Raw genomic sequence first — 72,089 nt, 5'->3', positions numbered from 1 at the left:
TACAATATACTGAATGAACAAATATCAAATAATCAAGATTTGCACAAAACAGATTTTCAAACAACACACTGCACACAGATTTTTCAACTCAGGTTTCACCTATCAAATGATGTCGAAATGCAACAAAATTTTATATGCAATGTCACAACACCTTAATAAACACTATATCAAAATTTCAGATTAAAATTCAAAGTTTAAGTAAGTCTGCTAATCTCGGACAGATTAGGGTTTTGAAAATCCTGCAGTTTGAAACAAGTAGTAAATATAAACAAGTAAACAAAGAAATCAACACAGCGATTTATAGTAGTTCGGAGACCCTTCTCCTACGTCTACTACCTAGATTCACCAACCTAGGATTTTCCCAACTCCACTAAGGTGTGGTTTTAAGAGACCCACAAAACTCCTTACACCAAGGGTTTCTAAGAACTCCCTCAAACTTCAATGTTTACAATTTCCCCTAACAAAGGGAATTTCTCAATGGGATTTTCAGCCAAGGTTCTCACAGGTTACCTCAAAGGTATTTGGTGTGGAACTCTCAAGATTACAGCAACACTCTCAAGGATAGGATTTTAAGAACAAGAGAGGTTTAGATTGTAAGTAAAGAAAGCCTAAAGGATATAAGAACTTCCCTTTTGCAAAAGCAAGAGTAGTGAGAAGTCCTTGATTGTAGAGGCTTGTATTGGAGAAGATTGTTGTAGCAAATAGCAAGAAAGCTTGATGATTGATGTACTTGATAGCAAGAGGTTTCTCTCAAGGATAATTTTCAATTTGCTTCTCCAAGTTGTATGAAAGGAAAGATCCTCTTTTAAAGGCAATTCTCTCCTATGCTTGCAGCCATTGGATCAAACTTCAAGAGTTGATCTCTACCATCCATTGCAGCTCCTAATCTTGGTCATTGATGATTTGAGCAAACAAATCTCTACCATAGAGCATATAGACGTTGCACATGCTCCTTTTTTAAGTCAAAAATTGCAAGCAAGAAAGTTGTCTTATGCACAACCATTTGATCAATGTATGTCTTCAAATCTTGACCATTCAAACTCTCTTTAATTCTCAACCATGGATGTAGATTGTACTATGCCATCTTGTCCCTTCATTTTGAATCAAAGACTTCAAAAGTGATCTCTTAGTCAAGGATCTTGTTTGATTGCACCAACCTAACTTTCTTGGTAGCACTTGTCTTAAGTGAAAATGTCAAGGATCTTGTTTGATTGCACCAATTCTAACTTTCTTGGTAGCACATGTCTTGAGTGAAAATGTCAAACAAGAATATATCACTAATGATAGAGAGGACAAGGTTTGTCCCACATGTTTGAAAAGAGTTGTATCTCCATGAAGACCACAACCAATAGCCTCAATGTTTGATTCATTCAACTTGATTAAGTGCCTTAGTGGAAAGTTGGCAAATATAGGATTTTTCATAGTTTCCTAGAGCTCCAAGCTCATTCTTAGAAACAGGACTTCGACCACTCTTCAACATACTGAATTCTGAGCCATATGAGACCACAATGATGATTAACCTACAAGGAAATAGGAGGTAGAACTCCCCAATTGCATGTAAGCTCAAAGAGCTTCATATAGAGCGCATAGGTTAATTATATTAGAAAAACAACCCAGAAAATTTATATTACTGCATGATAAATCATTTTATATGTATTATAATGTCCATGTAAAATTTCATAGCAATCGGAAATCGTTTGGTCACTCAACCAAGCAATTAGATCACTAATAGTGAAACCGATAAATTCTAAGTGTAAATTCAAAGTCATTTTGCAAACTCAGTGTAAATGACCTTTTCTCTTGAACTTTACTAAATCAAATATGTTCATAGTGATGAAACTAAGATGCACACGAAATTTCATTTAAATCGGAGTTCATTTGGTTCACCACGTTCACAAAGAACACATATGCACAAAATTAGGTAAAACCTAGTTTTGGCGGAATTTAAGCATATGACCAAATATATATGTGATGCACTTAATTTCTCATGATTATAGTCCTAGAACATATATTAAACCTTCATGTGCATGTGGTTCAAGTTTCAAGTCATTTGGACCTAAGTTGGTTAAGATATGATAATTGGAAAATTGATGCTCTAACTTAGTCCATGTATGTTTATTTTCAAAACTTAATTTCCAGCACTATCTCAAAAAATATATAGTCATTTAAATTCAATTCATATAAATCAAATATTGCTTTAATGTTTCATTATCATTTATAAATGATTTAATATCATCAAAATTAGACATATAGGACCATATGTCCAACATTTATGAGTGATATGAAATGAAGATGATTTCTTCTCTCTGTGTCCTCTTTGTATTCTTCCTCTGTAAACCTTTCTTTCACCATTGCTAGGGTTACGTTTGAAGAGGGTTTAACATAGTGGCGTTAGTGGCAGCCATTGAAGGGACTTTGAGTGAAGAAACACAGTACGAGTTTCGGGTCTTCTGCACAATTTGGGTTTTTAAGCGGTGGCGTTAGTGGCTGCACATTAACCTCCGACGAAATCGGATCTTGCAAGGGAAATCGGACGCCTTGTTCTACCACGTACGGCCAGAAAAGTAATCGGACACCTTGCTCTACTGAGTCTAGTGCGGTAGAGAATCGAATAACTATTGAGACTGCAAATTAGTCAAAGATCACTTTTGTCGACTTAAGATTTTATGTGGAAGACATGGCTGCAATAGTTTTTGTTTGAAATGTGGTTTTATTTTGTCATTATATTACAGGTGTATCACAATTATTGGCCACATGAAATTTTTAAAATAAAAATTTAGTAATATCCACATTAAATATGATTTTTCACGTGCCAACAATGGTTTAACGGTCAACCTACCACCTCAGCAGGTTGACTGACCGAAATAGCTCAATTATGCCCGAGTGTCTTAATTGGAACAAATTAAACTTTCAGTGATTAATTTGGAACAATTGAAAGCTCGGTGGCCAAATTGGAACACAGACAATCTTTCGATGGGCACAAGTTGTATTAACCGGGTTAAGTCAACTTTTGGCCACTGACAGATACTCGAAGTTTCACTTTGGTCACCCAAGGATCAAACATTCCAAGTTGGTTACTCAAAGATTTTTTTGATACAATTTGATCACTCGAATAGATTTGGGGATTTAGGACAGTCAACTCGTTGACGTGTTGCGTTGACCATTAAAAGCAACTGCATTTTGCTTATATGGCATGACAGTTGTCAAAATTAAACATATAAAAATGCCACCTCATTTTCTAAACAAAAAACCTAAATAGTATAACCTCAAAATTTCTCCAGAAATACAAAAACCTCTGTTGTTCTTGGTGGATCTTTCGGCTACATCTCTCAAAAATCTCATCCAAGCATGAAACCATCTCTCAAAAACCTCACCTCATCGATTGGATATCGCAAGGAGCGAGGACAATCACTAGATTAAGATTGACAAACCGACCGTTCCTTATCGAATGCCTAGCAAGAGAGGTCACTACGTACCTCGACCTCAGGATGAACTCCGGTGTTGAGGCCTGAAGACTGAAAAATCATTCCCAACTCTTTCTCTCTCTTCAAAGGAGAAAGAAACCCAATTTGCCTTTGATCACTCGATTCCTTTTTCTTTTCGTCATCTGATCATGGCACATCTCGCCTCTCTATAAGAATAACTCTCACTCTCTCTTTCTCTGTCACGTTCAACCCTTTTATTGGTTAAAAGATCTACTTTTTAATAAGTTCTTTTGTTTCGTAGGCTTATGTGAAGATCTGACGATGCGTTTCGGACTAAGATTTCTCATGGGATTTTGATCGAGATTTCTGATTTGGTCTTTCAAGAAGAATCCCAACTTTAGGAATTTGGGGTTTTTATTTTTTTTGGGTTTTTTAATGGGGAAGAATATAAAATGATGTGTCTTTATTTTTAATTTTGAAAAAGAAGAAGAAATATATCTTGTTAGATATGATATGTAATATGAGATCTAGTGTAACATGAGATATGAGATTGTAATATGAGTTCAGATCTGAGATCGTATATTACTGTTTAAATGTAACTACAGATTTGAGATCATATGTTACTATTTCAATGTTTTACATGAGCATAATGGGCCAACTTCGGGTCTCCCTTTTTGGTGACCATTTTGGACAGAATATAGCTGGGTATTGTACTTCTCAGTCAGGGGAGTCTAACGATAGTGATAATGTAACAAACCGTCGTCGGAATAGTCTGAATTTGAGATTTTTTCTTTCATCTGAAACAATAACATAAACATATTTAAATGATTTGACAGAACTTGACATATTATTTTCATATTCAACACTCATAAGACTCAAGACGAAAATCATGTACCCAACATTTACACCTAAATGAAAGCAATGAATAATAGAAACAAGAGATCTAAATTTTTTTAAGCTTTAAATATTGAAAAAACAAATCTAGAGAGAAGAAGAAAACACTAGTGCATATATTTTTCAGATCCAATGGAGAGGAATAAGAAAGGAGGAAGAAGAAGTAGAAGAAGAAGAAAGGAGGAGATGGAGAAGAAAGGAGGAGGAAGAAAGAAAGAAAGAGATGAAAGAGTTTGGAGGAAGAAGAAAGAGGTTTGTGGAATAAAGGATAGGGGTAGAGACATAAATGACCATTTTATTGGTACTTTTATGTCCATGTATTTTTTTTGTTAGATCTAAATGTTCAAAAGTACACTAATGAGTATCAGCTTGGAATTTTCCTTTTGTAAAATTGAGATTTACAACTCCATTTTACAACTTTGGGTTGGGATGCACTTATAAGTATAGAGTGGTTTTCGGCTTATAAAGATAGAAGGATATCATTCCCTTATTTCCATTAAAACCATCAACAAATACCAATCCGTCATTAATCCAAGCTCGTAATGTAGCTCCCATTGCTGATGGCATCTTCTTGCCTCAGCCTTCAGCTTCAATCTGGGATGGGGGCTGAAATTAGTCTAGTCAATTCCACCAAATCTCTACCATTCAATGCATAATTGCATTGGATTTGATAACACCACACCCCACCATTCGATAGTGCAGATTTGGTGAAATTGATGGAATAATTCCAACCAATTTTTTTCCCTTCAATCTCATCTTTCTCATCCTCGGTGCCGGTGATCTGTTGGACTGGACTGCCTCAAAAGTCAGCACGAAGAATGGCCCAATGACTGGGCTAACAACTTGGTTAAATGGGCCGCTGTAGGGTTCGAGTCCAAAGCAAATACCATTTCGTTAGTATTGTTGAAAAGCGATCCCTTTCTTTTTAGTTTGAACACCCCGTATAACCATCTATACGTGCTCAAGAAAAAGGGAAAGAAAAAAAAAAAAAAAAACAACCATGCAACCATACAATTGTCTTTAAAAAAAAAAAATTCAGAAAGTGCAAAATCATAGATTTCTTTTTTGGAATTAAGGTGCAAAGCCAATAAATGGATTTCCATTCCCTGCATTCATATATATTGGCTATCAGTGTATGATATCCTTAACAACTGTACATTTTCATTGTGGCATTGGCTGCTTTCAATTCGCATTTACAGAGAAACATAAGAGAGGTTACAGTTTCCTCATATGCACTAACATAATTGCAGGAAACAAAGTGACTAGTATTGATTGAAGAAGATTACTACTTGAAACCCATTTATTGGTTTAATTACTCATATCTTTGAGTATGATCTTGTCCTGCAACATAGTCAACAAGTCCTGCGCCTGCCTTTTCTCCATGCCCATCAGTTGCCAGCTGAGAAACTCCTCCAAAGGCGATTATCATCACCAATAGCACACCTGTTGAGGCCAAAAGAGGCCAAAAATAGGCAAGGATTCCGATTAACCTTGGAGCAGCATATAAGAAAGTTGAAAGTGCCAATGAAGCAATAATTGCTGCTGCAAAATGGTTTCTGTATTGTAACATCTTCTTTGTGATATCCATGGCTTCTTGAGGACTGAGAGAGAGAGAGAGACCAGAGTTGTCTGTTGGAGATGACTGGTTTCAAAGATTGCTTTTAAAGATGGATTTGTTCTTCAACTCCTAATTAAGTTATGAGGAGATTCTGTGTTTCCCATACAATTTTACTCCCAAATTTGATTAAATATCTCTAGTTACAAAAGTACCCTCCTCCCAAAATTCCAATTCCCATTATCTTTTGTGCATAACTGCTGCAGATGAACAAAAGTTGAGAAGGGCAAAGCAGTAACTGCATGAAACCCAATGGAATGTATTTGGTTTGGCATATATGCCTTTCTCTACCTCTTTTCATTGTTGTCTTTTAGTAGAAGATTGGGACTTGGGGAAGGTACTTCTTCTTTTCTTTTTTTTCTTACATGTGGTCATAGTTTTTATGAAAAAAGTTAGCTAATCAAAGAAGAAAATGAGGGATCATATATTGCTTCAATTTTATTCTGCTTTCTGATGCCAAGTGATTGAAAGAGGAATAACTTTCTCGGAAGACTTTCAGATACCACAAGATTTTTCTTCCGCTTGATGATTCCAATCCTAATTTTTCTTTTTTGGAGGCATAAAGATGGTTCTTTTTTCCTGGCCCACTAAGCCCTAACTTTGTTTTATGTAATTATGGGTAGCCTAGACTAATATGCTTCAAGTTAATATAATTTGTAGTTATAACATTGATCACGTTTTAACTCAGTCACCGAATATTCAAAATTTTCAACTTACTAATCTACTGTTCAACTTTGTTCCATTTTGGTAATTCGGACAATTTTTTTTTCATTTTTGGGCAATTAACATGTTGATGAGGCATAAAAAGTCAACAACAATTGTTTTTATTATTTGTCAGTACTAACACTCGGTGACATGTAAAATGAAGACTTATTTTTTCAAAAAATTGATGGAAACAAGATCACAATTTTTTTTGTTGATTTATTTTATTTTATGTAATTTATCTTGATCAGCAAGGATTCTTCGTTTTCGAATTTGAATTTGAGTTGATCAGTTTAAGATCTGCTTTCTTTTTTCTTTTTTCCCGAAGGATGTTGAGCTTGTCTGAGTTCACTATGATTTTAGTCTAATCCAAGTTGATACTGATAGTTCAACTCACAGAGTCAGTTGTTTTGATATGGTGAGAGCAGATCGAGATGATTGGAATCCCATCGAGAAAAAAATTGAGAAGAGGACACCAAATGGATGGCCCGTGATGTTGAAGTGAATCCAAGCGTTATCAATGTCGATGGTGTTGAATTTGTCCACACAAGTTAAAATTGAGAATTCGAAATATAGAAAGATATATGGGCTTGTTTATACTAGGAAAAGGAAGGAAATAGATGTCCAGTATCATGGAAGTTTTGATGGCCATGGAGATATTCGCACAAGAGAATAAGGTGTTGCGGGAGGAACTTAGGGTTTGTGAAGAAGAAAAAGAAATGAGAGATTTATGTTTTTGATGGTGGAAAAAAGGATTTGGAGAAGAAATTGTTCAACAACTTATGCCCTGTCTACGCGTCAGCAACTCGTCATGCAATGTGGTCCAATTTGAATGGTTTCTTAACAATTAACTCGTCACGTACGCGAGTTGACTGCCCAAAAATGGGAAAATCTTCTCAAGTTAACAAAATAGTGCAAATTTAAACTTTTGAGTACTAAGTTGAAAAGTTTAAACATTTGGTAACTGAGTTGAAACGTGGCAAATCTTTTGATGACTACAAGTTATATTAACCCAATATTCTTCTATGATATATCACATACCCATCTTTCTGTAAAAGGGATACTGTTTCAGTGGCCTAAGTTTCTTGTACATTGGTTGTCCAGAATCAAATGGGCTTTCCATATGATGAATCACTCTCCCAAATAGAAACAGAATTTGTAGCAGTAGTAGAGCCAAGAAAAAATATCAAAAAACAAAAAGACGAACGAGAAAACAAGACCTTTTGGGTTCACTTATGCCTTTACACTCAATGGTTCCATTTGATATGTACCAAAATGGACCCTTAGCAGGTGAGCAATCAAAAGTTAAAAGAATTATGTTTATATAATAGACATATACCATGGGTGTGTTTGGTGCACCATATATTGTAGTTTGACAATATATTATCAAACACAATCAAACAATATTTTTTGGACACAAAAACCGAGACACTTTGGACACCATATATTGCTCATCTTGAAATGGTCTCATTTATATATATATATAAATAGAATACAACTTCACATTTTTTTTCCCTCCCAAACTTCCAAGTTTTTTTTTAGATTTTTTAATTCTTATTATTTTTCAGATATTTTAATTTTATTATGTTTTAGTTATTTAGTCATAATCATCTAACAACCATTTAAATTATCTTTTATCTAAAACTCTAATTTAATAATTTAATGATTATCCTTTATCATTATTTAAATTATAATATAAGTATTATTTATTACTATTTTTAATATATATATATATATATAAAAGATTTTATACAATTCATCTTCTTTTCCCTCCTAAACTTACAAATATTTTATCCTATTAATTTATTTATTCTCTCAACTACATTTCAATTGAAATAGTCAATTTATTCCCTCAATTAAGATTGAAATATTTTTTAAAAATATTTTAGCAAAAATATAGAGGATAGTAAGATATAATAGATAAAGTTAATATTAACCAACAAGATATTTTTTCCCTCCTAAAATCACCTAAACCATAAACGTATAGATAGATAAGAACCATTTAATTCTTATCATGTCTTGGTTGGTTGATTATACATATTTGAATTTTCTAGCCTTTTAATCTTCTAACAACTATTTATAAATATACTTTATCATTATGTAAAATATAATCTGATAATTTAACAATTATTTTTTTTATACTATCATACAATATATAAAAATAGAAGACACTTCAACTTTTTCCCCTCATAAATTTTCAATACTTTTATAGTATTAATTATTTTTTCTCATAAATCAACATTGAAATTTTTTAAATCAAACATATAATGGATAATATGATATCTTCTAAACTTCAGTGATTTTTTCAAATATTTTAAAGATATTCAAAACTATTGTGAAAACCAACGTTTCAAAGATTTTTCAATTATTTTAAATATATTCAAAAAAAGTATGATGATCAACACTTTAAATATATATAGACGTAGATAATCATCACCAAGTATGGTGCTGCTTTCATCCGTAGAAAAATTGATAAATGAGTAAATTGTCTTGCTTGGTTTTATTTTATGTGTTATCATTCCATTGGTGTAACAATGACTAATTTATTATATTTGATATTCCTTGTGCAGTTTTGTACATCAATACATCAAAGAGGACTCTTCGGGAATGAGCCCAAATTGTACTTGTGTTTCTGTTAATTGTTATTGATGTCATATTTACTTTAGGGTTTAACATCATTAATGATTGTTTTCTGAATATAATTTAGAGGGTGATGTCCCCATCTCCAATCAAAAGAAATTTGTGTGGTACGTATTTCTCATTTTCTCACTTGCTAATTTGTTCTTTCTTTACATATAGTTGTTTAGCATAGCTAAATAATCTTGATTTGTCTAGCCAGACAATTTCAATGCAGACATTGAGCTTATAGAGTTGCCATGGAGAAATTTCCAAGTCTTCTACAGTCAAACACATAGAAAGTCAAGTCTAATGAGCCTAGACAATTCCTGAAACCTGATCTAATCATCATCAACAAATAAAAACACCTCTTCATATGTGAATTCAAGTACTTCGATTAATGAGTAGAATGACCTTTCGAGATATGCGAATTCAGATGGAATGCATATGTACAATTGATAAGTTTTTGTGCTTCCAATTACACAATTCCATTGTATTCTCTACATTTACTGTTTTTCCTTTATTGATCGATGGCATAACATGGCTACATACCAATGAATATCATAATGAATTGGATATTTGTTAGACAATTGTGCTATTCAGTGGGTGACAGATGATAAGTCTCCTATTGAAAATTTTATTTTTTTCCTCAATTGTCCATCAGGTTATTATTACAATTATAGTACCCAAATATAATTGAAATATAATATTTTATAAGTGGTTAACTTTATATTAATTTAGCAAATTATTTAACTGTAGGACTCAACAGATTCTATTGAACATATTCAGGAAGTCAGTGAGGTGAACAAGGTATTAGTAATTATTAAAATAATGATTGACAATTGCATGTAATTTAGTGTTCAAGATCCTTATAAATATATTTTAATATTTCAAGATTCATTTTCGGATGAGACGGATGGTATCTCTCCAAAGAAAACTTTCTTAAAAATGATTGTGATCTACCCGATGAATTATACACTCAACTTTCAACCAGTAAAGTGAAAAACATCAAGATTGAAAAAAGATTAGGACGGGAGTAAATTTTTTTAGTTGTTTGATTTGATATTGTTGAACTTAAGTTTCGTAATTATTTAATTTTTGTTTTTTGAATATGTACTCTCTATGGTTTTTATTCCCAATGCAATAAATATTTCATAAATTACTTTCTCTACCTAGCATTTATAAGACTTATTCTGAAATAAATTCAATTATTTGTATTTCAAACTAATTTTATACAATTAATATTATAATCAGTTGTAATAACGATAATTTAATGATTGGAAGAAATTGCTCTTTTTATAGATTATATAATTTGTTGTTGTGCCATAAAATTCCATAAACAAAATTAATTTACAAGTGCCCTGCCACAATGATTGTAACATATAATTACTTATCTTAATAAAGATACTAAATTTCCAAGAAAAATAAGAACAATAAAATTATCTTATAATAAAATTAACATATTAAATTTATTCATGCACATATCCAACTATATATGAAAGGTTAATTATCTTGAAATTTGTCAATTAATTAATTATGCACATGTCCACCTAACCTATCAAATTTATTCATTCAAATATGCAATATTATGAAAACATTAAACAATTAGTCCAAAAGTGGGAAAAAATCTGAGAATAAAAGGTTTTGTTTTAAATACAATTTTCTATTTATAAAATTTGCGAATATAAGGTTATTCTTTTTAATAGAATTTCGGATGCTTTTTTATTTTAAAACAATTATAACTCTATCATCTTTATTATAAAAGGATTAATTTATGTTAAACTATAAATAGGAATCAATTAAAGTCGGTTTTTAGTTATGGCCAACTATATCTTATAGTTTCTAGGGTAAAAGGTATGAATGGGTTAAGATATTGATTGTTAATAATGAAGGACAATTATGTAATACTACAAACAATGTAGTGTTTAAAAGAGTATTTCATAATTTTTATCTTAAATATGCCATGTTATTGTCAAATTTCTATCATTATACACTTCAATAAATTTTGACTTGAAATTAATATCAACAATGTCTCTTCACTTATCCTAAACCCTCTTTAGGTGTTGGTTCTTCTATGATCAAGTATTTTAGTACCATTATAAATTCTTTATTATTCGTGCATCGCATGAGTTCAAACACTAGTTTTCAACAATTTTGAAACACTTTGAAAACCATTTTCCAATTATATCCTTGATTTTAAATGTATTGACGATAATGCCCCATCCTCTGCGCCTCTCTCATCCTTACAACTCATTTCCTCCATTGATCCCCTCCCATCCTCCTCTACGGTAACCCAAAAACTCAATCCTCAATGATAACTCCATCGCTGTTGATCAATTTCTCAAGTCGTCCTCCTCCAACGGACTCGAGCTACGCGAACTTGATTGTGAACTTGATGAGATGCTTCGGGACTCGTCCTCCTCTTTGCGAAAGTCTTTACTTTTTTTTTTTAATTATAAATAATTCATTTAAGGTACTCTTTTATAAATAATTCATTTAAAATGTTGTGTAATTATTTTGTCCATTAAAATGCTTTAAATAATTATTAATATTTAAGAAATTGTTTATTTATTTTACTATTTATTTGCATCAATAACAACTTTAATGCTTAATACCCAACAATTTTAACATCATATATACTACTAACAAAAGTATAATCAAATACCTATCAACATTTGAGGAATCATATATGCTACCATTTATTATCAACATTTATTATCTGTAATATATGGTATAATATATGTTAATGTCAAAATTGTCTACCAAACGGACTCCATGTAAATGTAATAAGTGGGCCATCTGTCAAAAGCTTAGCTCCCATCTTGGCATCACTTTCAAGAACGCAATAAGTGGGGATATTCAATTAAATTATGATTAACAACATCTTTATCTTGATCAAAATCCTCCTTTAATATTTTGTTTAGTATAAGGATTTGGTCATCTCCTCTCTCACTATTTCAACTATTTTGGTTTTGGGTGTTGGTGGGGATTGGGAGGAGGTAATGGAGTATTCCCTTTGTCATAACTCATACGGTGAAAATCCCAGTTATAGTTTCAAAAATTGCCATTTGGCCAAGTCTTGGTTAACAGCTGGACATTATGTATATATTCTTCTTCTAACCAATCATACTTGCAAGCAAATTAAGAAGATGGGAAAAAAATATATAAATGACATCACATATGTGTTTGTTCTTTCAAGCCACTTTAGGTTCATCCCCATCAAGTTATTATCGTAATCAATACCTCATTTTCTTTCAAAACTTTAGTTGAGTGACTTCCACTAAGCAGAAAAAAAAAAGAAAAAGAAAAAAAAAGAGGCATGGATTATGGAAGATTTAGCGCTTAAGCAAGTGAATAACTCCAAGACTAGACCATGACACTAACATCTACTAAGAATCTCTCCATAAACCCTCTTTAAAATAGTTAAAAGTTCTGTCTGAGGATCAAATAATACCTACCAATCTATCAAACTCGTAAAAGCAATTGACAAAGATCAGGAAAGTGACAAGCTTTTGGAGTTTAATCTTTCATGTGTTAAAAAAAAAAAAAAATTGCACCAACGAACCCAATTAATGTATTCACTTGTTGATCACACTTTATTTGGTTTCAAGATAAGGAATTAGTAAGGAAGAAAGTTTTAAACTAAAAGGATGAGGTTTCTAGAATTTTTGAAATTCAAAAAGAGATAATCTTGTTGGGTTATCCTTTATGATCAGCAATTAAAGTTCTAATGAAATAGAGAATTAAGAGAGAAATCAAGGTTACTGTCAAAAACTGAATATGAAAGAAGCCGGCTTGGCCGGCTTATGATGTGCGCCTACCTGATTTTGCTTGCAAGGGAAAGGCCAACGAAATCCCTCTCTTTGCGGTCAATTCCTTAAAAAAGGAGATGAATTCTATCAGTATCTCTTATAATACCAATACCAAACTCTGGTTATTTTATTCCCCCACAAAACCCAGTTGTATAACCATTAACCACTTCGATCATTGTGTATTATTCGAGTTTAATAGAACCAAAAGACAAGCACGAAAAGAGATGGTGGGTCATGAGGACCAACAGCTTGGAGGAGGAGGAGAAGACCTCTCTCTTGTTCACCCCGACCCTCTTGTGTTAGAGCTGAATCGGCTGCAGAACCTACTCAAAGGTTTCGTCTTTTTCTCATAAACACACCCCCTCTACTCTACACAAATTGCATTTGTTCCTGCAATGGGTTTTATAATGTGCAATGATATAGTGATTTATGATTACTTGAATTCTGTTTTAGTCTTAGTTTGGACTATGTCTGGGGAAGTTTTGGTTATAATGTTACCAAGGGGTTCAGATTCTTAATCAACTGCCACCATTACCTTCATTAAGTTTTGTGGAATGTCAAAATTTGCTTGCTTTGTTGCCTTAGATTTGAATATGGATGGTAAGATATGAAAAGAAGCAAAAAAATTTGTTTCTACTGTTCACATAGGGGAAAACATGGAAAGGGGGAAATGCCTCTCTTGCAAGTGAAGAGAATGGTGAACCAATTGTCTCTGTAAACTCTTGCTTTTTATGTATTTCTACATTTTAAACATACTTTCTTGTAATTTAAACTTTGTATTGCAGAGAAGGATCGGGAGTTGGGATTTTCCCAGGGGGAAATAAAGGCGTTAAGAGCCACTGAAGTATTGAAAGATAAAGCTATTGAAGAGGTACTAAAATTATTATGCCAAGAATCCTGGTTATGGTTTCAGACCCTTATATCTTATTGATATGATTTAAGTAGATGAGATTAAAAATTATGTCAAAGCTTTTCATATTAATTTCACAGTAACCTATGTCAATTTTTTTTTTCTATACTTCTGTTGGCTCCAGCTCAGGAATGAAGTTGGCAAATTGGATGAGAAACTTAGTGCCACTGAAAATCTTCTTGAACATAAGGTGCGTTAAGGTCTTTTATGTATTGTTTCTGGATATGAGACTACGGCTCTCAACCTTGCCTAAATCGATTATGCTGTAGAATCTTGAGATCAAGGAACTGACTAGTGAGAAGAAAGATGCATTGGCTTCCCAATATGCAGCAGAAGCAACCCTTAGAAGGGTGCATGCTAATCAAAAAGATGACGATTCTGTTCCACTTGAGTCTGTCATTGCTCCTCTCGAGGCAGAGATCAAATTGTATAAGAATGAGGTGAGAATATTGACAGATTATTTGCTCATGAAAAAAGAACCGATCCAGTAACAGAAGATAATTCATTTCTTTCATATGGACCTGTCAGATTGCAGCATTACAAGAGGATAAAAAAGCTTTGGGACGCCTCACTAAGTCAAAAGAATCAGCTTTGCTTGAAGCGGAGAGGATCTTGCGAAGTGCTCTGGAGAGAGCATTGGTAGTTGAGGAGGTCCAAAACCAGAATTTTGAGCTCAAGAGACAGATTGAGATCTGCCAGGTAGGAAAGCCAACTTGATACAATATATATATGGATTTTGGACTGAATAATGCATGCAATGCAGGAAGAGAACAAAATCCTTGAGAAGACCAATCGCCAAAAGGTTTTAGAGGTTGAAAAGCTTACCCAAACCATTCAGGAACTTGAGGAGGCTATTCTTGCTGGTGGGGCTGCAGCCAATGCCATTCGTGACTATCGACGACAGATTTCTGAGCTGCAAGTATGCACCATGCTTCACATAACTGTTATCCAGCAACCTGTTACGAATCGTAATCTTTTTACCAATAACGATTAAATACATATTTCAGGAAGAAAAGAGGACATTGGAGAGGGAGTTTGCGAGAATTAAAGTCTCAGCAAACAGAGTAGCAACTGTTGTGGCTAATGAATGGAAGGATGAAAATGACAAAGTCATGCCTGTGAGGCTGTGGCTGGAAGAGAGACGGCTGCTGCAGGTATCTCTTTCACAGCGAACTCTTGAAGAAAATTAATTTATTCATATGTGAGTGAACGACATCATTAGTTTCTTCTTCAATTCATCATATTTAGGCAGAGATGCATCGATTGAGAGACAAGCTAGCTATATCAGAGAGAACAGCCAAAGCAGAAGCACAGTTGAAGGTGAAATTCAAATTCTCTTCCAAATTGTTTATCTAAATCTTTTCTGTAACATACATAAATGGCTAAAGTTTTATGTTATTTGAGCTTACTTCAGGCAAAATTGAAGGTGAGGCTAAAGACACTAGAAGAAGGTTTAAGGCATGTGTCCAGTTTTTCTGTCAATCCGGATACTTTTAGTGGGTCACCTAAAACAGAAAAGTCCAATAACATCTTTGGGTTTCTGACAAACAATTCTGGAGTAAGGAAAAGGTCTTCATCACAGCCAAGAGGTTCCACCATAAGTAGAGTCTCTCTCTCACAGCATCCGAGTCTAGGAAATGAAGCAGAACGAAAGCAAGCCAATAATATACATAAGAGAAGCACTTCTGGGGAAAATATGCTGAGGAAAAGTCTATGGGCATCTAAAAGTAAAATTGTTGATAGTAGTGGAAAGGAGAATACCCAAATTGAGAGGAATATGGATGTCAATCTTGATAAGTTCAAGGATGACGAAACAACTACAACAATCTTGGCTGAAACGAAAAACAAAAGTGGTGGCAATGAAGAGACACAAAATAAGAGAAATCCCAAAGATCAAGAGATCTTGCCAGATGGTGAAGATACGGTTTCAGGGTTTCTGTATGATAGACTTCAAAAAGAAGTCATAAACCTAAGGAAGGCTTGTGAAGTTAAAGAAGATAATTTGAATGCTAAGGATCAAGAAATCAAGGTGACTTGTTTACTTCAAGTAACTCCCTTGTTCTCTTTTTGTAAGTATTAGAATATTTAGGTACTGAATGGATAAAATGGTATTCAATACAGATGCTCATGAAGAAGGTAGATGCACTGACAAAAGCCATGGAAGTGGAGGCCAAGAAACTAAAGAGAGAAGCAGCAACTAGAGAAAAGGAAGCCTCATCAATGAAAGTGGATGATAATAAGAAGATAAGAAACAACATAAACTCCTCTAAAAGGTAAACAAACGTCAATGTTCTCTCTGATATTTAGTTTATTTATGGCTTACTTTTTTAACATGACAAAAAGATTTGCATTGCAGCAGACCGAGCAAAGCATATTGAAGATTTGTTGCAAGGGTAGATGAAAGCAATCTAATATTTATTCGATTCTTCATCCAAATCTTCCTATTCTTCAATGAAAATGCGGAATTGATTAACGCTTCTATCTAGTAGAAATAAAGTTCTAATTTCATCCCAGCACAGAACTAAGTGTGTTTTTCTGAGCTGAATCCCATTATCTTCAGCTTGAAATGTATTCAAATGTTGTGCAATTCTATAATTTCAAAATCTTTATGCATCAATTAGTCGAAGTTGACTTAATACACACTTAATCAAATACTGTCGGGATGAAACAAATGATGTGATATGTGATAGCACAAGCAAGTCAATTTATGCGTTTCTCAGAGAAAAAGGGGCAGAAACTCTATGACTAGAGATACATACGGCATTTTGGGACTGAAAAAATTGCCGGAAACTGGAAGAGGTGACACAGAAAAATCAACAAAACAGGATACACCTCTACAACTTGAGCAACTGAGCAGCTAGTCTATGTACAGAACATGTTACAAGTTGATGACAGTTATAGCTCAGTAATGAAAGCTAAAGAGGGCTTCCATTTCTGATTACCTTCCCTGGAACTCCCAGCGAATTGCAAATAAACTCTTTTACCCTTCAACTCCTTGGCATTTCTCAGCAACAGCTCCAGCTGCTGCATTGTCAAGACAATCTTCACACACTGCCTCTTGTTGGCCAACTTTGAGGACACCAGAGGCCTACAAAGATGTACAAGTTGTGGTGGGACGACCTGGCCAGGTTTTAGCTTGGCTGTTGGCAGCAATGGTGTGTAAGGCTTCGCCAACTTATAGCCATGGTAAGGATCAGAAGTGACCTTCTTAACTGGTGTTGAAGCCTCAAATTCCTTTTCCTCTCCATTAAAGACGAAAACTTTAGCCTTCTCCTTCTTAGGATTGAACGGTACTTCTATGCAATTCCCCATTCTGTAATTTCCGCTCACATCAGTTAAGCCACCTTCAATATATATAGTGTGAGTCCAAAATATTCAGTTGATTTCATCTTTGAAGACAGTTTAACGTGCAAGCCATCACATTCTTTTTGTCAAGAGCATACATTATATGAACTTCGAGTTCTCTATGGAGGGAAGTCAATTCTGAAAGGTCGTTAAGCAAACCCTAAAGACATTTATGTTCATAAATACTAACAAAGTCAAATGGTCAAATGTACATCCCATATTTTTGGCTCCGTTTGGCGTAGCTTATTTACTGTCAAAATAAACTAGCTTATAAACTGTGAAAAATAAGCTAACTTATAAGTTGTGAAATAAGCTATCGGTGTTTGGCGAAACTTATTACATAAGCTAACTTATAAACTCTTAAAAAAGTCTATTTAAATTTAATTTAAAAGATAAAATAAAATTTTTTATAATATTATCTTAATAAAAAAGAAGAAACTAAAAAATGAAAAAAAACAAACATAAGCTCTAAAATAAGCTTCAAATTGAAGTTTATTTTTTTGGAGCTTATTAGAGCTTATAAGTTAGCTTATGTGGGGTGTTTGACAATGCTTATTTTGAAGCTTATAAGTTTCAAAATAAGCTTTCCCAAACAAGCTAACAGAATTAAAGTTTGAAGTCAACTTCATGCGAATTACGTTTTCTGGGCACAAAACGGTGGCCCTTTGTTTATTAGAGAGTGTCCAACTTTTTTTCCTAGCATAGAAAGTGTTGGAAATATTGGGTTGGGTTCGTCCAATATGGATTTGAGCCAAATAATTAATAAAGGCCCAATACCTATATTGAAAGTATAAGAGATATGATCATACCCAAAATAAGGATATGAATCAAAGTTTGTGTTTAAGTCCTATAGAAAAATGAAAAGGTAGTAGTCTAATTCTAGTGAAGAATCCTAGATAAACTAGAACACTATTACTCTCACCTCCATAAATAGAGGGGATTGCAAAGAGTTAGAATCACTTTTGAAATTACTCTAGTTCTAAGAGTTCTCACACAGACACTCTGGCTGAATACTATCCCCCTTTCTCCTACTCCTTTTCTAGTGAAATCCGAGTGCTTTTTCTTTTGCGGATTTAGGTTCTTGTGGTGTGTAAACTTTCGGATCTAGTCTAATACCATATTCTGAGGCTTAGACGTTCTTGTTGGCAAGAAGATCGTTTATGCCTGTGGATCACTTGTCGCGTGCTACTCCTCGTCCGCGGACTCGAAGGGGTAAGTTCAACATTGGTATCATAGCAGTAAGCCTAACCAGATTCAATCTTAGCACTTTTTACCTATTTTGATTGATGTTTGATGTTTGTCAGAGAAAGCATGTTGGGTTTTAATTTTCCAAATTCTTATTTAGAAAATTTTTATTTATATTCGCATGTTTCTCCAAAATTATGAAATAAATGTCAAAACAATCTATGAATTGCATGAAATTCTGAGCATACATATTTTGATATGTTTTGTCCATACTGTATGAATTTTTTGCATAAATTTACTCTATAGAAAGAAAAACTACCAATCCTAATTGTTTGTACTTGAAACTTAAATAATTCATAAAAATTTCACAAATCTAATTAGGGCCTGAAACTGGTATGTGTAGAAAGATAATTTCAATAGCTTTCCAGCGACATATAGTTTGCTTAATTTAGATCTCTGGATTGTGAGTTATGATTTTTTTTTTATATCCTATTGATATGAGGGCTCTAGGAAAAATTGTTATGGATTACACAAAAATTACTTGTATTTACTGGCCAAGCAATAATGTTGAGAGGGAACAAATTGCAAATACATATAGGGGCCGTTTGGTTCAATGTATTGCGATAGTAATTGTAATCCATTTACAAGTAATTCAATTGTGGTAATGTTATTATAATGAAATCTTAATAAGGTGTTTGGTTTATAAAATGAAAATGTGTTACATTTTTTAGTGTTTTCCAAAATTAGCCTTATATACATTTACATATATTAAAAATATTATTGAAAAAAATCAATAGCTAGTCCTAAAGCCTGGCCTAGGCCTGATCCTGGACCCCGACATGACCTTAACTCGATCCTAGACCCCGACATGACCCTAACCCTGACCCAATCACAACCTGACCCGAGCCTGATCCCGATCCCGATCCCGATCCCGATCCCGATCCCGATCCTCGACCTGATTCGATCTCGATTCTAGACCCAGACATGACCAGGACCCCAACTTGACCTCGACCTGATTTGGGCTCGATCCTCATCCTAAACCTGATCCGGGCCATATCCGTAATCGCAGGCCTGACCATAGCTTGATCTAGGACCCCGAACGGAACTGGCCCGATCTCGAATTCCGACATTACTAGGAACCAATCCCAGATCCAGGCTTGACCAGGACCCAATCACGGCCTGACTCATGCTCGATCCCATATCCCGGGTGTGATCTCTGATCCTTGCCCCCATCCCGAATCTCGAGTCCAATCTAAGATCCTAGCCTTGATCCTGGATCCCAGGTCCGATCCTGGATCCCGAGTTTGATCTTGGATCTCAGATCCTGGGTTAGATCCTAGATTCTAGGTTCGATCTCGGATCTGAGCCCTGATCTTGGATCCCAGGTCTGATCCTAGATCCCGAGTTTGATCTCTGATCTCGGCCCCGATCCTGGATTCCGAGTTCAATCTCAGATTTCGGCATTGATCCTAGATCCTGGGTCCGATCCTAGATCCATATCCTCGATCCCGGGTTTGACCTTGTATGCCAAGTTCTATCTTGGATCCCGACCCCGATCCCAAATCCCGAGTTTGATCTCGGATATTGGCCCCGATCCCGGATCCTGACCCAGATCCTGAATCTCGACCTTGATCTTGAATCCCGAGCCCTATCCTGGATCGCGACATCGATCCTCGATCCCTGGTAAGATCTTGGGCTCAACTTGGATCTGGACCTCGAATCCCGTATCTCGAGTTTGATGGCGATCTTGATCCCTAATTCCAGACAAGACCAGACTAGGTCTTGATGCCCGGCCTAGGCTTGAAGACTTTAATATGTAAGGATACAATTTTAAATAATTTATAATTATTTGGGATATATTTGTCTAAGAAACAAATATTTGATTTTATAATCACAATACCAAATTTTTTAGATGGTATTTGGATTACTTGTTTTTGTAAGGAACTCAATTACCAAGTAATTAGATTACACTATATTTTTAAATTAATGGATAACAAATATTGTAATGTAATGTGAATCCAATTACTGTTACATTACATGGATAACCAAACGGGCTCTTAATTTACTGGTTGATAAGCATAAGGAATTTATGAAGGGATTGAGTTATGTTTGGTCAAATGTAATCAATAACGAGTTTGGGGTATGACAAAGGACACAACATTGACACTTTTATAGTAAACTACTTCATAGTGGCCTAGTGGGTTTCTACTTTCAAATATTATAATATGTGTGATTTAGGTCACACAGCTCATTTACCTGTATGAAGATTTGAAAAGAAAAACATTTATTCTTCTTAAGCCATAGTGGGAGAGTGGGAGTATGTTGAAATAGGGCAAATGCTAAACCGGTACCCACTCTAGTACTTTTGAACATCAAGGTCCAACAAAAAAGCACATAAACATAAAAGTATCCATTGAATGTCCAATTACCTCTCTACTCCTAACATTCTTTCTCCCACAAATTTGTCTCCTCTTTCTCCTTCGTCTCCTCCTTTCTCCTTCGTCTCTTTCTTTCTTCTTCTTCCTCCTCCTTTCTTCTTCGTCTCAGTTGGATCTGAAAAATATCAACACAAGTGATTTTCTCTCATTTCTCTCTCTAGATTTGTTTTTTTCCCACAATTTAAAGCTTAAAAAAGCTTTAAGATTAGTTGTTTCAAATAGTAACATAATAAACAGAACAAATCTACACAATCATGCAGACATATTCATGTTACTGTTTCAAATAGTAACATAATAAACAAAACCCTTACCATATTTCTTACTGGAGACATCATAAACAAAATCCTTGTCATAATTCTTACTAGAGCAAATGACCTTAAAAAACACAATGTCAATACATTAATCTTATAATATAGGTAAATATTAGTATAATATTAATTTTTTACAAAATAGTAACATGATGATGTTAATGTTTCAAAGAGTAACATATATTGGGTTAGGTTAACCTAACGTGGGCTTGAGCCAAATAATTAACAAAGGCCCAACATGTGTATTGAAGGGATAAGAGATATAATCATATCCAAACTAAGGATATGGATCAAAGTTTGTGTTTAAATCCTATTGAAGGATGAAAAGATAGTAGTAGTTTAATTCTAGTAAAGAATACATATTATATCCTAGATAAACTAGAACACTCCCTACGAAATCTAGTAGGATTCTTACTTTCACCTTTATAAATAGAGGTAGTTGCAAAGAGTTAGAATCACTTCTAAAATAACTCTAACTAGTGTCCGTGCGATACGTGAATAATAAAGAATTTGTAATTTTAATAAAATACTTGATCATAGAAGAACCAACTTGTGCCATGCACAAATAGTAAAGAATTTGTAATTTTAATAAAATACTTGATTATAGAAGAACCAACACATAAAATGGGTTTAAGAAAAGTGAATAGACATTGCTGACATTAATTTCAAACTAGAATTTATTGAAGTGTATAATGATAGAAAGTTGACAATAGCATGACATAACTATGTTAAATTATGAAATCCCTCTTTGAATACTACATTGTTTGTAGTATTACATAATTGTCCTTCATCATTAACAATCAATATCTTCAGTCCATCCCTACTTTTTACCTTAGAGACTACAACATATAGTTGGCCATGATTAAAAACTGGCCATTGGCAAATACAGACCAACATGAGAAAGTGATTGTCCTTGGCTTTTGTTTATTGTCATAGCAAAACGAAAGCTAATGCATACTATATTCTTTGAAATTTAAATGGCAATCGAGAATCTAATACAGATAGTACCATTTGAGGAATAAATACCTAGTGACCCACATTACTTTCTAAAATAACCTTAACTTCTATAATATACTTTCCCAATAGTGTTACTATCAATCTGGTTCCATTGCATAAACAAGATTTCTAATCAATATTTCTAAGCAGCATTACTGGAACACCAATCTGCAATCTTAATTCATGGTTTGGAAGACCATAAGATGTAATAGAATTTAAGAATTCAGTTGTGTATAAATCCTCAGGACTATCGGCATTCACATCTGTTTTGCAAGCCCTGTCTAAACTAAAATAAGTTATTTCTTCACCTAGAATTAACAAAAAGCCTAAAGTCATTACCGTTTGCACAATTTCAATTGTAGGCGCAAGAATTGCCCTCTACTGTAGATAATTAGAATCACACATTTTTTGAAGTAAAGAAGGATATATGCTATCAACAATTGCTGCCAATGGATTGTTTGAGTCATTGATAAGGAGATCATCTGGAATTTCTACAATTCTCTCACCATCATTATGATCACTAATTTTTAATATCCATTCAGAGAACTCTCTTATATTGTTTAATGCAAAATCTTGACCACTCGTATGAAGCCTCATATTTTTTGTCAATCTTAAGACCTTACAAAATTTCCACAAATATGAAGAGTTTATCGTTACAAATACAATGTCTTGTCTTCTCTCCTTTGGAACAACAGGAAAAATCTATCTAAAGTCACCCCCAAAAACTACGACTTTACCTCCAAAAGGTTGCTGAAAATTTTTACTATTTGTAAATCTAAGAACATCCCTCAAGGTATTGTCTAAAGCTTCAAATGAATATTTATCAGTCAGGAGTTTCATCCCATATTATGAGCTTGGACTTACTAATTAGTTGAGCCAATTGACTTTTCTGTCTAATATTACAACAAGAGTCCTCGTTAATATTCAAAGGAATTCAAAATCTGGAATGAGCTGTTCTACCACTAGGAATCAACAAAGATGCTATTGATATTAAATTAAAGAGAACATAGTATTATTGATATTCAACATAGAATATCAATAATTTTAATTTTAATAAATAACATCACAGACAAAAAGTGTATATCAGTAAGATTGTAGAATTTAACAATAAGAAATATTACATAGGATATGTAAAATATTCCTTTATTTTTGAAGCAAATATTTTCCAAGTAAAGACCATGTTTGCTCCTATACAAATTCTGGTCTATACAAGCAATTGGACAAAATTAGAGAAACAAATAGATTTATGAGATAATATCTTGAACCCCATAAGCTTGCTTCTTTGATAGCATCAAAATATTCTCTATCATCATCAAGCAATCCTACGACATAATATGCTTTTTTGAAGAAGAAGAACGTACGCCACTGATAGTTCTAAGATCTTCATAATATGCAGTGCCTTTGATAATGCATTTCACCACTACCTGGAGGTACATAAAAAATTCTTCCGATTGAGAATCCTCTTTTTCTTGGGAACCATTGATGCTCTTCTTGTCTCCATACAAATTTTGTTGAAAATTCAACATATGAGAGATTCTTGGCTTCTTCATAAACTCTATTTGCCTCCATCCAAGCCATAAACATTGATTGTTAAAATCTTTGTCAAAGGAAAAAAATTCTCCAAGATGCCTCGTTAGGAGATGTATATCTACAATCATAGTACGGATGCCGGGGGTCTGCTGTAATTTTTTTTACAGCAGACCCCACTTTAATAAATAATAAGTATTTAAAATTTTTTAAAAAATAAAATAAAATTATGAATGTATTTTGATCGTGTTTACGAATCTAACGGTATAATTTTCATCCCAAACAAAAATCAAATTCATCACAAGATAGACATATAATGTTACGGGTTTATATTCAACGGTTCACAATTTTCATCTCTTTTTCATGTTCAATTTAATTTTTGTATGGGACAAAAAATATACCATTACACTCGTAAACCTGATCAAAACACATCCATAATTTTTAAAAAATAAAATAAATTTTTTTTAATCCCTTTAGATTCATTACAGCGGGACCTGCTGTAAAAAATTTACAGCAGGTCCCAGCATCCCATCATAGTACATGTTGATTTCATCTAAGTTATGATCTCCTTGTTCAGTGGTTTGACATTGATAGAAGGAAGCAATGACCCTATCATATGACCGTTATTCACATATTTAAATAGATATTTGATAGATCTTTGACTGATTGCACCATTCAACATTGATATGAACATGATACTTCTTCAAAAAATATGAGTTGTATGGAACCACATACCTGTTGTTAATGATAATTCTTTTTAAAAAGATGTGTGCATATCATATTTAAAAAATATATTAAAAAGATGTGTGCATATCATCTTTGCTATTTTTTGCCTTATATTTTATGTGTCTTATGTAGAAGCATGCTTCATTATTCTCTTTTCCGTTTGGCCTTTCTTCTTCAATGACTTGATATTTTGCATTTGCTTGTTTATCTTTTCTTCAAGCATATTTTCTTTTACAATTGCAAAACATCTTTTATTTTGAACTTCTCAATTTTTTTTACTACATTCATCTATCATCATCTCGATACAAGATTGTGTTTCTTTGTTCATTGAAGCTTGATATGTCAATTGTAAGAGTTGTGATTGAACCCTTCAAACCTAATCTTTAGTATCTTCTTCCTCATTCAGCTTCCTGATGTGCCAAATATATACATACATTTGTGCATCCTTTACACATGAGTTTATCTCATTTTGAGTTGATATTGCCTAAGAAAACTATATTTGCATATTGTAGGTGCCAAGGCAAGAAATGGAGGAAAAGAGTGCAAAATGAAGATTTGGACTCCAGAACCAATTTTCGATCGATCGGAGCCATTCCCGATCAATCGGACCTGTCAAAACATCCAGAAATTCATGGAGACAGATTGCATTTCTGATCGATCGGATTTACTATTCATGGCACAGCAAATTTCACGAAAAAAACTCCGACTTCAAGTGGGTCCGAACCAAAGCGACCCTAACTTGTATGAGAAACGACATAGGAGTTTAGGGAGGTATAAATAGGTAGTTTTTAGGGTTTTTGAGGAAACTCTCACACATTCTCACACATTCTACCACCATTGGAGAGCTTGGAGCCACCATTGGAGCTTGGAGAAGAAGAGGGTCTACAAGGGGGTTTTCTCTCTCCTTTTCTATCCTAGTTTCTATGGTTGATTTCCTTTGTTTAATGATGTATTTTGCTTCCATGAGTGGCTAGATTTCTTACTAGGGTCTTAATGTAACCAAACCTTGAAGATTCAATAAACTTGGTTTCTTTATTTCTTGATTTCTCTCTCTTTCTCTTGGTTGTCTATGGGTGTGATTAATGCTTTTGAATGTTTGGCAATCATTCAATTGACTTGTTGCCTAGATTGAGACTGGAAAGAGATATCTAGGGTTTGCCTCAAGCCATAGATGACATAGGGTGTATGAACCATAAGAATACAGGTTTGTGACTTATGCAATCGTTAAATGATTTTCATAGTTCTTAATGAGTTTTTGATATATTAATCCGATTGTTAGGAATAACAGGGATTTATATTGAAAATACGTTTGATGTGTCTAGGAATAGAACATTGAATATGTTGGAAAATCGATTGTCATTATAGAGAGAGGAATTAGGGATTAAAGGACCAAGGGAATTGAATTGGATAGGTGAGGTGACGTTAAGTACCCTAGTGCTTTCTATCTTTGATTATATACTTGTGTTTGATTTGTCTTTGTTCTTTTTAATTAGTTTAGCTAAAAATCAAAACAAACCACAAAACCTTTCCCCAATTTGCATAGTTGTTACTAGTTTGACATTGATATTGATTGCCAATATATCCTTGTTGGGAACGATAATTTATTCATCTCTTTATTACTTGTGTGATTTGTGCGCTTGCAATTAAATCCATATCAAGTTTTTGGCGCCATTGCCAGGGATTGAGGCAATTGTTTTTTGTGTCAAATTAGGTTTTCAATTGTATTAATTGGTTTTTATTTTTCTGTAGAATTCTTTCTCTTGTATGAGCTTGGGAAGACATTCTCTTAATCAAAAATTAATTGCTATTGATTTTGGAGATTGAAAGGACTCTTCTCAATCTTAGATGGGAGCTTATTAATAATCAAATGGAAGGCATTGGAGACAATCAAGGAAGGGGTAATATTGGTGACCTTGGTGGAGGTTTAAATGTGCATGATGGCAATGGTAATGGTAGAGGTGCTAACGGAAGATACGGTGGTGAAAATGTTGAAAACCCTCCTAGGCAATTTGATCCTCGCTCTCTTGAGGATTGTGCTTGGCCTACTTGGGACACAAATCCTTCAAGCATCCGCTATCCTCCTATCAATGCTACTAATTTTGATATCAAGCCGGCTATCATCAATATTAGCTCTAATTCGGTGGTTTTCTATGGTCTTCCTAATGAAGAACCCAATGTCCATCTTCACTCTTTCTTGCATGTGTGCACTACTTTTGGGATTAACGGAGCTTCTAAGGATGCTATCTTGTTGAGGTTATTCCCATTTTCTTTGAGGGACAAGGCTAAGGGATGGTTGATGTCCTTGCCTCCCAATTCTATCACCACTTAGGATGAGATGGTGGAGCAATTCTTGACGAAATTCTTTCCTTCGGCCAAGGCGGTACAAATTAGGGCGGATACATGTCCTTTGCTCAAAAAGATCTTGAATCATTCTATGAGGCTTGGGAGCGCTTTAAAGGCATTATTAGAAGTTTCCCAAACCATGGACTTCCAGAATGGGTGGTGTACCAAGCTTTCTATAATGGGTTGAGCATGCATACTAAGGGGACTATTGATGCGGCTACGGGAGGTTCTTTTATGACCAAAAATCAAGAAGAGGCTCAAGAATTACTTGATAAAGTAGCCAAGACCACTAACTCTTGGTCCTCGATGAGGGGGAATCCAAAGCAAGGGGGAAGTTGTAGAGATGATGAAGTTATGTCTACCTTGGCTATTATGGCAAAGAAGATTGATGCATTGTCTATGAATCAAGCTCAAGGGGTACATGCTATCCAAAACACTCCTACCTATGTTTCTTGTGATTATTGTAGTGGTGGTAATCCTACGGGGGTATGTCTTATTGCATCTCCATCAAACTCTAGTGAGCAAGCGAATGCCATTGGTGGAGGTAATTTCAATCAACTTCGAAATGATCCTTATTCCAACTTCTATAATCCGGGATATAGGAATCACCCCAATTTCTCTTGGAGCAATTCTCAAATGTGCAAAATCCTCAACATCTAGTGCAACCCCAAGAGAAGAAGAGGGATATTGATGAGATGTTTTCAAAGCTTGTCGGAGGCCTAGATACACTTATAACTCATACCTCCCAATTTATGATAAGGACGGAGCAATACATGAGTAAAACCGATGCCACTCCACAAGATCAAGCAAATTTGATGTAAAATTATGGAGCTTCCATTCAGAATCTTGAGGTACAAATGGGGCAAATAGCTAACAATTTGTCATTTAGAGAAAGAGGTACCTTGCCAAGCCAACCGGAATTGAATCCAAGAGGGAAGGACAAAGAGCAATGCATGGCAATCACTCTTCGGACTGGTACGGTAGTTCAAAATGCTGCTGATCTTGATGCCGAAAAGGCAAAAATTTTGTATGAGGAGGAGAAGTGCAGGAAAATAGGGGAGAACGAAGTTGAAAAATGTCCAGAGACAATTTCCAATCAATCGGAGGGGGTTCCCGATCGATCGGGCCTCTTTGATGAAACTTCACCCGGGGCTAATTCTGATCGATCGGAGCCCCAACCGATCGATCGGCCTGTTCCAGCTCATGTGAAAGTGGAAGATGCACAACCACGATATGTAATTGAGCCCGATTGGCCTGATAGTTCTCTTCCTACACCTCTAGTCAAAGCTTATGTGCCTCCAATTCCATTTCCTAAAAGGTTAAAGAGCAACAAGAAGAAGGATGATCAATTCTCCAAGTTCTCAGAGGTATTCAAGAAGCTTCAAGTGAACATCCCCTTTGTCGAAGCCTTACAGCAAATTCCTTGCTATGCCAAATTCATGAAGGAGATCTTATCCAAGAAGCGGAGATTGAAGGAGCATGAAAAGATACAATTGACCGAATAGTGTAGTGTCATTGTGCAAAGGAAGCTCCCAATTAAGCAAGATGATCCGGGAAGTTTCATAATCCCGTGCACCATTGGAAAAACCTTGATTGAAAGATCTTTATGTGATCTTGGAGCTAGCATCAATTTGATGTCATTGTCGGTTGCGAAGCAAATTGGAGTGAAAGAGATTAGTCAACCACGGTGTCCTTACAAATGGCGGATAGATCAATCAAATACCCGCTTGGCATAGTAGAGGATGTCTTAGTGAAGGTGGGTGATCTTATGTTCCCGGTGGATTTTATTATCTTGGATATGGAAGCCAACCCCACTACTCCCATAATCTTGGGTAAGCCATTCTTGAGCACGGTAAGAGCTTTGATTGAGTGGAGAAAGGGAAGATTACTTTGAGAGGTGCGGGAGGTGACCAAATCACTTTTAAGGTGCTTGGAAATAGAAGGCAAGAGGAGGTCTCTCAACAATGCCTCCAAGTGGAGCATATTGACATGGTCATTCCCGACACTATTGAGAAGGAAGCTCATTATATTCCGATTGAAGTTCTCCTAGGCTAAGACTCCAAAGTGAAGCATCAAGTTCCCAAGGCAACCACCCAAGCTGAAATTGAACTGCAAAAGTCTCAAGTGGAAGATCTCAAAGAGAAGCAAAAGAAGAGGAAGAAAAAGAAGAAGAGGAAGACCAAGAAAATGAAGAAAAATGTTTTTCCTAAAGAAACGGTGGTGATGAAGGTTTGTGCTCCTTGCATGGCAACTAAGTAATCAAATGTCAATCTCAAGAAGCCATCAAAGGGAGTCTACACCACAACCCTCAAGGATCCCAGTTGAATTCACAAAGGGGAGTCGGGCTGAAGACTCTAAACCAAGCGCTTGCGGGAGGCAACCCAGGTTGTATTATTCTATCCATATCTTTTTAGTTTTATTTTCTCCTATTCCATGCATTGAGGACATTGCATATTTTAAGTGTGGGGGTGGGAATTTAGGTTTCTAGTTTTTGTAAAAAAATAAATTTTTTTACTTCAAATGCCTTATGCCATGTCATTCTTGAGTGTATTTGAATGAATTTTGTGATCTTTGAAGCATTGATGGATCTTGCTATGGACATTCTTTCCAATTGAGTTTTCTTATCTTGAAAATTGTTTTGTCCATTGTGCTTTTGTGAATATGGAACACTTGATTGTGGAGTATGAAATATGACTTGACTTTGGCATTTGTGGTTGTTTGAGATCAATTTGATTCTAAATAGCACTACTTGAGCATTGAAAAAAAAAGAATAGAAAAGAGAAAAAAAGTGTGTTTATGAATAAATGGTTTCCTTCATAAGATCATCTACATCAGATTACCTAAACATGGATCTGTCTGTAAAATAGGGAAAGATTATAGAGAATTTGTCAAAATAGAGCTCTGTATCAGATTACCTAGAGGTTCCCTATTTTACAGAATATGAACAGTGGTTCCCTACATCTAGAGAACCACTATTCACTTCCCTAAACATAAAATAATATTTTTTATTACTTTACTCTCTCATCTCTCCTCATTTTTTCCCTCTCCTCTCTCCTCACTCCTCTTTTTTGCTCTCCTCTCTCTCTCCTCACTTTTTCTCTCTCTCTCTCCTCACTATTTCTTTCTCTCTCCTCTTTCTCTCTCCTCTTTCTCTCTCTTCTTTCTTTCTCCTCACTCATCTCTTTCTCTCTGCTCTCTCCTTTTTCTCTCCTCTTTCTCTCCTCTTTCTCTCTCCTCACTCATTTCTTTCTCTCTCCTCACTCCTCTCTTTCTCTCTCTTCACTCATCTCAATTTTTTTCTCCAATTTTTAATAACATTAATTTATTATTTTAATTAATATATTGTTTTAAATGTAATTAATTTATTATTTTAAATAGAAGTAATCTATATGAATAGAATAAATAAAGGAAAGAGAAATAAATATTATTTTAATGCAGTAGAGAATATGATAGGTAATCTGATACAGTGTTGGTTAGATAGGAAATCTGTAAAATAGGGGAAAATGACATTTTGTCTGTATTTTAGGGAATTTGTGGAGATAATCTGATGCAGGTGCTCTAAGTTTTCTGCTGAGTAACCGGGCCTCTTGCCTAGCAAGCAATAAGTTTCGCGTAAAAAGGTAGGAAATGAATGTTAGAGTACCTAGGTGACTAGTTTAACCTTGTAGCCTTCTTGACTCGAGTAATTAGATCCGTTGGGGTGTCTTAACACCTAGTGCCCTAAGCCAACTGGATTAGGAGTCATTGGTCGAAAGCTCGTTACATGAGTCATTTAGAAAGCTTAAGGAGGTTGAACATTGCACAAGTCAGTGCACCTTTGAGAAGAAAAAGAAAGAAAAAAAAATGTGAATAAGAATGAAGTTTGAATAAATGTTCATTGTATTTGCTCTTTGATTCTTATTGTTCTTGGATGACTACATGGTCATTGTTGATGTCACTTTGAAGCCAAATATCAAGTGAAATCCATTATGTGCTTTAATTCTTGAATTTATAAGCAAAGTGGATGAGATAAAATTCTTGAAGGAATGCTTTTATTGGTTTGAATGCGCTAATGTTTGGTTTGTTAGTGTGGATAGGTTTGCAATTGAGAATCCATTTTATACTCTTGTTGATGACATGAATTTTGGCATTGAAGTTGTTTAATGTTTGTGGGTATCATTATGGTAAACCCTCAGGAGACACAACTCCTCCTACTAGGGGCACCTAGGGGTTTAAAGGCTTATGACACATGCTAAGTGTCATCGTGACCCCTACGAAAGTGGCATAGATTAGTTTCTTATTTAGATTAGGTCTGAGTTGTTTTATTTTTCATTTGAGCTTAATGGAAAATACTCTTTCCCTCCTTTATTCACTCTCAATTTGCTCGAGGACGAGCAAAGGTTAAGTGTGGGGGTGTTTGATGTGCCAAATATGTACATAAATTTGTACATCCTTTACACATGAGTTCATCTCATTTTGAGTTGATTAAGAGTTGATATTGCCTAAGAAAATTATATTTGCATATTGTAGGTGTCAAGGCAAGAAAGGGAGGAAAAGAGTGCAAAATGAAGATTTGGACTCCAGAATCGATTTCCGATCGATCGGAGCCATTCCCGATCGATCGGACCTATCAAAACACCCAGAAATTCATGGAGACAGATTGCATTTTCGATCGATCGGAGTTACTATTCACATCACAGCAAATTTCACGAAAAAACTCTGAATTCAAGTGGGTCCAAACCAAAACGACCCCAACTTGTATGAGAAACGACATAGGAGTTTAGGGAGGTATAAATAGGTAGTTTTTAGGGTTTTTGAGGACACTCTCACACATTCTTACACATTCTACCACCATTGGAGAGCTTGGAGCCACCATTGGAGCTTGGAGAAGAAGAGGGTCTACAAGGGGGTTTTCTGTCTCATTTTCTATCCTAGGTTCTATGGTTGATTTCCTATGTTTAATGATGTATTTTGGCTCCATGAGTGGCTAGATTTCTTACTGGGGTCTTAGTGTAACCAAACCTTGAAGATTCAATAAACTTGGTTTCCTTATTTCTTGATTTCTCTCTCTTTCTCTTGGTTGTCTATGGGTGTGATTAATGCTTTTGAATGTTTGGCAATCATTCAATTGACTTGTTGCCTAGATTGAGACTGGAAAGAGATATCTAGGGTTTGCCTCAAGCCATAGATGACATAGGGTGTATGAACCATAAGAATATAGGTTTGTGACTTATGCAATCGTTAAATGATTTTCATAGTTGATATATTAATCCGATTGTTAGGAATAACAGGGATTTATATTGAAAATACGTTTGATGTATCTAGGAATAGAACATTGAATATGTTGGAAAATCGATTGTCATTATAGAGAGAGGAATTAGGGATTAAGGGACCAAGGGAATTGAATTGGATAGGTGAGGTGACGTTAAGTACCCTAGTGCTTTCCATCTTTGATTATATACTCGTGTTTGATTTTTTTTTGTTCTTTTTAATTAGTTTAGTTAAAATCAAAACAAACCAAAAACCTTTCCCCAATTTGCATAGTTGTTACTAGTTTGACATTGATCTGGATTGTCAATATATCCTTGTTGGGAACGATAATTTATTCATCTCTTTATTAAATGTGCGATTTGTGCGCTTGCAATTAAATTCATATCTATTCCCTTCATCTAAGATGTGTCGACTCCTTACTACCCTAGCGAGTCTATTCAATATGTATTTCTTCGAAATCTTCAATATTCTGACTTGAGTAAACACTCTCAAAATATTGCAACACAAAATCCACTCAGATTCAAATTTCATACAACTGTAACTAGAAGTCACTCTATCATCTTTTGGCTCACATAAGACTTTATATTCCTTCTCCACTAAGTGATATAAAGAAACAACATATGCATGTGAATCTTGACCCCCTCTTTTAATTATAACTGAATTTGCAAGACCAAATTCATTCTTGAAAATGCTGAAATTTTTCAAAGTATGCCTTTGACAAACCCAAGCTAGGAACATTCCATATCATTTGAAACTCGGCCTCTAATTCTTTATTTCGTTTTTACTCAACAGACCTATCAAAATGCTTAAAGAAGTCACCAATATTCAAATCACTCTTTAAGTGATCTTTTAGATCACTATTAAAACTTTCGCTCATTTGTGTACTTCTAATGGCCAAAGTGAAGGCATTTTTCATCTAAGCCCTAGCCCATTTCTCTTTTAAACCATATATTCGACTCAACCAATCATTCTCCTTTAGATTATACTGTTCAAGCAATTTCTTCCATTTATTCTCAAATTCATCCCCATCCACATAGTGGTACATGCATTTGTTGAAATCTTTCATAAATGGAGACTTATTCTTCATATAGAAACTTAGATGCTTAATTGCATTTTGTCGAATGTGCCAAGTGCATAATCCATGAGAAACTCCAGGCCAAACAACTACTAATGCTCTAGACATAGCAGCATCTTATTCGGTGAATATCGAATGAAGCTTCTTATCACTATGTGCATTTGCAAAAGTCTTAACTACAGGATCCATGGCTGTCGAAAATAGAGGATTCAAGATAGTGAAGAGAGAGGGGAAAAAATAGGTTTGGTGTCTTGGGGGAAAGGGAAAAAATGGTAATCCAACCAAGAAGAGGGAAAGATGGATTTTGTTTGACAAAGAAAGGGTTCAGTTGCAAGCAAGGGATGCCTACTTTGCTTTGCAAAAAAAGGGTATTTTTCGTATCGATTAGATTTATCTAACAACACCAAATCAAACACTGGATGGGTCCAGTATTGAAAACTGCACCACCTTGATCCTCCATTCATAGTTTATCCTTAAATTGTTTGACTGATAAAAAATTCCCCAAAAAGAAAATATTGGCCATCACACCCTTTGAATTCTATAAATTGAATTTCAAAATACAAAATTTCGAGCATATTTAACTGAATATAAATTCATCATAGAAATATCAGAAAGAAAAAAGAACATAGAAGACCCATAAGAAAAACAACAATTTAAACACTTGGGTGTAGAGGGTAAAATCTACAATCAAAGATTTGTATCGTTGGGTCACCAACAATCTACGAATCTGACAGACGGATCGATATAAGATTTGAGCACCGGTGAGGTAGCTGCCAAAGACACTCCGACACTCAAGTTAGTATGATGATTGAACACTTTTGATGACAAGTAATCGAGAGTTAAAATAAACAATAGTAGATAATAGGGAATTAGAGTAGATGATGAAGGTGATGGTTTTGTCGAGGGGCTCAAGTCGTAGCAAACTTTCAGAAATCATTCCCAAAAGAGGAGAGAAAGCTTCAGAGAAAAGAGAAAAAGATCCATTCATTTCATGAATTTCCGCTATGTATTATGTGTTCTGCGGGACACATGTCTTCGTATGAACCGTCCGATCTTAAGCCAAGTTACTATTAGTGATAGGTCGCCTTTTCCTTCAAAATCGCTCTGAACCTCAGACACTACTTCGTCACAAGACGTGAGACAGCTTCATGTGTCAGAAAATTTTCAATTATGCCCAGGGGCGAAGCTAGAGCTTAGTTTGAGGGGGTCGTAGTGGTAGACATAGAATTTTATATTGGGGTGGACAAATCTAGCAGGGGTCCAGGGGTAGCGCCCCCGGAATTTTTTTTAGGTTATCTATTAATTATACATTCTAAAGTATAAAAACTGACACTAAAAATAAAAAAATTATAAAATATGATAAATAATATTTGTCACATGCCTTCTTGTTTCAACCATGAACATGAATTTTTATAATAAGGGGGGTCTAAACTGAAAATTTAGGGGGGTCTTTCATGTAAATTAGTATAAAATTAGGCTTATTAAAAAATTTGAGGGGGTCATTATAGGGTGGCTTCGCCCCTGATTATGCCCTTGCGTGTTAGGAGGGAAAGATGGGGATATCTTCTTATGTCAGGGATACGCTGATTTGGTTAATCTCTACAGGTTGACCTGTATGATTTACAGAAGTTAGAGGATTAGGAACCAAGATAAAGGGAGTTTGTACTCAAAGGGATACCAATGTCATGGCCTGGGTGTTTGACTTCGATTTCAGCCTCGACAATTGTTATCTAGGCTCCTCGACAATGAAAGACATAGGTCTTGGGCCAAACTTCGGTCTGGGCCCTTGATGGACTTTCGACAGCTGTTGGGCTCGGATGGTGTTTTGCCCTTACATTGGGTACTGAAGAAAATCACCCCAAACTGCATCGTTGACATTTGTTCTTGATAGAAGGAGAGATAAAGTCAGTGGCAAGATAAGGTATATTCAGCAATGGGTTTTAAGAGAGAAAGAGATAATCAACGCTGCAATGGAGTTTTTGCTTTTGGTGGGCAGCAAAGGTGAAAATCTAGAAGGGACTCTACAACAAGTAGGAGAAGCTTTCATTTTCTGTTGCCTTCTTTTCCTTTCTAGTAATTAAACTGTTGGCACCAAAAAATATCTTGGGCCTAATAAGCCTAGTCCATGTACAAGGCCCAAGGTGTAGCCCATACGGTCCAATATGTTTTATCACAGCCCATGAGCCCATTATATGAAGCCCAAATGGTGAGTAACTGCCCAGGTGCAGTTGTGCTGAGAGTGATCCATGAAAAGAGGAAGAAGTGGTGGCAGTTATAACAAGATGGTCCAGGTGGCAGCTTGTGAGAGATTTAAGGGAAAACTAACATGAAGAGGTGGTAATGTGGTAATGGTTTCAAACTGACAGAAGATGGCATGAATCAAGGATAACTGCAGAGAAATCATGGTTTATGGAGGAGATTTTCGTGCAAAGACAGAAGATATATAAGATGGTAGATAGACGGAGGACACAGAACCAATCAGTCAAACAAACTACTCAAGCCCAAAGGCAATTTCAACTTCCAAGCTTCCTAGCATTCTAGCATTTCAATTACATTTCCAAATCCTTGTCAATTTCAAGCTATGTCGTTCATTCCAAATTTTCTTGTATTTATTTCTTGTCAAGTTTCAATGCCAACCATCGTTGTGTAAATTATTCTTGGTGTCTATTTATGTTTCTTCATTTCAATCTCAACGAAGCGCACTTTAGTGGAGTTGGGGAACCCAGAACTATTGAGGTCCCAAGATAGTTCGTTCAATCGTCTAGATAGAAGTCTTATTTACATTCGGTGCATTTCATTCACATTAGTGTAGGAAACTATAAGCCTCGGCACACCTGCAAATCATCATCACCTTGGGCACATTTTGGTGACAACATAAACGATCGAAGAGGAGTACAACAAAATGAAAAACCAAGGATTAAAATAATAAAAACAATGTCATTTGGACGATACTTTAACTCGACACATAAACCCAAAAGTCTCATAGATATTATTACCTGTCTGGCCAAATAGATTTGAGTTCAAGGAACCATGAATTTCATCTATGAGAATACACGCAAGATGAGTTGACACTAAGTCAACAAACACCACCTGTTGATCTGGAGACTCTCAGACAGTTAGTTCAAGATTTATATGGCCACGGTCTTAGACAGGTTGGTCGGCCAGAGTATCACAAACCTTATCCAGCTATTGTGGATAGGGAGAATCCTTACCCAAGAGGATTTAGAGTACCTGATTTCACTTTATTCTCTGGAGAAGAAGGGTTGTCCACCGTGGAGCATATTGGTCGTTTTACTGTGTAGTGTGGCGAATTGGCAAATTATGACAACTTTGACAACCTTCGTCTCAGGTTATTTCCAAACTCTTTCACCGGAGCTGCTTTTACTTGGTATTCCACATTACCAAGGAATTCCATCAGCACATGGTGGGAGATGGAACAGTCATTTCATACCCAGTTCTTTAGAGCTGAACCAGAGGTGTCTGTGGCTGAGCTATCCAGATTGGTGCAGAAGGTAGGAGAAACCACCAATGCTTATATTGCTCATTTTAAAAGGCTGAGGAATAGATGCCGCATCTATCTGCCTGAGTCAGAATTTGTCAAGATGGCCCAGCGAGGATTGGATATTAAATTGCGCAAAAAGTTTCGAGGTATGGAATTTTATGATTTTTATGAAATGGCAGCAAAGGTAGCAGAGTATGAAGAATTGTTGAAAGACAAAAGTAGGAGAAAGAAATCTTCTATGGGAACTTACTACCAGGAGCCGGAGATGGCTGCTGGGGAGGTGACTTCAGAAAAGAAAGTATGGGTTTGTCCCGCATTATCCAAACCGAAGGCAACTGAGCCAGTAAAGAAGCAGCCTATGGGTGGTAACATCAATTATACTTTTGATGTGACCAAAACGGAGGAGATTTTTGATTTTCTGTGGCAAGAAAAGTTTGTTACATTTCCAGCTGGACACAAAATACCATCTCCGGAGGATATGAAAGGGAAGGAGTCCATGCTGGTAGATGAACATCAATTACTGGACTCTGAAGAACATGTTTCAGGAGAAAATAAACAAAGGTGTCTTACGATTCCCTGATAAGGAGTCCATGCTGGTAGATGAAGATCCATTTCCTCTGGTGGCAACCACAATGCATGCAATTGATGTAGATCTTCGTGACTACCTGGAGCTTAAAAGGAAATTGAAGGAAAAATCTCAGGTATGGGAACCAAAAGCTCATAATTCTCAGGTTCACAAGGAGAAAAAGACCCAGAAACCACGCTATGTGCAACCACCAGCTAGCACCATTACCAACATATGGCAGTTGGTGAAACATAAGAAATTTCCAGCACCTTTAACCAAAACTCAGTTGAGGAGGAAGCAGAGACAGTATGCTGCCTATATGAGGAGTTATTACAAGCCTCCAGTGGTTCAACATAGAAACTGGACATGGATTCGCAAAGAAAAGAAGTAAGAGGATAACCACCAAGTGAAAAAAGATCAACCGCCTGCAAAGGAATTCATGGTGGGAGCAATTCAGGTACCCTATGAATGTTCTACTACTACTTTAGTTTTGCCAGCTGCTTGGCAGGCTAAGAAGCACATAAAGGAAAATCAAATGCTAAAGCTTGACCGGCTAGGGAAGGGTGATCAACCTTTTAGTTCAGTGATGATGCAAATAGTGGATGAAGAGACCCCCAAAAGGGTTATCTTGAAGAAACCTTCAATCCAAATGTCACAGCACATCAAGCCATTGTATGTCAAAGCACAAATGAATGGCAAGCCGATTGACAGAGTCTTGGTGGACAACGGTTCTGCGGTCAATACCATCCCACGATCGGTTCTCAGGTTGCTGGGTAAGAAAGAAGATGATTTAATTCCAACAGACGTGACTATGGCAGGTTTTATAGATGAAGTTACTAAGGCAGTGGGTATACTGCCAGTGGAGCTGATTGTCGGGCAAAATCTTCCATGACTGCCTTTTTTGTCATTGACAGTTAGGCCAAATATCAAGCCTTATCGGGAAGAGATTGGATTCATTCCAATTGGTGTATTCCATCTTCACTACATCAACTATTGGTGTGCTGGAGAGGAAATGATGTGGAAATCATTTGGGCAGACAACCAGCCATTCAAGACTACATCAGATCAGGTGGAAGCTCGCTATTACCATGCCCAATGTGGACCAATCCGATTCGGAACCAAGAAAGAAGAGATGCAAAAATTGCAAGACAATTGTTGCAGCCAACGGCCATTGTTTCTTATAGGCCGAGGAGGTCAGAACCAATCATTGAAGAAGTTCCATGACATGGTTGAATGATGAAGAGAGGATAGTGGCGGCCGCAATAAATAAGATTGTAGTACAAGCTGCCATTGATAGAATTGTAACAGAAGAAATTAGTGAAGAAGAAATGATAGTAGAAGATGATGGCTGTTTAGCCACTAATAATAAAGAGGAGTTGAGTTGGAATGATTTGCAAATAGCACCGGCCAAATTAGATGATTTGAAGGCCGAAACCCAAGATCCTTTGGAAGAAGTGAACTTGGGGGGGGGGCAAGAAGAGTCCAGAATTACTTACATAAGTTCTACCTTGGATCCATCTATCAAGGTAAAACTAATAGCTTTACTTCACGAGTTTCGTGATTGTTTTGCTTGGGATTACCAGGAAATGCCAGGATTGAATAGAAAGGTGGTAGAACATAGACTGCCTATCAAGCCAAGATACAAACCATACCAGCAACCATCTAGGAGAATGTCTTCAGAAGTGGAGTTGCGTGTCAAAGAAGAAATACAGAAGTTGGTTAAGGCCGGCTTCATACGGCCAACCAGGTATGCTGAATGGTTATCCAATATTGTACCAGTAGTTAAGAAAAATGGCAAAATTCGTATCTGTGTTGATTTTCATGATTTAAACACTGCTACACCTAAAGATGTGTATGTCATGCAAATTGCTGATATGCTGATAGATAGTGTGTCTCAACACAAGTTACTATCTATGATGGATGGTTACTCTGGGTACAACCAGATATTTATTGCAGAAGAAGATGTTTCAAAAACGGCATTTAGATGTCCATGAGCATTGGGTACTTATGAATGGGTAATGATGCCCTTTGGCCTAAAAAATGCCGAAGCCACCTACCAACGAGCAATGAATGCTATCTTTCATGACATGATAGGCAGGAAACTGGAAGTTTATATTGATGATATTATTGTCAAGTCAGTCAAGGCCAATGACCATGTGGCCGATCTCAGACTGGCATTTGAAAGGATGAGGCAGTACCAACTAAAGCTCAATCCTTTGAAATGCGCATTTGGAGTTAAATTTGGAAACTTCTTTGGGTTTTTGGTTCACCAAAGAGGCATGGAGGTTGACCAAAACAAAGCCAAAGCTATATGCCAAGCTCAACCACCAAAGAACAAACAACAACTCCAAAGCTTCCTTGGTCAGGTAAATTACCTTAGAAGATTTATTTCTAATTTTGCAGGTAAGACCAAGGTGTTCTCAGAATTATTGAAGTTAAAGAAAGAGGAGGCATTCAGATGGGAGTCAAAACATGAAGAGGCCTTTCAAACCATCAAGGCCTACCTAAGCAAACCTCCAGTTCTCATGTCACCTACCAGGCATAAACCATTGAAGTTGTATATATCAGCTACTGACGATTCCATTGGGTGCCTACTAGCCCAGGATGATGATGTTGGAAGAGAAAGAGCAGTCTACTACCTGAGCAGATTGCTGACAGATACTGAAGGACGATATTCTGCAGTGGAGAAACTCTACCTTGCATTATATTTTGCATGTACCAAGTTGAGGCACTACTTGCTTCAAACTAAGGTGTACGTGATCTCAAAGATGGATTTGATGAAGCACATGCTGACCAAGCCATTGCTAACAGGAAGGATAGGTCGATGGTCATTGGCCTTGACAGAATTCAACATCAAATGGAGACCACAACAGGCAGTCAAAGGGCAAGCACTTGCTGATTTCCTTGCTGACCACCCATGTCTGGAAATTCCTGAGACCTTACAAGGCATGATAGATGCGCACACTACACCAAACTTTGGAGATGAAGGTGAATGGGTGCTAAAGTTCGATGGGTCTAGTACAGAGATGGCTGCTGGAGCTGGGGTAGTCATTCAATCCCCAAGAGGTACAAAAACCACTTTAGCTTTTAATTTGGATTTTGATTGTACTAACAACCAGGCAGAATATGAAGCACTGATCATTGGCTTGGAGATTTTGCTTGAACTAAAAGCCAAAAATACTCTGGTGGTTGGAGATTCTCAATTGGTGCTAAAACAATTGGCTAGAGAATACAAATGTGCTAGTTTCACATTGGCACCATACTACAGTATAGCCTTGCAATTGCTTGATGATTTCCAGGAGGTGGAGTTGAAGTACAATCCACGAGAACAAAATCATGAGGCCAACGGATTGGCCCAATTAGCTTCTGGTTTAATACTTCCAGAAAGTCTGATACAACAAATCATCACGATGGAAAGACAATCTCATCCATCTATCAAAGAAAGAGGCATGGCAGTTGAATGCCTAGCTCTTGACAATCAGATGGAAGATTGGAGGAGAGATATCATTAACCATCTGACATATCCCAATGATCCAGCATCCAGAAAGATCAAAGTGATGGCAAAAAGCTATGTAATGATCGAGGGGGAACTCTTCAGAAAAGGATCTGATGGTTTGTTACTCCGCTACCCTAGTTTTATTGAAAGTATGAAAATAATACAACAGGTACATGAAGGTATCTGTGGTGCACATCAAGTCGGTCCAAAGATGAGATGGTTGATAAGAAGACACGACTATTATTGGCAGACCATCCTGAAAGATGGCATTAAATATGCAAAAGCCTGTCAACAATGCCAGAAGTTTGGTAACATTCAAAAAGCACCAGCGGTGGATATGCAACCTATCATTAAACCATGGCCATTCAGAGGGTGGGCACTTGATATTATTGGAAAAATCTTTCCTGCCTCATCTAAAGGCCATCATTTTATCCTGGTGGCTACTGACTATTTTACAAAATGGGTAGAGGCAATACCCCTGAAAAATGTCGAACAAGCAGAGGTGGTAGATTTCATCAAAGAACACCTTATTTTTAGATTTGGCATTCCAGAAACCATCACAACTGACCAGGGGACAATGTTCACTGGAGGGGAGGTCAAAGCATTCCTAGAAGACTATGGAGTCAAATTGCTTACGTCTACTCCATACTATGCTCAGGCCAATGGGCAGACAGAGGCTTCAAATAAGGTAATCATTTCTATTTTGTAGAAAACTATTGAGGATAATCCTAGGGCATGGCACAAGATGCTACCAGAGACTTTATGGGCCTACCGCATATCCAAGAGAACAAACACTGCAACTAGCCCTTTTGCTCTCACTTATGGGCATGATGCAGTACTACCTATGGAGCTGATAGTTCCATCTTTGAGGATCATGAAGCAACATGGTCTATCTACTGAAGAATATTCAGAAGCTATGAATATGGAGTTGGAACAGCTGGATGAAAGTAGGATGGAGGCTTTGAACAGGATGATAGTTCAAAAGAAGAAGATAGCAAAGGCATACAACAAGAAAGTGAAGAAGACAGTGTTTCATGAAGGCTAAATGGTGTGGAAGGTGATCCTACCACCAGGAATTAAGGACAGAGAGCTAGGCAAATGGTCTCCAAATTGGGAAGGACCCTTCAAAGTGCACAGAATTCTCAAAGGCAATGCATACTGGTTGGCAGACCTAGATGGTCAGCCACATAAGAGATTTATTAATGGCAAATACTTAAAGCCATATTTCCCAAGCATTTGGGAATCTACATTTGTAATGGCATAAAGAATGTAAAAGTAGGCTATTTAGCCGCAGCCATGAGCTGGCCTTAGCGACCACATATTATGAATGAAAATAGAAGATGGCCACAGGCCACACAAAAGAAATTACAAATAAATGATTAGCAATTATAAAAGAAAAATATCCGAAATTAAGGCCAAGTAATGGCCAAAGTCAAGTACTAGAAGCCAATACAGATGGCAATAAAATAAACCAACCAAGGCCAAACAGTGGAAGGTCAAACAGTGGCCAAAATCCAACATTCAAGTTAACATATGCTTTAAGGCTGACCAGGTATTCTGATAAGCCTGAAGACGAGCTTGAGTCAGCTGCAAATCTGAAGACCAAGCTTGAGCATCAGGTAGTCGTGACTTGATAGAAGAACCTAGAGTATTGAGGCTTTGCTGAGCCTCTTGGAATTTTTCATGCACCTGGCCTCTTGCATCATGCTGCTGCAAAATCTTATCCTTCAAACTTTGGATTTTGAGCTCCAAAGCTTCAATCTCCTCCTGAGCAGCAATAATGTCTTTTTGAATCCCAAGGTCTTCAGCAGCCAGACTTTCAGAATTGGCAAGTAAAATTTCACAAGCAGCTCGGTCTTTAGATAAACCCTCTAACTTACTAGATAATGTCTGTTCCAGAGAGTAGTCTTGATAAAAAGCAGTGGGTAGATGATGCAAATCATGCTCCAAACGTATGAGCCTGCTTTTACTCTCTGGAGCTATCTGAGGATCTGCCAGCAAAATCTTCACATGCTTCAAAGCTTCCTTACCATCTGCTTCTTGAGCATCTGGAAGGTTTGTCTCAAAAAGTTGGACCAGTCTATTGGTTGCATGCTGTAGTTCTTCCTTAGTTGGCACTTTGCTAACAAGAGGAGGTGGAGTCAGGAAGGAGAAATTCAAACCTGCTAATGGGTTTACCACGCTGGTTGGGATGATGGAGGTAAGCACTTTAAATGATGTTGCTGCCTGCATACATATAGTACTGTCATAAGTATCAAAGGATTATTTATGGTAGTAAAATAAAGAAAGATATCAACCTGAGAAGAGAGAGGAGTAATTGAGCTAGACGGTTGGTTAGAAATTTTGGGAGTGACAATTGGCTCATCTGATGAAGGAACTCCTACATAGTTGGTGGAAATCTTTTCACTCTCATCTCCGGAAGCTTCGCTATCATAATCTCCTGAGATAGTAACAGACTCTGAACTGGATTGTGTGGTCTTCTTGACTCTAGTGGAAGATCGTTGAGATCTTCTCACAGCCACCACCTTCTTATGAGTTTTTGGCTTCTTCTTGGGAGAAATTGGCTCATTCTTAATGTTCAATTTTCTAGAAGAAATTGGAATAGCAGGAATAGCTGCATAACATACTGCCAGATCAGAATTTCATAGACAGACAAGCAAATAAAAAGGAGATCAAGAACCATACCAAGTGTAACATCTACAATGTCTGCCTCAGATTCAGTATTGGGAGGAGGTAGTGGATCAAGTGGAAGCAGATTTATGTAATATATTTCCCTCCAGGATTGATAATCATAAGTACTACCAGGATTGAATGGTGGCAGCAGCTGGAATACAAATCTCCTCAAAGCATTATTATTGGCAGCCACCTGGTTTTCAATCCTTTCTCTGGACTGAACAATGGTCCTCTCTTCTCCAGGAGGGTTGTAATGGAAAAGGCGGTTAAGAGGTACATTTTGGGTATAACCCAACTGCCTAGCACAGAGCTGAGGATTGTAGGCCTCAAAGCCACAAGGAGGGTTCATAGGATTATCAATATTGGCACCTTCATGGAGATACCTGGGTGTAACAAGACTGGCCCAGAAATCACGAAAGAGATGGTCCATTACCATGGAGATGGTAACTTTTGAAGACAACAAGGGCATCAAAGGACCACCAGGCAGGGTATCAGTAAACAAAAAATATTCAGAATCAGGTTGGTCTGAAGGCAAGGATAAGAAGAAATTGAAGATTTCTACAAAAGATCTATCACTAGTGCAAGCTAAGACAAACTACCCATAGGAAGTGAATTTGGTAGGTAGTTGATAATCAGGAGAACGTAAAGCAGGGAAGTAAGTGAACAGCCAAGGCTGAAGAATCCAAAGGTTGCCAAAAAAACGATGGTAAAAGGGTTTCTCAAAGGTGAGCAAAGAAAGACAGTGATAGATACGGCCTAGCCAAATACTACCCAAAGCTACATTCTGACCTTCTGCTAGGGCACAAGCAAGAGGAAGATAGTCTTTGGCAGGTTGATTTGCAAAGGTACCAAAGACATACCTGCATAGCAAACACCACAGGAACAGAGTATGCTCTTTGAAGGTAGGTTCCCCAAGATGCCTTGTGGAGCTCAGACCCTGGTAGGAGAAAGTTTTCTTTTCGTCCATTACTCCTACCTCGGTGATCCTGACAGAAGAAAAGAGGCAGGGAGCATCTGGACCTGTGATGGGTAATCCAGTTAGGGCATACATATCCCTCAACGTGATGGTCATATGGCCACCGGGAAAGACAAAAGAATTCGTCGAACGAGACCAGAAACAGTAGGCCGTTGAAATCAAAGATGGGTCGAAAGGAATTGGCTCAAGGGTCATGTCAATAAGCCGATCAAGTCCCTGCTTCATCCATTGTACACCGAAGGTAGTTCGAAGTCGATTGATCCAGTCTCTCCATCCTAGAGGCGGTTTGGGCCAGGAACGATGTCGTTCCAATAGAGGTAACTCTTTTACATAATTAGCAAGGAGTTCTTCACGAAAAGATGATGAAAAGCTTGTCAGTCTTTCGGGGGAAAGGTGGGAGTCAGTAGGAGCGGTATTTGGAAGGAAAGAAGCCATTGTTAAGAGAAGAAGAAAGGAGAACGCTAGGGATTTCTCAAACAAGTGAGGAAGTAAAGAGGCGTGCAGGAGTAAGAGATTAATAGGCATCAACTCAAATTAAATGAGATAAAAGAAGAGTTTGAATTTTAAATGGATTTTATTTGATAGTAATTGATATTTGAAGAATTGTTGAGAAGGGCCGAAAAATCAGTTTGAAATCCAACTTTGAATAGATGAAATTCAAACTGGGGGGGCAATTGTTGGTACCAAAAAATATCTTGGGCCTAATAAGCCTAGTCCATGTACAAGGCCCAAGGTGCAGCCCATACGGTCCAATATGTTTTATCACAGCCTATGAGCCCATTATATGAAGCCCAGATGGTGAGTAACTGCCCAGGTGCAGTTGTGCTGAGAGTGATCCATGAAAAGAGGAAGAAGTGGTGGCAGTTATAACAAGATGGTCCATGTGGCAGCTTGTGAGAGATTTAAGGGAAAACTAACATGAAGAGGTGGTAATGTGGTAATGGTTTCAAACTGACAGAAGATGGCATGAATCAAGGATAACTGCAGAGAAATCATGGTTTATGGAGGAGATTTTCATGCAAAGACAGAAGATATATAAGATGGTAGACAGACGGAGGACACATAACCAATCAGTCAAACAAACTACTCAAGCCCAAAGGCAATTTCAACTTCCAAGCTTCCTAGCATTCTAGCATTTCAATTACATTTCCAAATCCTTGTCAATTTCAAGCTATGTCGTTCATTCCAAATTTTCTTGTATTTATTTCTTATCAAGTTTCAATGCCAACCATCGTTGTGTAAATTGTTCTTGGTGTCTATTTATGTTTCTTCATTTCAATCTCAACGAAGCGCACTTCAGTGGAGTTGGGGAACCTAGAACTATTGAGGTCCCAAGATAGTTCGTTCAATCGTCTAGATAGAAGTCTTATTTACATTCGGTGCATTTCATTCACATTAGTGTAGGAAACTATAAGCTTTGGCACGCCTGCAAATCATCATCACCTTGGGCCACATTTTGGTGACAACATAAACGATCGAAGAAGAGTACAAGAAAATGAAAAACAAAGGATTAAAATAATAAAAACAATGTCATTTGGACGATACTTTAACTCGACACATAAACTCAAGAGTCTCATAGATATTATTGCCTGTTTGGCCAAATAGATTTGAGTTCAAGGAACCATGAATTTCATCTATGAGAATACACGCAAGACGAGTTGACACTAAGTCAACAAAGAAAATTTTATTTTCTATGAATGCATTGTTAAGTACGAGCCGTAATAAATTTTAGATTCTATGAGGACCTGCAAATACCTCATTTTTCTTTCAATATAACTTGGAAAAATGATTTCTACAGCATATGGTGAGCTAGCCATGTGTGATATATGGGTGTTTTAAATGACTAATAATATATTTAAGGTGTAGATGTAAAATTCAATCTAAAATTTACATTGTTTTTGTTGAGACTTTCCTGCTTTTTTAACACCTTCAAAAAGTTACAAGCTCAATATCGGTAAAAATCATGTAAAATTAATTTTGATTATAGGGAGTAGTGCTATAAGAACCCCACAATATATGCATATTATTGTAAAAGTTTGGGCATAACTTTCTTCTCTAGTTTGCTAAGATGGCTAAAGAATCGATAATGGGTTCTGGTATTGTGGTATTGTTTTTACTTTCGCGATCATAGTAATTTTTTAGCATTTGATACTAGAGCTCTTAGGAGGCCAATAGGTCCCTACCATTTCCTTATACTTTGTTGGTAATGGCCTCAATCATATTGCAATACTGGTGATGTAGAATGTCAAAGGCCGGTTAGAGATAAATTTAAAATACATAGTCTCGCGCGCAGCATATAAGGTCGTACAACCACCATATTCATAAGTTTGGTTTGTACCTCCTTATAGTCAGGGGCGGAGCCGGGACATATTAGGAGGGGGTCGCTGGGGTGGATACTAAATTTTATGTCGAGGCGACAAAGCTAAACGGGGTACTAGGGGCAGCGCCACCGGAATTTTTTGGGATTATCTATTATTTATATCATTGAAAGTACGAAAAATAACACTAAAAATTCAAAATTTATAAAATAGAATAAGTAATAATTGTCACATGTGTTGTTGTTTCAACCATTTAAGCATAATTTTTTACAAAAGCGGGTCGAAATTGAAAATTAGAAGGGTCTTTTTTAAAATTACTATATACTTAGCACTAACTAAAATATTTTGAGGGGGGTCAACTTGCATGTAGCTTCGTCCCTGTTTATAGTGAAGTAAATGGATGTATAACTATCGTACCAACGGATCCATTTACTGTTACGGTAAGTACATGCATAATATTCTTATAAGATTTGCATTGAATCTTTATGCAATCTTTTCATTCTTGGTTGTAGCTAACAACTTCATTTTGGTTGATGTCGGTATAAATAGAGGGAGCTAGTAGATACAATATTCGATGATATGATGACATATATGTCAGATGTTGCACATCTCAATTTTGCTGGTAGCACTGAAGACTTTTGGCGGATTCAATTTGAGAGACATGGAATATGTTTTGATAGTGTTGACACTCCTCTCTTTTATTTCTTAGTAACATTGCATCTAGCCAGAAAGTATGACAACATCCTTGATATATTCAATGAAGGTAATTTTACATCTTTCTACAAACATTAGTCTTTATTACAATATTACAATTGTAAAATAGTAGTTGAAAATATTTCAACTATTTTTCTCAGAAAATTAATTTTGAGAATATTTTGTATTTTATAAAATAGCTGAAATCGTTCCCGACAATAAATATGTTCTTGAAAACATTATACATGTCGTATACAATAAACTGCAAAGAGTGGCTACAATTCGTTGCAACGAAGACTCGAATAAACCTAAACAATTACAGGAGGTTTGGCTATGCTTCAATAAAAAATTGGAAATGGATTCTTGTGCACAGCCGACATTTAATTGTCCTAACAATCAAAGAAAAATATGCTTCCATTCACCTTATCCATAAATTGAGTGAATGCCGACAATTTCTTTTCTTGTAATGCTTTTGTTAGGAGAACAAATAAAGACCATACTTCATACGTGTCTCACTTTGATGTTGTTTGGTATCACTTCAAAAAATTATGAAAATAAAAATAAAAGCATAAAATAAAAAACTGAAAAATGAAAACATAAATTTGACTACCTGTTTGGTTGCGTATTTAAAACAAAAAATGAAAACATAAACATGATTCAAAATGAGATCGTCAAACGAGATGTCATGAAACTCTGCTCTTGATTTAAAGAAAAAGTCAATGTCTGAAGTTTGGCCTAGGCCAGAACAGACACCGAGGCCTAGCCCGGGATCGACCCTACCCGTAGCCCGCCCTGAGACCGACCCGACCCCTACCACCGTCCTTGGCGCATAGTCCAACTCTGCCCCAAGACCGTTCCGGGAAAGACCCGACCCTAAAAACTGTCTTAGGCCCGTAGCCCGACCCAGTCCCTATGACTGTCTGGGTACAAACCTGACCCCAATGACCATCCCTGGACAAACTCGACCCCGAAGATCGTCCTGGACCGACCCGACCCTGAAGACTGTCTCGAGACCGACTCGACACCGAAGATGGTCCCGGGATAGATCTGGCCCCGAAGCCCACCCCAAGACCGTACTGACTTCGACGACCATCCTAGGTGCCTAGCCGACCAAGACCCAAAGACTTTCCTGGGATAGACAAGACCTCGAAGACTGTCCCGACAGACCCTACCCCAAAGACCGTCCTGGGATCTACCCGACCTCGAAGATCGTCCCAAGCCAAACTCGATCTCAAAGACCGTCTTGGGACAGACCAGACCACGAAGATCGTCCTGAGATAGACCCGACCCCGAAGATCGTTCAGGGACAAAACCGACTTCTATAACCGTCCCGAGATAGACTGACCTCGAAGACCATCCCAAAATATACTAGACCCTGACGACTGTCTCGGGATCAACCCGGCCCCGAAGATCGTTCAGGGACAGACGCAACCCAAAAAGCCATGACCTCGATGACCGTCCCCACCCCGAAGCTCTCTCCGAGATCGACCCGATCTCGAATACCATCCCGGGCCCATAGCCCGACCTTACTAGGCCCAGGATGGACTTGGCCCCGAATCCCGGCCAGGGATTGATTTGGTCCGAAGACCGACCAGAGATCAACCAAGGCTCGTAGCCCAGTTTGGGATCGACTTGAGCTTGAAACCCGACCTAGGCCCGTAGCCTAGCTCGGGCCTGAAGCTCGACTCGAGACCGACACGGGCCCGAAGTTCGGCATGAGAGAGACCCACGTCCGAAGCCCGGATCAAACCCAACCCGAAAATGAGAAAATGTGAGAAGGGTCGGTACACATGTCATTTGAGAGAGAAATAAGGTCGTCATTTGTGTAGTGTTTTAAAAACTTTTGAAAACTTTTTTTTTTGTATTTTTAAAAAGTTTGAAAAACTGTTGTAGGTTTCCATAAAAACGAAAAGAAAAAATACAAGCAACCACTATTTTTTATTTTTGTTTTCCTTTTTTTCGAAAACCAAAACAAAAAACAAAAAACGGTAGTGATACCAAACAGGGCCTAAGTAACATGTTCAAGTGTGCACTGTGAATGGATGTTAAGTAAGAGGGTGTGATATGTTCAAACTTGGTGTAAGATGAGTTCAAATGGCTAATTGTAAAAAAAAATCCAATAATAGATGATATCATGAACAAATATTGGCCAAGTATTAAGCACCAGCACTGGATTATGACAATTTGTATCAATATATATACACACATATAGATTAAGGGTAAATGTGAAGGAAAGGAAAGGGATAAACATTAATTTGGATTATATAGCAAAATTAAAATGAAAAACAAAAACATCATGGAATGTATAGAGACTATGTACTTACAAAAACTCTGACCTCATATGCTCCTTAGTCCTTGAACCTCAATCTCCTTGAAGTCACATTCAGATACGAGTCACGACACTTGCAATAAAACGGTAGCGTTTAAAAAAAGAAAGAAATTGTGGTAAAAGGAGAAAAATAAGTTTTAAAAAAGAAAAAAAAATGATGGTAAAAGGAGAATAATAGGTTTAAAAAAAAAGAAAAGAAAAGAAATGCAAGAATTCAAATTCGAACTTGGTACCAGTGATGTAAAAAAAGACATGGTTTAACACCAGACCAACAAATAAAGTTAGGCAAATGATGCATAAAATATATATATAAGTACTATATTTTTTCCAAAATGCAGGCCCCCCTAGTCTCTATGTCCAAAAAAGCTATTTGTCCCAGCGATCCTAGTTGCTGAGATGTATGGAGAAGATTAAAAGTGCAAGTGATTAGCCCCATTTGTATTTTTGATCTCCTCCATACACTTCAACAACTGGGATCATTGGGATCACTGGGATCCTAATTACTGGGACGAGTAGCAGGGGTGCTCCATGTCGCATAGGCGCCGATGGCATTTTCAGGAAGACCATGCTGCCGAAATCCCTTAGCATCCTCGTAGAGAGTTCGTAGCTCGAAATCTCTCTGTTGGCGCCACTTATCACCATCAACTGTGAAAATTCCATGACCTAGCAAATCCCTTAGGATGCTGTAGTTGTACCAGCCCTGTAACATGCATCAAATCCAAAGTGAATTACCTTGCCGTAATTCAGGAAAAAAAAAAGAGAGAACAGAAAGAAAGAAAATAGACAAATACTAACAACCAGATTGTGAATAATTACCTTGCCATAATTCTCAAAATTGCTTTTGAGTATTTACTCAATATTTGAAGGTTCAGCAGTGTAGATTTCATTCCTAAAAGGCCAATAAGCCTGTAAGTCTTGTGCTGAGCAGTAACTTCTGTCATGAAATGGTGTAACCTATTGAAATTGAGTATCTGATTCACTTTTGTGCCCGCTATGGGATGGTACTTGCTCTCCTTCTTCTTGTGCGATCGGATAGTGAACAGAGAATAGAGTAGTACACCCAAAGCTGCTGCTGTAACGACAATTGACTTCCACCGGAAATCCATGACTCCACAAATAAGAGAAGGCACTGCTGTGCGCCCTCTGAGATGCAGAGGCGAAGAGGTGCCCGCAGCCCGCAGACACGTGGATGCCAAACTCATATACGATAGACAGCTATGCAAAAGATATATATCCCACTTTTGGAAAATCTGATCTACCCTTCAAAAGTCATGTAAAGCCAACCAAAGAAAAGTCACCAGCATATAGTGAGCTAGACATATGTGATGGGTGTTTTAATTGACTAGTAACCAAGGATTTACATTGTTTTTTATGAGACTCTCCTTGTTTTCGTACTCATTTTATTTCTATGAGCTTCATTATATTATATTGTTCATCTGTTTTTTGGTTGTTCTCTGTGTGAATTTGACATCTATATATGCTTGAGATGGTGCTGGAAATTCAGTTTTCAAAATGAACATACATGAACTAAGTTAGGGCATTAATCTTCTAATGATCATAATTTATCCGACTTAGGTGCTAATGACTTAATTGAAAGTTGAACCACATGTCCATGAGGATCTAATATATGTTCTAGGACAAGAATCAAATGAAATTTAGTGGATTACATTTAGATTTGGTTATATGCTTAAATTCCGCCAAAACTAAGTTTTTACGTAAAACTAAAGTTTTGTGCATATGTGTTCCTTTGTGAACGTGGTAAACCAAATGAACTCCGATTTACATGAAAACTTGTATGCAACTTATTTTCATCATTATAAACAGACTTGACTAAGGATAGTTCAAGAGAAAATGTAATTTAGATTGAGTTTACTATATGTGCCCTATTTGCGTAGTCAATTTGGTTAGGCCATAACTTTGTCATTTGTGAACCAATTGACTTGAAATTTGGTGTGTGCATTATATTCACTGTGATCTTTCATATGAATGCTTAACGGCCAAATTTTGACCTCAACATATAGGGGCTGCATGGTGCAGTACCTATATACTTGGAATTTATTGATTTTCAACTATTTTAAGCTACTTGCTTTCTTGAGTGATTAAACCTTACCCAAATATTACGAAACTTTATATACACATTCTAACATGTCTGAAATGATTTATCATGAATGAAATAGAATTTTATTGGCTGGTTTGATTTATGATTAATCTAAGTGTCTTACATGAAGCTTAAGCTCTTTGAGCTTACATACAATTAAGAAGTTCTATCTCCTATTTCTTTTTAGGTTAATCATCATGATGATATCAAATCACTCAAGATTCAGTTTGGACAGTGATTATGATCCGGTTTTCAAGTATGAGTTTGGAGCTCTAGGACCAAGAAAATCATATGGTTTCTACTATCCACTAAGGCATCTGATCAAGTTGAATGAATCCAGCCTTGAGGCTATTGGTTATGGACTTCATGAAGATAAAAATGACATTTATCAAGTGAAGGTGGCAGATGTACTAATCGTGCGACAAATTGGACCCGATTATGTGAAGTAGTGTGCAAGTGCATGAGCTAGCTATGTGCATATTGAAGACATGGACCGTGTATGGTGATGAAATGGAGCTGAAAAATATCTGAATACCTACTAGAAGGCTGTATCTCACATGGAGGAAGTCTCTTGCACCATTTGACTTTGAAGGGAGTTTGGAGCCACAAATACTTGGCCAAGAACATGACAACTCACCTATTGCCAATATTGGACAAACAAAGGGCACTGTTGGGGACCGGCCATGTATTATTTTACCTAGGGCTGTTATTGGTACGGTTACCGTTACCAAACCCTGAATCCCGTTATCATACCGATCCCCTTCGGTAACTAAAAAATGCTACCGTTACCATTACCGAAAGTGTCGGTATACCAATCAATCGGTAACGGTTAATCGATAATTGGTAAATTTACCGAGAATAGACTATTATTTTTGTACAAAAAGTAACGGTAACAATGATGTTGACCATTCACATGTAATATAAATATTAATGAATAAACAATATTATTTGGATATTCAAAACGGTTCGTTTAAGAGCAGCATCCAAAAGTCACTAACTTTGACTGAACTGATTTGAGTAAATTCAACCTAACCAAGTAACCATAGTCAAGAAAAGGAGCCAAATGCGTTACACCCAAATCGCAACAGATCTAGGGCTGAGAAGAACAACCTAGAAGACGACGATCCCCTAGAAGAAATAAATCCAAATTTGCCCACAAGAAATAAACCCAAATCCATCTCATATATGATACATGTTAACAAGCTTATACTACCACAGGAATCATATCATCTCCCAGAAGAAAACCCAAATTCAACTCAGAAAATCAGAGAAAAAACCTCAGACGGGATGGTGCTTGGCCGCTGATGCCTAATGGTACTGTGAGTAGGGCCGTGAGAGGGTCGTGAGATGGCCACAATTTTAGGTGGGATTCCTATTTGGGATGACTGAGAGGATGAGAGGCCCGTGAGCAGTAGCCGTAGCACTAGGCGTTTGACCCACTAAGGAGATTACAAGAGGATGAAACTTGAGACTTTGGGAGTGAGAGAGTACGATATCAACTGAGGAGGAGAGCATGTGAGTGATTAGTGTGACCAAATAAACCCTAAAAATGTATGGTCTGATCTATTTACCAAGAGATCCAAGGGTCCTAATTAAATAAAATTAAAACTAAAAATAAAATTAATATATATTTAATATATACGTCGGTAATCGGGAAATTTATCGATTTTGAAATTTGCTTACCATTATCGATACCGAATTCAGCGGTAAATTTACCATATCGAAGTATTGGTAATGGTATACCGGTATTTTGTCATTTTCGGTAACCAATGTATCGGTAACGGTATACCAATGGATAATTTACCGCTACCGTAACAGCCCTAAATTTTTACCCGATATGCATAGTGGCTTGATTGGTTTGTTGAAGGAAGAGGATATGCCGATGTGAAGTATTACCAAACAAGGCTTAGAGCCAAGTATTCATTGCTACACAAATCAAGACCAACGGCTACAAAGTTAAGGGACAAGATTTACTTTGACTTTCATCCAAAAGGCTGAAGTTTGCTTACTGTACTAGAGACCTATCAAGGGCTGAGATGTTATATCTAAAGCAAGATCAAAGGCTATGCTTGAGACAACTCTTTTGCTTGTCAAAGTGGACTTTAAGAGCAACAGGATAAACGGCTCTATCATTGAGGGTCACGATTTGTTTGAGTTTTATATCCTATGGATGAGATTGAGAGCTGAGATTAAAGGTCAAGATTCGAAGATGGAAAAAGATTCAATGGTGAAAATCACAAGAGTTTGGTGAATCAAAAAGACGGGTTCTTCCCCATTTCAACTTAGAGAAGCCAAAATTATATTGAATAAATTTTTACTCTCAAAGTTTTCAAGCTAGTTTGTGCCTTTGAATCCAAGCTTCTACCCAAGCCACTCTAAAGGCTTCCTTACTATTTTCCTTTTGCAAAAAGGGGTGCTTCTCATTTGGCTTTGAATTTTCAGATTTAAAATCCTCCTTATCCTTCATTCATATCCTACCCGTGAGGTATATTGGTTGTATTGAGAGAGTTCCACATCTTATTAGCTTAGTGTTATCCTTGTGAAAACCCATTTGAGCCTAGACTATAAAAGTCCCTTCATTGGGCAAAAACCTTGTTGAGGATGAGTTTGAGGGAGTGTTTGAAACCCTTGCTTGTAAAGTTCGAAGATTGTCTTGAAATCTTCAATTTCAAGGGTGATCTAAAAACCCTTGTGAGTTTTGTAGAGCTTTTGTGAAAACCACACCCTTAGTGGATTGAAAAGTCCTAGGTTGGTGAATCTAGATAGTAGACATAGGAGAATGGTCTCCGGATCCGAACTACTCTAAAATACTTGTGTCGATTTTCTTGATTGCATCACTTGCTTATTTGCTTATGGATTGACTAAGTGTTTAATTGCTTTCAAAATTGATTGTAGGTCATTGCAAGACCTTGCATTAAAACTGATTTTTTGTTGTTGTGTTGATCATTTGCTTGAGGTTGTTAATTGCATTAGTGGAGGTTTCTCTAAATCATTAGGACAAGTGTTTTGAATTACAGAATTTTCTGGACCCTAATCTGTCCGTGAATAGAAAACTTCCTTAGAGTTTGAATTTTGATCTGAATTTTTGATATGGTATTCATTAGGGTGTTGTGATACTGCATACCAAATTTCGTTGAATTTTGACTTGATTTGCTAGGTGAAATTGGTGTTACAAATCTGTGCGCAGATTGTTGTTACAAAAATCTGGTTTTGTGATTCTTGAATATTTGATACTTTGTCATTCATTATATTGTATCACATAGTGCATTGGATTGAAACTTGATTAGAATGATCATTAGAGACCAAAGTTGTGTGTTAATTATAATTTGGTGATTATTTGTTGAAATTGTCAAAGGGGATTTTAATTGGAATTTGAAGACACAATTCACCTTCCCTCTTGTGTTAAGCACGATCCATCAAAGACTTGTCCCATATTGGTTGGATAAGTCCAAGTGGTGTAGTTTATAATTAAAGTCCCACACCTTCTCACACAACGTACCAAGACCTTTCCTTAGGCTTAAGTACTATTAAGTGAGACGGCACAGGAAGAATAAAATCATGCGGGCCAGATGTATCCATAGGAATTGGATAACTCAAAGAGGATAAAAGGTCGAAGTCGTGAAATATAGTAAGGATGCAGTTTTGACAATCATGCCTATAGAAGGGTCGTGGGTTCTCGTCTAAGAAAGTGGAAATAGCCTGCAAATTCCGTGTATCAGACAAGCGTACATGAAATTTTTATGTTCGAGTTTAGTGGGATTTGAACCCACAAGACTCACGATTTCATGGAGCCAGACAATATACAAAAAATTGTGAGACGCCAAATATATTTTCAATTCTACCAATACACAAATGTTGTAAATTATTTACATACGTACGTACATACATATACTGGTAATGCTTCTTTCATGGCTCAAAAGTGAAAGCATACTTTACAACTAATAGAACCAATTACGATGGGAACAACAGTAATATATGCAACTCAATTTTGTGACTAAAGCGCCATCCTCACGAGCCACATCTACCAATTAAGCATTCTAGTTAACAACATGTTTGTTGATGCATGGTGGAGAAGGCTTGGATGTTCCGTGTAGAAGTTTTATGTATCCAGCATTGTAGGCACGGATGCCATTCCCAACAGATGATAATGTTAATGAGTAGTGGTGTCTTTTGAAATAATAATTTGGTGTTGGTCGGCAGATTGAGTTGTTTGGAAGGCGAACCACTTTAAGCGAACATGCTTTGTCCAAATTGGGAATTGCATGAAGGTGTGAAGGAAGGTCTACAAGAAAATCTCCAAATTCATCTGTCCAACTTGTTGATTTACTACTCTTCTTAGCGTGATGACAGTGAACCACCACCCGAGCACCTGCGGATTCATGAGAGTCAATGTATGCATGAGAGTAAGGCTGAGCCAAATAATTATAAGCTAAGAGTTTAATTGGCTTGCCTGTCTGTGTTTATATTGCTTGGTTTTGTAGCTAAACCCCTTGTTGTGACTCATCCCCAGTATTTACTATGACATATATATCCTCCCAAGCAATATAGTTTTCTTTGATCATAAGTTTGGCTGAAAACTACACATGTACTATCGAAAGCTACATATCCCCATACATATTTTATGACATATATATCCTCCCAAGCAATATAGTTTTTCTGTTTGGTCAGATTAATTTGTTCGAACAAAATGATCATATTTGATAGTTCTATATATACTGAATCTATTTATATGTATTTTATGTGATGCATGGAGGATATAAGCATGTTAAAATGAAAGCAATAAGCCAATGAAAAAAGAAAATGAATTGAGAATTAAACCTGGTATTGGCCATTGACGAAGATGTGGTTCACCATCACCATGCAAGCAAGCCTCACAAACCACACTGCCTGTGACTAGGACGGTTGAGAGCTTCTCATCTCCATATCCAGCTATTTGTACCATCTCCTCTCTGTTCGAGTACAACAATTGATTATGATTATTCAAAAGGTACTCTTCTCCTTCCACAGCACCGGCCGCCATTAAAGCTGCCTGAAGGAACAACACGAAGAAGGTGAGTGCGGACATGAGCATCACAAGATTGTGGGTGCCGCTAAAGTAGCTCATCTTCTTTGTGTTTGTTTGCAGGGATTCAGTTTTGTGTGGTATTTCTTGAAAATAAGGCTTTAACTTTGGTTTTATAAGGGAAGGGAATATCTAAATGCCCCTGGTCACGCCTGATATTACAAACACAATCCTCAAGGTTGACTAATTAGAGGGTTAAAATGGGACTTCCACGCACAAGAAGAACAAGGCAAGGCAAGGCAGGGAGTTGGGAAGTTAAAATGAAGTAGGTAGGTTGCCTACTCTCATCTTCTGCATATCCTAATTAACCAGTTAATTTATTAGTCAAAGTACATGAGGGGTTTACCAAAATCTATACACAAACACCTATCTTGTTATGTATCTTTATATACGTGGAACCTTCGAAGCTAGGGAAGAAGGCGAGAGTATTCAAGGCTAGCTCTCCCAACCTAACAACACCAGAATTAGTACATGTATAATTAATGTTGGTGCATATTTGAATGTACTGTTGCGTGCATATATATATGAAATGGTTCTACCAAGTGTGGGGGAAGCATCTTTGTTACGACTACATCTACGTGTGTTCTATCTTGTTAATTTGTAGGATGCAAGGAATGATATTCTTGAAAATATTCTTAGGTATGAAGTATTTTTGAATTCAAATAATTTTTTATTATGTACATCCCTATAAAATAAGGAGAGATGTTATATATAACTTTATTGAAAATTCACAAAAAAAATTCTCGAATAATATATATATTCTGCTAAAATTTTATATTTTAATTATTTTTAATATAATATGTACATCAACATATGTACTTAAACTTTGTATTTCAATTAGATTAGGATCCTAATGTCCAATGACATCCTTGAGTTTTCAAGGGTCCCTGGACGAACCCTAAAAAAGGGACCCCTCTAAGAAAGTTAAATGTCGTATATAGATTACTTAAATATGACTCTTCTAATATTTTTATATGCAAAATTACTAATTACGTTGGTATAATTAAAAATTTTCATCAAATGACTTTAAATGGACAACATAACTAACTCATTTAATCTTTATTGATTTTTAAGTCGAATTGGGCTTGAATTTCTATTCGAGACAACCTATGTCGTGTTCCATCAAAGTTACTATTTTCTATAGATAAAAATCATATACTTGGCGGCATGACCAAGTGGTAAGGCAGAGAACTAGCTTAAATGGGTTTGAAACTATTATAATACTAATAATTTTTCAAAAATATGGGGCCTTGAAGATTTGGAGACCCAAGTCTGCGACCCGTATTGCCCTACCCTAGACGCCTTTGCTAATCTCATACCTTGAATATTAAAATATTTAAAAGAGGAATAAAATCTACACATTTGAGAAACACACTTGTCAAAATAATAGAGCTTCTTTTTAAAAAATCTCTACTTTTAGAGAGGATAGATATATGATAAATGTGAGACAAAAATTGTGGCTTATCTTGTAAGAATTAATTACGTTAATGCCATTTTCTGATTTAAGAATTAGAAAAATTGTGGTAATTTAAGAATTAATTACGTTAATGTCATTTTCTAATTTCTATGGTGCTATGGTGGGTTGGGCCATATCTTGTAAAATTAAAGTTTGTTTACTACTGTTTCGTTGACCTAAAAACACCACACACAACACAACACAACACAACACAACACAATACGCTTTAATGGTATTGGTGATCAAAATAGCCACCCAGCATCAACTCCTCTTTTGAAATTTTAATTGGCCCATCCTCTCGTTGGGGAAAAAAAAAACCAACTCCTCTGAGTTCCATGAGCTTGAAGAGATCCTACAAAAAAAGAAAAACTCACCATAAAAAAGTCCAGTAACTATAATCTTTATTCGTTTGACTGGCAACTGCATAAAAAATTTGCAGCATAGATACATGGTCATTGGTATCAAGCTAAAGATTTTATATTTTCTTCAAATTAACATTAAATACAACAAACCAAATAACACAGAATTATTTATTTCAGTCTAAAGAATCAAGTGCAGAGCTCGCGTCACTTTCCAGAGTAAGAGCTTCAAAGGCCACCATACTTCCCGTTGAGGTCCTGGCTATTCAAATACAAGTAGTGCCTCTTATCTGAGAAGCTTGAAGTCGTAGGCACAGAAGAAAACCCAGAGTAACCCTTATCTTTCTTTGCTAAGCACACATCATATAAGTATTTTAACAACTCATTTTCTTGCACAAATGGTTGGGCTGCATATTCCTCACATGGCATCCACTGCAGGTAATACAAGCCAAAATGAAGCATCACTATCATGTTAAAAGATGATTTTCGGGCTATCGCCTGTTGATTGAGAGCTAGACAATAAAAATTTCTTCTCTTTTTTAGTCGAAAGTAAGAAATTGTTCCCATCTCATTGCCCATTTGCATTACAAGTTACCTGAGCTGCCTCTATCTCAGATTCCTGTGCCTGGATGTCAAACGAGAGGGGTCGCAACATGCACAAAAAGAACAAATCTGATTTCCCAAAGAATGATTTGTGGCTTTGTCTGTAAGTCATTTGCAGAGCCAAAAGGAGAAGATCTTAATTTCAAAATCCCAGTGTGATAACCATTCAAAAACAAAAGAAGTGATGAGATAAATGCAGTAAGAATGTACTCTCAGTTTTTAATAGATGCGATGTCAGAAAATCTCCAACTCCAACTCTTACAAAATATGTTCCTATGGAGTCCATATTCAGTATAATTTTAGAGTCATAAAGCATAAATGTTTTTTAAGTTTTTTTACCAACCAAATCTGTAGCAAAGAAGGGCACATCATTTCTTTTGCCCAATAAACAGGTAGAACAGATGATAGTAGCACACATTTAATACCATATGGAAAGCAGATGACTGCTCCACATGTTGATGTATCTCTAATTTTGGTGGGTGGAGGGGGGCACTACAGGAAGTAGCCAAGCATATCCTAGCATGCAGTAATGAAGCCAATTGCAACAAAGTTTGGTCTGAATTTATTCGAAGTATTAAAGTAAATTTCATACCTGAAAGATAGTACTTCTACAAACTCCGCCTCAATCTGTATCAACCAAAGAATTATAAACTGTAAATATCATACAAAACACTAGCAAAACTATAGCCAGTCTGGCTCAACTTAAGTAATATCTCACTGAAGGATGTGCAAATTCCAAGACAGACAATCACTCACCGCTGTCTCTTCTTTGACTTCTCTGACTGCTGCTGCACAGATGTCTTCCCCCTGGAAATGATAAATCTTTTGTAAGTGGAAAATGTAGATAAAGCGCAGTTTTACGACCAAGATGCTAAACTCATACTAAATACACACCTCATCAACAACTCCGGTAGGAAACTTCCAAATGCTTTTTCCGCGGAGCACGCCACTCTTTTCTTGGACCACTAGCACCTAACAATAAGTTGAAAACACAATTTTTGAGATATAACCGAAGAGTCACTGAGAATGGGAGTGATACAAAACCAGCATTAAACATGTGACATAGTTATCAATATCACTTGTTTAAAAGAAAGTATTAAGGTTCTTTCAGATAAAAGGCTATAACTTCCGTCAAGGAAGGGAATAATGGAGAACACATATTCATAATGTGAGGGAGAGGGGAGCAGGGGGAAGGAGAGAGATTTGAAGTTCATTAAAATAAGTAAAAGAAGAGCCTATCCAAAAAAACTGAGTTGCTGTTGTCCAAAGAGCTTCAATGGATGATATAAATAGGACAATCTTTTGCAATAATCATATGTGATTTGAAAGATAAGCAACACTTTCTAGGTTAGATTTCCCGCACCTCCAGAAAAGGTGCAAATTGCCCAATAAAATGGTTTCAGGGAGGGAAAAATGGAAAAGACGAGCACAAAAATGACATCTATCGCACCAAAAATAAATTTAATCAAGACAAAATGAAAAGGTCAGAGTAACTTCAAGAAAATGAAGAATGCAAGAATGAGAACTTCACAAAAGATGCTGGAAGAGGAACTGAAAATGATGATGATGAGAGAAGCCAGACTAGAAGGAAGCATCAGAATGCATAAACAAGAAAGCACCTAGTTGGCATGTTTGAAACTGCACACAGAAAACCATCTGTCATCTTAATCAGGCCACTTGTATTTTGACTGGCGATGAGAAAGTTTTGGTGTTGACAACAAAACAATTACAGAATCCCACTCACTGCCTTCCTTGTTAAAGGTGAGGTCTTAGGGGCTTGAGCAGTACAATACTAACTGATGACAATATTATTTTAGTAGTTATACCTCTCTTTTATCATTCATGACAAATGCACCAATTCCCACTCGGTGAGAGGCATTCGCAGGAAGAGTGTGAATGCCTTCAGGAATCCAGTAAACTAGCATCAAGTGTTTTGGCTCTGCATGGTGGTACCAGAACCCTTCCTGCACAATGACAATACAGAAATAGAAATGAAACAAAAATATGACACTATGAAATTAGTCAAATTCAACATTCTGTGCAATATAAGCAACTTTGGAGCCAAAGTGTCCATTTCTGCGCTAACCTTAACTGCAGGTTCAACGAGATTCACCAGCTCAATAGGCAATTGGATCCAAATTCCCTTCTTTCCCTACAAAACGTGTTCATTGATCATTACCATGGAACTGGGTATTTAAATTTTGTATTAATTCCATGGAAGCAAATGATAAATCGTTCTAGTCACATGCTAAAATTTAAAATCTTCATGCAAATGCATTAAAAAAATTGAAGCTAAACAGCAGCTCATCTCGCAACATTAAAACTTTTTCGAGGGCATAATACCAGATGAAACATAAGACATTACCTTGCACTATACTAAAAAGTAAGAACTCCAAAATCACACAAATTTGCACATATTTGAGCAAAGTAGTAAGTTCCTTGGCCAAATCGACTCCACAGCTTCCTATCTAGTAACAGCAAAAGATCAATTCACGAAGCTCACTGAAGACAATACGTACCTGATGTTTCCAGTGTACAATCGAAGCTCTAAGTGCCGAAGAAAATGCCTTAGAATCCATGGGTTCTTTCATATTTACGATGACACCTTCATGATCATCATTGATTGCATCAAGCAGTTTAACCTCCCGAACCTCATTTTCAGCAGCCAATGGAGAAGACGAATTCATCGAAGCCGACATAACTCTGATTCTAAAAGCAACTGTAGACCTGACCCAACTACCTGAACAAAGGGAAAACATGAACCCGTCAAACTCAACCCTAAATGGCTAAACCCAACAAAATCAATTTTAAAAAATCTATGATTTCACCTGAAAAGCCAGAAAAGAAGAAAAGGGGGGACCAATATTGAACAGAAAGAAAGAATTTACCTTTACTGTGTTTTGTAAGCAACTTGGGAGCTAAAGATTTGAGGGAACGGCGGCTTGTGCTACCAAGAAGAGAGGATTCGGGTATGCAAGGCTTAGAGAGGTATTTACCCATTTTTATAGGCATCATCGACAAATTGGATAGGAGTAAACTCATTTGGTGAATATTGACAAATTGATTTATTCAAAACAAATTTTCTTATTATTGAAAAGATTTCCTTGTTTGAACAATTAGCGTGGGTTTAGGGGAATTCAACCAACGGAAAGCATAAAAACAGAGAGAGAGCTTGCAGTTGCTGCGCAAGCTCAAGCTCATTTCCGACCCAGACCAGATCACATGACTTACTTTACAATCACTGATATATTTTTCTTTTTCTTTTTCTTGTAATTTTGTTATTAAAAGAATTGCGACTTCAATACAATAACATTTTCATGCACATTCCTTCCAAAAACTAGACTTTTGAAATTCAACAACAATTTCACTCATATGCAATTTTCTCGAATGTCTAAACACGTTTAGATTAGTGCAAAAGTTGTTATTCTTTTCTAATTATATGAAAACGAAAGTTATCTTTATACCACTTTTTGACCATGATAAGTTTACACCAAAACATTATAAGCCTACACACAAAATTATAGTGAAAAGATCAATTTAGCATTGATGTGTAAAATACTAGAAATTTTATTGTTAAGTTTACACACACATTTTCTCTTTAACCCCAAATTCATCCTCACCTTCTTATATTGATAAGTAATTATTTGTCACACATACTGTTTGTATCAAAAATAAATCCTACAAGTCAGTTGACACGTGGTAAAGAGGGATCCACAATGCACAAAAGATGGTAAATTTCCTAGTAACACGTGGCGGAGGCAAGGAGATTTTTATGATAATCGGTGTTCATTTTGTAGGTTTTCAATTGGTTGCTAACTTGAAATCCAGGATTTTGTTCCTAGAAATCAAGGTTGTCTGGGATCAACTGTCCAAGAAGGTACAATCCAAGGAGTCTTGGTCCTAACAGATAGATTCTTCTCAAACGTGGTTGGTTGGATTATTACCTATATTTTAGCAGGATAACATCAAGGAGGGACCTGGAGAAATGAAGTTCTTTTAGTTGAACAACCTGGTTTCCTGTCAAACACTTTTCCAGCTGAAACACGTCTCTATGCAACTCAAGCCACATTCGTCTTGCACCACTCAGAAGTATCCATTTTTTCACATGATCCCTCGTGCAGAAGAAACAACAAGATGATTGCCATGAGTCACGTTCCCATTTTTTTCAAAGTGAAGCCTAAAGACCAGCAAAGCAAAGATTGTCACAACATCAAAGAAAGACCGTTTCCTCCATAAAGAAGCAACACGACCAGGAGGACATTGCCATTATCCCTACATTTAGGAGAAAGTTGTAGTTACAGCCCCACTAACCCGACTACTCCAACAAGCAACAAGAGAGTAGTTGTGCCATGATTCCCATGATGCTCGACGACCAACACCTGACGAATAACAGAAGAAGTGCTTATCTCTTAGCACTATAAAAGAAGAAGAGAAAGAAACAACAAACGATCCCGTGTCAAACATAGACCCAGTGTCTTCAATCCTTTATTTGCTTTCTTTGGCATGGCTCCGACCACTTATCTTTTTATTTTGCATGGCTTCGCGCCAACTAGTACTTAGATTTACTTTTCCAAAAGCCCCGCGGCTATGTTTTAGTTTAAGCTTGTAAAGCATGCATACATCCCAGGATGTATCCCATTTCAATGAAGATCCTGATGCATTCCTGCAATGTGTTGTTTTTCATTTCATCCCAATAGGACCTCTTTTCATTTTGATGATTAGTCTCTATTTTTTTTCCTCTGCATTTTTTTCCAGATTGACACTCTAGGCACTTTAAATCCTTTTCCTGACAAGGAAAACCTCGAGGCAGCAACTTATGTTCTTTAACTGCGCACAGTCCGTTTAGTATAGAGGTTAGATTCGCTACAGAATCGTACAAACTATCCTATCTAAACCTTTAGACTGACAACAAGCCTTGACATACTTGTAAATCCAACATCCATATCCACAAAACTCTTGTTCCTAACAGCCAGAATTGTGAGGTCTCTTGTATAGAGTAGAAGACGACGAACACATACAGTATACAAACCAAAACATACCAAAAGTTTGGTTAATTACATATGCAAGCACAAAACATTGCTCCCCACTCCCATACATACATACATACATATATATATATATATATATATATCAGGAATTCTCCTATGTGGACCAAAAGTGTGGACCAAGTTTGTGGACCAAAATCCAATGGTTGTAATCAATCACAACATAAGTGGGGGCCACACATTTATTATGGGGCCCACCACATCTATGGTTGAAAAACAAGTCCACAAACTTGGTCCACACTTTTGGTCCACATAGGAGAATTTCTGATATATATATATATATATATATATATATATATATATATGTATGTATATATAGTCAGTGCTAATTGCTTGATTATTTGTACACCATCATCATCATCACATGATGAAGCAAACATGAGGATTGTCATCGCTAAAAACGACACTGGCTTGTTCATCTATGATGGTGGAGTAGAGTGGTGGTTGCTAGCTGCCATAATCGTCGCCGTCGTCGTAGCTGTGTTTGAAGTAGTTACATGTGTTGGATATTTTATTTTTGTAATAGAAGAAAGTTGAAATGCCAAGTCAACAACATTATAACATATAATATGATTTTACGTGTATTATATGTTTGTATTTCAAAATCAATATATATTAATAAAACACTTGTTTCATACAAAAGGTTCAATCAAGCATATATATCACAAAACAAAATAAATTTTACCACAAGATAACGAACCAGTTGAAGAATTGTAATCGAATGAGTTGGAACGTGAGTATCTATCAAACAGCAAGGAAGAGCGAGGTATGACATGCACCGAATCTCCTTAAAGTGAATTTGCTCCTGCCTTGTGGTGTCTAACAACTTTGAACAATTACCTCCCAAGATACAACGCTCCTTTCACCACCTTGTTAGTGACACTCCAAAACAGGTAGTACAAACGAACCAAGTAAGAACAACACTCTCATACTAGAATTTTGGTAAAGTTTCAACAGGGGAGAAGCAGGAGAATTTTGTGGGAACAACAGAGAAGAAGAACTTTCGTATCTTTGAAATGAAGTTGCAGGTCTCCTTATATAGGAGCTGGAGCAACCAATTGCCTAGAAAAATCATAGAGTAGTTGCTGATTTTTTGGGCACAATCACTTGACCAGGAACTACCCACTGATATGGTGGGCATGATTGGTGGGCATGATCCTTGACTCAATTGCAACCCACAATTTCGGGCTTGACTTGAGACTAAGTCTCCTGTCCAAATGCAATGTATCTGGATATTGGGCTTTCTCTTCTATGGGCTTGGGCTTGTACCAATGTGCAAAAAATTTGAGATGCAATGTATCTGGATATTGGGCTTTCTCTTCTATGGGCTTGGGCTTGTACCAATGTGCAAAAAATTTGAGATGTGAATTGGACTAGGCCTAATCACAAGCCTACCACACGCGACGAACCGAACCGAACCGAGTCGAGCTGGCTGGATGGACGGCGATGGCGGCGCGCGCGCGCGTGTGTTTAATCAAAGCCCATAATGGAGAGCCTCTCTCTCTTACAAAAGCTTGGGTGTCCTTGAGCCCAAAGTTTTACTACAAAGCTTGAGCTTATAAACACCGCATCCACATTGTATTTTTCCAATGTGGTATTCACACACACACACACTTATTGCACTTTGTTCACCATGATCATTATGGTCACTTTGGAGTCCTTTTACATTCAACCAAAAAATGATTTGGTCACACTAATTGCTCCAATTTATTGTTCGTATAACAAGGATTAATTACCCATAAATTTCATTCAATAAATATTATTGAGCTTTCAATTAATAATGGTCAAACTATGGTTGACCATCAATTTTCCAACAATCCCCCACATTAAATGTGAGCAGACGACTGTACGGGAATACGTCTGAGAGTGCAGTAGAATCAATACTGCATCGAGATAGGTAGCTTTTGGCTTTGAACCTTCCATAGTGAAAATCCATCGGACTTACTTAACTAGTCAATGGACTGACGCCTTGAACTGCCAGTTGTTTGTGTAAGCCTAGTCAACAAACCTCACACAACACTGATCCAATTCATAATTGGTTCTCGGTTGTGTTCATTATTTCAGCCATGAACATCTTGGATTCAGTGAGTGCTGTAGAAAATATCGCCTTAACATATTTTCATAGAGCCAGTCATACTCTTTACTCACATAGGTGATTTCCTATCAAGAGTATCCTCTAATACTCCACTTATTTATCACAAGATATAGGAATCATTAAAAGCATATCTTAACTTTATACACACATTCTAGCAACACTTTGTGCGTCTTAGGAATGGGTTGGAGTAAAACTCCGTACTGCTCATACTTAAGTTACACCCAACTTGTGTTGTCCTATTTAACCTAGTCCCTGGGATCTCCAATCGCTAGGTTAGGTTTTCATCAAGGTAACTTATTGAATCAAGACTTTCAAGCCCATCCTCCTCGAACGCAGTCTATTTGCTCTCTACTCAACCCCTTAGTAAACGGATCCGCTAAATTGTCTTTAGACTTCACAAAGTCTATGAAAATTATTTCATTTGAGAGCAACTGCCTAACGGTATTATATCTACAATGAATATGTCTAGACTTACCGTTATATATCATATTTTGTGCCCTTGCAATTGCAACTTGATTATCATAGTGAATGCAAATTGCGGACACTGGTTTTGACCATACTGGAATATCCACTAAAAAGTGATGAAGCCACTCTGCTTCTTCACCAACTTTATCCAAAGCGATGAACTCCGATTCCATCATTGATCGTGCTATGCACGTCTGTTTTAAGGATTTCCAAGATATTGCCGCACCCTCTAAGGTGAATACATAGCCGCTAGTTGATTTCGACTCCTCAGAATCTGAAATCCAATCATCACTATACCCTTCTAGAACAGTCGGGTATTTACCATAATGCAAAGCATTCTCCTTGGTTTTGTTCAAATACCCTAATACTCTTAATAGAGCTTTCCAATGCTCATGTCCAGGATTGCTTATGTACCTACTCAGTTTACTGACAGAGTATGCAATGTCTAGCCTCGTGCAATTCATAATATACTTGAGATTGCCTATAACCCGAGAGTATTCCAACTGTTCAATACTGTTACCAGTATTTTTATGTAAGACTAGATGAGGGACAAAAGGATTATTAGCTTCCTTGATGCCATGTCCTTTAAACCTTTCAATCACTTTCTCAATAAAGTGTGATTGAGATAAAGCTAGGCTTTCCGAATTTCTGGAAATTTTAATACCTAGTATCACATCTGCTTCACCCAAGTCTTTCATATCAAAATTCTTTGATAGCATTTTCTTGGTACTATTGATTATCTCAATATTACGTCCAAGAACTAGCATATCATCGACGTATAGACAAACGATTACACATTCGTCGTTAACGACTTTGGTGTAAACACATTTGTCACATTCATTGATTTGGAATCCATTCCGAATCATCACTTGGTCAAATTTCTCATGCCATTGTTTAGGAGCTTGTTTAAGTCCATATAATGACTTGACAAGCCTACACCCTTTGTGTTCTTGTCCTTTGACCTTAAACCCTTCAGGTTGTTCCATATAGATCTCCTCATCGAGTTCACCATTCAAGAATGCAGTTTTTACATCCATTTGATGTATCTGCAAGTCATATACCGAGGTTTGACAATTAGCATCCGAATGGATGTAATTCTTATGATCGATGAATAAGTATCAAAGTAGTCTAGACCCTCTTTTTGTCTAAACCCCTTCACTACAAGCCTTACTTTGTACTTATCTATGGAACCATTAGCTTTAAGCTTCTTTTTTAAAATCCATTTACATCCAATTGGTTTATTCCCCGGAGGGAGATCAACCAATTCTCAAGTATGATTACTTAGAATGGATTCTATTTTGCTGCTTACAACTTCTTTCCAAAATGGAGCTTCTGGAGTTGACATCGCCTCATTGAATGTCTTAGGCTCACTATCTATCATGTATGTTAGATAGTCTGAACCAAAGGATCTAGAGATTTTTAATCTCTTACTCCTTGGTTCTGTTTTATCAGCCTCTTGATCTTTATTCTCAGAATTCGATTATCTAATCATTTTCTGAGAGGTTTCTGTATTTTTATAAGGAAATGTTTCCTCAAAAACTTCAGCATCTCTTGTTTCCATGATTGTATTAATATGGATGTCATCAATTACAAATTTGTGTACCAATAATCTGAATGCACTACTATTTTGTGCATATCCTATAAATATGCAGTCAACCGTCTTAGGTCCAAGTTTGAATACTACCTATCTTTTTGCGGGGCATTCTGTTAAGAATATAATTAGCAGTTAAAACTGCTTCCCCCCACAAGTTTTGAGGTAAACCAGAACTTATTAACATGTCATTAACCATCTCCTTTAATGTTCTATTTTTTTTTCAGCAATCCCATTTTGCTGAGGAGTGTATGGAGCAAGTAGTTTGGTGGATTATTCCAAAACTTGCACATAACTCATCAAATGAGGTAGAATCATATTCTCCACCTTTATCGGACCTAAGAGATTTGATCTTTTTATCATGTTGAGTCTCTACCTCATTTTTATACTTGATAAAAGTGTCCATAGCTTCATTTTTGCTAGCTAATAAATAGACATAGCAAAACTAAGTACAATTATCTATGAAAGTAATGAAGTATTTGTTTCCACCTCTGCTTTGAATAAATTTCAAATCTCATAAATCATTGTGGATTAATGCTAGAGGCTCAGTGCTTCTCTCAATTGAGTGAAAGGGTTTTTTAGCAAAGTTTGCTTCAACACATGTTTCACATTTATGGTTGTCATCCAAATTAAATTTGGGAATTAGCCCCAAGTTTGCTAGTTTTTTCATTGTATCATAGTTTACGTGTCCTAATCTATCATGTCATAGACAAGGAGAAACAACAAAGTAAACTGAAGACTCTGCTTTATTATTATTGGCTATAACAGCCTTCGGGTACATAAATTTGGATTTTTCATCCATTACAGCAACACAAGCCTTAAAAAGGCCATCACTAGCATAACCCCTTCCCACATACATTTCACCCTTCCTAATAGTGAACTTGTCGGATTCAAACACCATCTTGAATCCCTTCTTGATCAGGACAGGGACCGAGATCAGATTCTTACGAACTTCTGGAACATGAATCATGTTCATTAGGGCCAAGGATTTCCCGGATGTGAACTTCAGGATCACCTTACCCATTCCCTCTACTGTGACAGAATCACCATTAGCCATGTAGATCTTCTCTCCATCATCTTTCTTTTCATAGGAGCGAAGATATTCTTGTCAGTGCAAATGTTAACAGTTGCACCTATGTCCACATACCAATCTTTGGTATTTGCCACCATATTCACATGGGAGACCACAACACATAGCATCTCATCATCTTCTTCACCTTCTTGCTCAGTCAGATGAGCTTGATTGGTAGGTTTCCCTTGCCCTTTCCCTTGTTGTTGTTTGGGCGTTTCTACAGTCTTTAGCTCTATGTTCGGGTTTGTCACAGACATAGCAATTGCCCTAAAACTTTTTTGACTGCTTGCCTTTGGCTTGGTGGTCTCGTTTCCTTTTCCCATCGAACTTGGGCTTGGAAGTTTCTACCAAATTTGCCTTGGGCACCCTCGGAAGTTTACCACTCTTCTTCATATTTTCCTCTTCAAGCCTCAGATGAAGGCTTAGATCCTCCATATTCATCTCTTTGGTTTTGTGCATCAAACGATTCTTGTAGTCACTCCACCCAGGAGGTAATTTCTCTATGACTGTTCCTACTAGGAAAGCCTCACTCAAATTCATTCCTTCTGCTTCAATCTCATGTAGGAGAAGCTGGAACTCTTCCACTTGTGCAACGACAGACTTTGAGTCTACCATCTTGAATTCATAAGACCGACTCACCACAAATTTCATTGTGCCGGCATCCTCGGTCTTGTACTTCTTGTGAAGAGCTTCCCACAATTTCTTAGTGGTGGGTATCTTGCAATACACACCGTAGAGTGAGTTCACCAATCCATTAAGGACATGATTTTTGCATAGATAGTCTCCATACATCCATGCTTGCATAGCAACAACAGTCGAAGGATCCGACTCATCCGCACTTATGGTAGGACACACTTTTGTGAGGTATTTTGAAAGCCCACAAGTGGACAAGTAGAACTACATCTTTTGTTCTCACCTCTTGAAATCAGTACCACTGAATTTCTCCAATTTTTCTCCCAAAACCACATAAGTCACACGACCAATCACGGGATCAGCTGTCCCCACAATGGGTGCCATCAGAGTGGTCACACCAACGCCACTAGGGCCAACCATAGTAGTCATGTTGGTAGGAAGAGCAGCGCTACCTTGAGTAGTCAACTTAGTCATGCCATCTTTGGCAGCAAGACCAACTGGGTCAAACCACCAGTGTATTCTTATCACCTCCAGGAAGGACGATGGATTTCTCAGTGACATTTGTCATTTTCACTACAATTCAAAGAACACTTATCACAAATAATGCACAAATATATTTAATAAAATTTGTGACGTTGTATTAATAGTGACCAGGTCATTCTCAGATAAGAGGGGGTCTTCCGTTAAAACAGCGCGCAATTAAACAACCTCTTTCCTTACACAGAACTTTCTAGACATCACTTATAATACTAATCACAAAATTATTAAACTTGCAAATTCAATATATGCACAATTATCACAGAAATTAAACCATGCACCAAAACATATAATAAAATTTTGTTATTTAAATAATTATTCAAAATGAATTAATAATAAAATAATTTTATTGGACAAAACTTACGCAATAGCAATTGATGTGCACGTACATATAATGATACACAATATTCAGTAGTTGATATGCACGTACATATAATGATGGACAGATGCAAAGTTCACTCAATATGCACGTACATGTAATTTTATACAAATAAATGATCTAGCAATTAATAGGCAAAGATACTCAATGTTGAATTAATAGGCAGAGATGCACGTTTTACCAGATCAATACATTTTCAATATATGCACAGGTAATGAGCATGCCATATTTAAAAAAGATACAAAAGCCAAATTCACTTTAAGATTATTGGATATTTTATTTTTGTAATAGAAGAAAGTTGAAATGCCAAGTCAACAACACTATAACATATAATATGATTTTATGTGTATTATATGTTTGTATTTCAAAATCAATATATATTAATAAAACACTTGTTTCATACAAAAGTTTCAATCAAGCATATATATCACAAAACAAAATAAATTTTACCACAAGATAACGAACCAGTTGAAGAATTGTAATCAGATGAGTTGGAACTTGAGTATCTATCAAATAGCAAGGAAGAGCGAGGTACGACGTGCATCGAATCTCCTTAAAGTGAATTTGCTCATGCCTTGTGGTGTCTAGCAACTCCGAGCAATCACCTCTCAAGATACAACGTTCATTTCACCACCTTGTTAGTGACACTCCAAAACAGGTAATACAAACGAACCAAGTAAGAACAATACTCTCAGACTATAATTTTGGCAGAGTTTCAACAGGGGAGAAGCAGGAGAATTTTGTGGCATTGTTAGTGACACTCCAAAACAGGTAATACAAACGAACCAAGTAAGAACAATACTCTCAGACTATAATTTTGGCAGAGTTTCAACAGGGGAGAAGCAGGAGAATTTTGTGGCAACAACAGAGAAGAAGAATTTTCGTGTCTTTGAAATGAAGCTGTAGATCTCCTTATATAGGAGCTGGAGCAACCAATTGTCCAGAAAAATCAGAGAGTAGTTGCTGATTTTCTGGG

General features: G+C 36.7%; 4 protein-coding genes across 7 annotated transcripts; 1 reads left to right on the top strand and 3 right to left on the bottom strand.

The window, feature by feature from the left end:
• Positions 1 to 12,994: 12,994 nt before the first annotated feature.
• On the top strand, positions 12,995 to 16,583 carry LOC119988552 (microtubule-associated protein 70-5-like). 3 transcript variants are annotated; one of them, XM_038833630.1, is made up of 11 exons: positions 12,995 to 13,397; positions 13,850 to 13,935; positions 14,099 to 14,164; positions 14,244 to 14,414; positions 14,626 to 14,673; positions 14,738 to 14,893; positions 14,982 to 15,128; positions 15,223 to 15,294; positions 15,389 to 16,003; positions 16,096 to 16,247; positions 16,331 to 16,583. In XM_038833630.1, the coding sequence occupies exons 1-11, from the start codon at positions 13,142 to 13,144 to the stop codon at positions 16,350 to 16,352; spliced, it is 1,791 nt and encodes a 596-aa protein (XP_038689558.1). In that variant the 5' UTR covers positions 12,995 to 13,141; the 3' UTR covers positions 16,353 to 16,583. The 3 variants fall into 3 exon arrangements, with proteins under 3 accessions (XP_038689558.1, XP_038689557.1, XP_038689556.1); XM_038833629.1 differs by having other exon boundaries at positions 14,503 to 14,673; positions 16,334 to 16,582; XM_038833628.1 differs by having other exon boundaries at positions 14,503 to 14,673; positions 16,331 to 16,582.
• A 33,514-nt stretch (positions 16,584 to 50,097) lies between these two features.
• LOC119990214 lies at positions 50,098 to 50,925 on the bottom strand. Its single transcript, XM_038836093.1, has 2 exons — positions 50,535 to 50,925; positions 50,098 to 50,418 (listed from the first exon to the last, which is right to left on the bottom strand). Exons 1-2 carry the CDS (start codon positions 50,918 to 50,920, stop codon positions 50,394 to 50,396), a joined length of 411 nt encoding a protein of 136 aa, XP_038692021.1. The 5' UTR covers positions 50,921 to 50,925; the 3' UTR covers positions 50,098 to 50,393.
• A 4,692-nt stretch (positions 50,926 to 55,617) lies between these two features.
• On the bottom strand, positions 55,618 to 57,090 carry LOC119990027. Its single transcript, XM_038835838.1, has 2 exons — positions 56,635 to 57,090; positions 55,618 to 56,185 (listed from the first exon to the last, which is right to left on the bottom strand). The coding sequence occupies exons 1-2, from the start codon at positions 56,918 to 56,920 to the stop codon at positions 55,854 to 55,856; spliced, it is 618 nt and encodes a 205-aa protein (XP_038691766.1). The 5' UTR covers positions 56,921 to 57,090; the 3' UTR covers positions 55,618 to 55,853.
• A 1,619-nt stretch (positions 57,091 to 58,709) lies between these two features.
• Positions 58,710 to 62,514, bottom strand: LOC119988411 (nudix hydrolase 2-like). Of its 2 annotated transcripts, none has more exons than XM_038833440.1 (9): positions 62,185 to 62,513; positions 61,816 to 62,036; positions 61,383 to 61,448; positions 61,123 to 61,260; positions 60,191 to 60,268; positions 60,053 to 60,103; positions 59,889 to 59,923; positions 59,289 to 59,397; positions 58,710 to 59,125 (listed from the first exon to the last, which is right to left on the bottom strand). In XM_038833440.1, the coding sequence occupies exons 1-9, from the start codon at positions 62,336 to 62,338 to the stop codon at positions 58,922 to 58,924; spliced, it is 1,056 nt and encodes a 351-aa protein (XP_038689368.1). In that variant the 5' UTR covers positions 62,339 to 62,513; the 3' UTR covers positions 58,710 to 58,921. The 2 variants fall into 2 exon arrangements, with proteins under 2 accessions (XP_038689368.1, XP_038689369.1); XM_038833441.1 differs by having other exon boundaries at positions 58,985 to 59,125; positions 59,289 to 59,431; positions 62,185 to 62,514.
• Positions 62,515 to 72,089: the final 9,575 nt, after the last annotated feature.

Source organism: Tripterygium wilfordii, chromosome 21 (genome assembly GCF_013401445.1).
Source record: "Tripterygium wilfordii isolate XIE 37 chromosome 21, ASM1340144v1, whole genome shotgun sequence".
In the NCBI taxonomy this organism is placed as follows: Eukaryota; Viridiplantae; Streptophyta; class Magnoliopsida; order Celastrales; family Celastraceae; genus Tripterygium; species Tripterygium wilfordii.
Note: the sequence above shows the minus strand (reverse complement) of the source record. Positions and strands in the feature narration are given on the sequence as shown.

Bases quoted from the DNA above. Each gene is read 5' to 3' on its own strand.
- LOC119988552 (XM_038833628.1), top strand. From the start codon at position 13,142: ATGAATTCTATCAGTATCTCTTATAATACCAATACCAAACTCTGGTTA. The intron at 14,165-14,243 runs GTGCGTTAAGGT...ATTATGCTGTAG, and splicing joins AAAATCTTCTTGAACATAAG to AATCTTGAGATCAAGGAACT. The intron at 15,295-15,388 runs GTGAAATTCAAA...AGCTTACTTCAG, and splicing joins AAGCAGAAGCACAGTTGAAG to GCAAAATTGAAGGTGAGGCT.
- LOC119990214 (XM_038836093.1), bottom strand. From the start codon at position 50,920: ATGAGTTTGGCATCCACGTGTCTGCGGGCTGCGGGCACCTCTTCGCCT. The intron at 50,419-50,534 runs GTAATTATTCAC...TGCATGTTACAG, and splicing joins ATTTTGAGAATTATGGCAAG to GGCTGGTACAACTACAGCAT.
- LOC119988411 (XM_038833440.1), bottom strand. From the start codon at position 62,338: ATGAGTTTACTCCTATCCAATTTGTCGATGATGCCTATAAAAATGGGT. The intron at 62,037-62,184 runs GTAAATTCTTTC...CCCTTTGTTCAG, and splicing joins GCTTACAAAACACAGTAAAG to GTAGTTGGGTCAGGTCTACA. The intron at 61,261-61,382 runs GTTAGCGCAGAA...GTCATTGTGCAG, and splicing joins TCGTTGAACCTGCAGTTAAG to GAAGGGTTCTGGTACCACCA.
- LOC119990027 (XM_038835838.1), bottom strand. From the start codon at position 56,920: ATGAGCTACTTTAGCGGCACCCACAATCTTGTGATGCTCATGTCCGCA. The intron at 56,186-56,634 runs GTTTAATTCTCA...ATGAATCCGCAG, and splicing joins TCGTCAATGGCCAATACCAG to GTGCTCGGGTGGTGGTTCAC.